General features: G+C 40.8%; 1 protein-coding gene across 1 annotated transcript; it reads right to left on the bottom strand.

The window, feature by feature from the left end:
- Positions 1-30,170: 30,170 nt before the first annotated feature.
- DSC1 (desmocollin 1) lies at positions 30,171-54,627 on the bottom strand. Its single transcript, XM_054394704.1, has 16 exons — positions 54,589-54,627; positions 51,956-52,040; positions 49,194-49,396; positions 48,536-48,655; positions 47,155-47,310; positions 46,075-46,219; positions 43,930-44,096; positions 42,167-42,301; positions 39,948-40,133; positions 38,303-38,562; positions 37,452-37,594; positions 36,062-36,277; positions 35,221-35,454; positions 32,789-32,910; positions 31,103-31,339; positions 30,171-30,368 (listed from the first exon to the last, which is right to left on the bottom strand). Exons 1-16 carry the CDS (start codon positions 54,625-54,627, stop codon positions 30,171-30,173), a joined length of 2,646 nt encoding a protein of 881 aa, XP_054250679.1.
- Positions 54,628-72,089: the final 17,462 nt, after the last annotated feature.

The following is a 72,089-nucleotide window of genomic DNA, read 5'->3' as shown; positions in this document are numbered from 1 at the left end:
ACTGATTCCCAACTGGTGCTTCTTGGCCTTGGGACCAAAAGCCATGACAGGGAAAAAAATCCAACAACAACAACAACACAAAAACAAACAAACAAACAAAACCCCAAAACCCCAGAGCTGTTGAGAAAAGGTTGAGGGATTTTTACCAAATTACCTAGGATTAACCTAATATCTATTAAAATCATTCAGTGAAAATTTTATGGTGACCAACACTGTGTCCATCACCTTTACTGCTTTAATGAGCATTTGGAGATGAAAAGGTGAAAAGATGCTCCCTGCATTAACCTGAAAACCTAATCTTCTCATAATGCTTGTCCAGAAAAGGTGCAGAACATCATTTTGCCATATGGATGTGGTGGTGTTTTGCCTTCTTCTTGTTTTGTTTCAGATGAGAAAAGACTTAAAGCAGGATGACATGTGCCCAGCAGTACAACAAAACCACAGAGTGAACCACTCACCTGCATACCTTCTAACAGTTTGTATGAATGCAATGAACATGACTACAGAGCTTTTAGCTGCCTCAGGCCCTGTGCTAGGAGCTCAGAATACATGGAAACAAGGAGATGTCAGAAAGGAAGTGGTGCTTGGGTTTGAAATAAGAATGACTTTCCTAACTGTCTTGTACACATAACATCTGTGAATTCCTTACACAGTGCAAAAATGCTAAAATATGTGGGCTGAGCAGTAATGGAGACTGACAACATGTTACAAAACAAAGTGTTACTGAGGCAGGAGGAAGGATGAGCACAGAGCAACTCCCCCAGCTGCCAGCAGCAAGCACAGGCTCTTAAGCAATGCCATGGCTCCCTTCAACTTCCAGGGACACTTGGTGTCTGGGTCATCTGAAAGCAACTTCAGTCCTGCAGATGCCTGTTGAATGCAGGTCAGAGTTATGCCACTCCTGGGCTCCACCAAAGGCAGTGTGGTCAGGGGGAATCATGCCATATGAATAATGTGGGCAGAGTCCTGTTTGCACTACTGATCAAGGGCAGGGTGTCAGAATGCAGGATATTACCTTCTTTTAGATAGATAGATAGATAGATAGATAGATAGATAGATAGATAGATAGATAGATAGATAGATACATATATACATACATACATACATACATACATACATACGTAGATACATAGATAGATAGATAGATAGATACATAGATAGATAGATAGATAGATAGATAGATAGATAGATAGATAGATAGATAGATAGATAGATAGATAGATAGAAGGCCAAGGGGCAATGGTTTCTAAAGAAACTAAAGAAGAGTAGATTTAGATTGGATGTTTACAATGAGAGCAGTGGAACACTGAAACAGGAGGTAGCTGAGGCTCCATCCCTGGAGATATTCAAGGTGAGGTTCCACAAGTCTCTGGGCAACCTGATCTAGAGGAGGATGCCCCTGCTTACTGCTGAGGAGTTGGACCCTTGGAGGTCCATTCCAACTGAAACCATTCTATGTTTCTATGATGATTATATATATTTTTTTTAAAATGTGTGTTTATATATATATATAAATGTTTTGATATATGTTTAATACTCATACTTGGAATGTCACTGGAAATTATCAAAAGCTATGTATTGCTCTTGAGTGAATATTCAACCAGAAATCTTTTTCTATTTCTGTTTTTCTGCAGCAGACTTGGACTAGATGTTCCCCAAAGATCTCTTCTAATCCCTGTTCTGTGGTTCTGTGATACTCACTGCAGAAAACCAGCAGGGATCAGGTTCACCTAGATCAGGTGACACAGGAACACATCCAGGTGGGTTTTGAAAGTCCCCAGAGAAGAAGACACCACAACCTCTCTGGACAGTCTGTTCCAGTACTTCAACAACCCTCACTGGAAACTTTTTCCTTATTACATGGCTCTTGGAGAGAAAAGCAGACAACAGCCAGCAGACATCATTCAGACCTCATGTTAGCAGCCTACAGCTTGAAAATATATTTTAGAACTTCTGGGTTGCAAATACAATTTCAAAAGTTACACAAGGAGTCCTTTTCAGCTAATCAGCTGGAAAATGTGGATATTTGCCTTGGTGGTGTTTATATTAAACTCACCATGCATGGTGATAATGTTAACAAAAAATAATTGCTGTAATAACTGTTTTCATCCTTTCTCTACTATAAATATGGCTGGGTGAAAATTAATCTTTCCTTAGTTTGTTTCTTTTTTCTTCTTTTTTTTTCTTTGTTTTTTTTTTTCTTCTCTAAGCTTCTTGACATGATAAATGAAGTTGCCTCTAGAAAGGGGAGTTGCTGCAGTGACAGAGTTGTTCTGTATCTTTCTTCAGATGAGGCAAATCCGTTGTTGTTCAGAAGAGGAAATTTTAAGACAATCATCTAAAAAAATCTCTATTCATTCTGCCAGCCTCCCTATAATTACTGCTAATTGCATTGTTGCAGAAATTGATGGAGCATTTTAAGAAAGGGAAGCAGAAAAGGAAAACATCTTCAGCAAAGCTCTTGGAACAAAGAGAGCATCTCTGCCTACAGGGCACATGAGGCAGTGCAATGCTGAGAGCCAGCAGCAGAGTTTGCTGCTTAGAGGACACACTGTCATTTACTAAATTGGTTAAATTATCACTATTCTCTGCAGTGGGTAGATGTGAAATGTTCTATTATTTGAGTATGGAGGTAACAAATATATAATTTTTGAGCAAAACCTTCCCTGAAGAGGGTAAGACTAAGATATTTAGGACCAGCTTCGTTATGTTAAAGGGTTCAGCACATATGGGTGTTCAAGAGCAAGTTTAAGACTAAAAGGGTGAACCAGGACTCCAAATCAACTTGAATATCAAAACACAAAGTTATTTTAAGTGAGATATCAATGTCACAGTCTCACAGTATATCAGAGGGTGGAAGGGACCTCAAGAGATCATCAGGTCCAACCCCCCTGCCAGAGCAACATCACTTAGGGTAGTCCGCACAGGAATGCATCCAGGTGGGTTTGGAAAGTCTCCAGAGAAGGAGACTCCACAACCCCCTTGAGCAGCCTGCTCCAGGGCTCTGTCACCCTCACTGTAAAGAAGTTTCTCCTCATGTTGAGGTGAAATCTTCTATGTTCTAGTTTGAACCCATTCTTCCTTGTCCTATCGCTGTGCACCACCCAAAAGAGCCTGGCCCCCTCCACTTGACCCCCACCCCTCAGCTATTGATAGACATTGATCAGATCCCCTCTCAGTCTTCTCTTCTCCAGACTAAACAGCCCCAGGGCTCTCAGTCTCTCTTCACAGGGGAGATGCTCAAGTCCCCTAATCCTCCTTGTGGCTCTCCCTTGGATTCTCTCCAGCAGGTCTCTGTCTCTGTTTGGGGAGCCCAAAACTGAACACAGTATTCCAGGTGTGGTCTCAGCAGGGCAGAGCAGAGAGGTAGAAGAACTTCCCTTGACCTGCTGGACACACCTTTCCTGATACATCCCAGGATCCCATTGGCTCTCTTGGCCACCAGAGCACATTGCTGTTCCATGCAGAACTTGCTGCCCACCAGCACTCCAAGGTCTGTCTCTGTGGAGCTGCTCTCCAGCAGGGCAGCCTCTAACCTGTCCTGGTGCCTGTTGTTATTCCTCCCCAGATGCAGGACCCTGCACTTGTCCTTATTAAACTCCATGAGGTTTGCCTGCATCCAGCTCTCCAGCCTGTCCAGGTCACGTTGGATGGCAGCACAGCCTGAGGGGTGTCAGCCAAGCACCCCAGTTTGGTATCATCAGGAACTTGCTGAGGGTGCACTCAATGCCCTCAGCCAGGTCATTGATAAAGATGTCAACATGCAAAAGTTCACTTCAGGACATTGTTTGTTGGTCAGGGCAGTCTTGGGTTGACAGTTGGACTTGATGATCTTAGAAGTCTTTTCTAACTTTAATGATTCTGTGATTTTATGATTCTAAATCTGCAGGTTTCTGAAACAATCTCCAAACCCATGTTTTGTGGTACTCCAAACCAACTCAAACTGCATGTGGAAGTTTCTAGGTGAAGCTGCTCATAGTCGGATGGCTGTGTCTTCACCAGTCAAAGGTTTCCTCCACGTTGAAAACATGCAATCAGCACATATAAATCATGCAAAACTAAAAGCATTCCATGAGGATTAATGTCCCAGGCTGGCACAGGTGTGTGCTTCCAAAGACAGCAGATAGGGCAAGTGTCAGGATGATCATCACCCTTCCTTCAGGCCTGAAAGACACACACAACCCAGAAGCAGAGGTTTCTGTGGGGGAGTTGAGCAAGGTGGCATTTCCCAGCCACCAGCACTGCCACAAAGGCAGTTAAACAGCACAGCAACAAGCTTTTCTTTCAAGAATCTTGTTCTTTAGCTAAAACAACAGAACAAAACCCACTTCCAATTACAGAGATTAAACTCTTTCTCTGCTTGTATAGCATTCCCTTCCTCTTTCCCTGCATAATTGAAATTATCCATCAGCATCCTTAAGTCTCATTCACAACAAAAGTAATTATGGGAGACAATAGGGAAAGGGTTCTTTGTCTTGTTAGTGCTCTTTGGTTTCTTGCCTTTTTTGGAGGGGGAAGGATACAAGCAAAAAGAATCTTTTCCTGTTTACTCTCTGAACTGATAGCAGCCATATCACTAGAGATAGTGCAGCTCTGCACTGGCTCATAATCTCTGTTCAAAACTCAAATCCATTGGCTCTGTGCTGCAGTGTGTGGCTATATGGCTCCTGGAAGGCTCAGGGCACAAGGCTGCCTGCGAGTTGCTGAGCAGACATATGTTAAATGGTGTTACCTGGTAACATCTGCCATAATAATTAAATCCTGCCTGAAGACTCAGAGGGTCTCCTATAGCAGCTGCTCTGATTCTCTTCATAGAGGAAGGCATTCAGGCAGAGAAAAAGGTTACCTGATCTCCTTCACAGGTTGTCAGGGGATAGAAGGCTCCTTTAAGGGGAGCCAAGATCTAAAGAAGCTGTCTTTCATCAGTTCTTGCTGTGTCCCTGTAATTAGTTGCCTAACAGCCTGTACTGCAGATAGTGAGCATCTGGCTCATAAAAGGTCACTTGCTGGTTAGAGCTGATCCTGGAAGGGAAGCTTTAATGAAACAGAGCAGGACAACCTTAAGAAAAGCCTCAGCTGCTTGCTCCAAGAGTAAAGGGCAGTTGTAGAGGGGAAAAAAATTTTTTTTGTAAGTGCTTGCAGCTAAAATGTATGGGTTTGGACAGGAAGCCAGAAGAAGGTCTTTATTTTGGCCTGCTGAACTCTTAATTAGTGAGACGCTTGAAAAGTAAATGCAGTGACTTTTGCCCCTGCTTCTGGTTAGGGGAGGAGAGTCAGTAGCCAGAGAGAGAAAAGTGAAGGGTTCTGGAAAGAAAAAGTTGTTGAATTAGCTGCACAGAGCTGTAGGAAAGCTTTGGTTAAGATTTCCTAAGAGAAACCTGGAGAGAGACATTCTGCATTGACTTTCCAATGGGGTCTCAGCTACTCCATTTGTCTCAAGCAATAAACCCTTCAAGAGATCTGCTTACAAAATCTATGAGCTAGTCCTTTATTCAAAAACCTTAGCAGAGAGCATTCTGTTACTCCAGAACCATATCCAGATCTAGCCAGCGAGCCTTTCAACCTTTTATCACCTAGCACATGTCTTCTGTAGGACAGCCACATTGAATCAGTCTGATGAACCCCTTCTTAAGTTGCTCTGTCTAGGCTGTCTGTACTGCATTTATTATTAATTAATTAACCAGCTTGATAAAAATCTCTCTGCATAGAACCTTCTCTTTACTTATGGCTTGCTGCAATAGATGTGTTTACCCCGAACGATGAGTAAGTTTTTAATGCCCAGGTTCCTGACTTCAGGTTCTGCATAGTGGGTTTATTTTCTTTCCTCTTAATGCCAACCTCTTTGAGGTCTCTGCCTGCAAGCCATGAGCCAGCAAGCAGACACATGTATGTACAAAGTGCTAAGCATGCATTCAAGTGCTGCCTGCTGGGTTCTAGAGGACATCAGGGAACATTTCAGTAAGGGTGGTGAGACACTGGAACAGGTTACCAAGGGAAGTCATGGATAGTCCCTTCCTGGAGGGAGTTTGAGCAGTCTGGTCTAGTGGAAAATGTTCCTGCCCATGGCAGGGGGGTTGGAATTAGGTGATCTTTAAGGTCCTTTCTAACCCAAACCATTATATGAATCTATGAATCTTTGGTCTGACACAAATTTATTTTTCTGGTGTCTTTTTCTTCCTACTGCCTTCTCTCTCACCTTCTTCAACATTAGGTATCCCTACACAACTAGTAATAGACAAGAACTTGGGCAGGTTGGAAGGGGAAGGAGGAAAGATGAGCAATGACAAGAAAGGAAGGAAATAAAGTGTGTGTGTGTATATATATATGACAGGAAAAAAAATCAGAGAATTAGGATCTTTAGAAGAAAAGTGAACACATTTTGTGTAGACACTTCTTGCCACTAACCTGAAGTAACTGGCAAGTGAGTACAACCTCCACACCATTTTTGCAGTTTAAATAAGTGGTGTGATGGAGGGAAAAAAGCTTTAAGTGGCTGGTTAATGACTGGAGGCTGCAGGAAAGTCAAAATGCAATGGGGGGAATCCAGCTGAGGGGGTCTTCTTCCAGAAAGCCCTCAAAGCAGGCACTACATATTTGCTTTGGCTCCTCTTACAGGTGATAGAGAGTAGATAACAAATATATCCAGCTGGTGACTTTATTTTTCTTCCTTCTTTTTAACTAAAGGCAAATATAATATTTCATAAAGCAGTAGGAATGTTAATAGGCAGAACAGAAGGCATTTGATATAAAAAAAAGAAAGCTGGATAATGGTTCTCCTTCACTAGTCTTTGAAAACAAGTGATGTGCACTTACATTTTTTTGCAAATTAAAAGGTTCTATATACTGGCCTGAGTTCACATTTTGCTTTATTCCCTGAAGTAATGTTTTCTATACGATAATTTTCTTTCCCTGGAACTGCATTATTTGACTCGAGATGCATACCAAATAAGGGAGAGAGAAGAACAAAAAAACAAAAAAACAAAAAAACAAAAACAAAAAAACAAAAAAACAAAACAAAACAAACCCAACAAAAGTCCAGAAATTCTCAGACTCTTGGAAGGATAAATGCAGGTGTTGACCTCTTGGAAGGCTGCTGTTCAGCTAGCTCTTGCTTTTCTGTTGCCTTTAGAAGTGTTGTCTTTGTCATATCTGTGCTTACACTTAATTCCTTCTGAGCTCAATATTTATTTATGAAAATGCTTAATCTCTTTTTATTAGATCTTCTGCTCAAATAATTTCTTTTAAATTAAGCCTGAGCCATGTTGGTGTTCTGGGCATATTGACCTTTAGCTGCCTGAGTTAGTGGTGATGAACGCATCAGCATTGCCAGTCACAAGAAACCACTGCAGTAGGAGCAGGAAACCTTCAATTTCCCCCCCTGAAACAAGAGGAGTAGGATGTTGTGGGGTTTTTCAATCAGAATAACAGCAGGAATAACAGATCTATAATTATTAGCTGGGAGGAGCTGGCTACTACCTTTCTGTGCCCCTTTTTTTTTCTTTAGTTTCTTTTGGTTAGCTGTTTACAACAAAAGTGTGGTGAAAAATGGCAGCATATGGCTGTAGGCAAGTGAGAGGAAACACAAGTGTGGGAGTGTGCTAAGACAAAAATAAGTAAAAGTCAAATCTATGCTGCTGGGTCACTTTCTCCTCTCTCTCCATGAGGTTAATTAACAGCAAAATATGCCTCTACGTACGCTAATGTGCCCGCTGAGTCCCACAGTAAATGATTCTGTCTTCATCCATTAAATTACAGGAGGGTTTCTCAGCCTGGAATTTTAACTGCAGCTGGTGAAACAGAGAAACAAATAAATGGGACGTGAAACTGAGAGCTGCAAAAGGTATTTTGGGTCTTCAGATCGTGTGACTTGGTGTGCACGTGAGTCAACAGTGTCAGGTTGTAGGTCAGGGTTTTGGCTGTGACAGGAAAAGACACAACTTGGACCCCCTCTTTTAAACTCTTCTGAATACCTAATGCTGGGTACCATGAAAGACTGTTTGTCTGGACCAGCCTGAAAGGACAACAGGGATTTAATTCCCGTACTCTATAGGTTTCATTTGTGTTACCTGCTCTGCTTGATTTCCTTTCTAACTGAATCTTTGGATTTATTACAAGAAAAATAAAATTGGGGGGTTGGGGAGGTGTTAAATTTAATTTAGGGGATCAAGGAGTTGATCATAGAATCATAGAATTGTCAGGGTTGGAAGGGACCTCAAGGATCATCCAGTTCCAACCCCCCTGCCATGGGCAGGGACACCTCACACTACAGCACATTGCTCACAGCCACATCCAGCCTGGCCTTAAAAACTTCCAAGGATGAGGCTTCCACCACCTCCCTGGGCAACCTGTGCCAGTGTCTCACCACCCTCATGGGGAAGAATTTCTTCCTAACATCCAATCTGAATCTACCCATTTCTACTTTTTTTTCCATTCTCCCTAATCCTATCACTATCTGACACCCTAAAAAGTCCCACCCCAGCTTTCTTGTAGCCCTCTTCAGATACTGGAAGGGTACAATAAAGTCTCCTGAGAGCCTTCTCTTCTCCAGAGTGAATAGCCCCAACTCTCTCAGTCTGTCCTCCTGGCTTTCAGTCTTCAAGAGTTGTTTCTGCTGTTGAGACAGGTTGGTAAAAGCAACAGTTATGTTGCTGGGAGATGAGCTGCTGTGCTTTGACTAGCAGATTACAAATAGTCTTGGCAGCCAGTAAATGTGACAGCAAGAGATCCTAGCTAGGGCAGAGTGCAGTTTGATAGGATGCAGTGCTACATGCCTGAGGGATGAAAGAATGGGCATTCAAGTTCCCCACTGAGAGTCTGGATCTTATCTAGCACATACCCTAGAGCAGGACAAGTGCTGGAAAGGAACACTGTCCTGAATTGAGGCTGAACTTGATGACCTCAGAGGTCTTTTCCAGCCTCAATAATTCAGGGATCCTGTGAACATGGTGCATGGAGTTTGGTCTCTCTTTTTCCCTCTCTTTCTCCCTTTCCCCAAAAGGCAGACCTGGGGAAGCTTTCTCAAAGAAACAAGAATCAAGAATCAAGAATCAAGAATCAAGAAGGTTGGAAGAGACCTCAAGGATCATCGAGTCCAACCTGTCACCCTACACCTCATGACTATCTAAACCATGGCACCAAGTGCCACGTCCAATCCCCTCTTGAACACCTCCAGGGATGGGGACTCCAACACCTCCCTGGGCAGCACATTCCAATGGCCAACCACTCTCTCTGTGAAGAACTTTCTCCTCACCTCCAGCCTAAACCTCCCCTGATGCAGCTTGAGACTGTGTCCTCTTGTTCTGGTGCTGGTTGCCTGGGAGAAGAGACCAACCCCCTCCTGGCTACAACCTCCCTTCAGGTAGTTGTAGACAGCAATGAGGTCTCCCCTGAGCCTCCTCTTCTCCAGGCTGAACACCCCCAGCTCCCTCAGCCTCTCCTCATAGGGCTTGTGCTCAAGGCCTCTCCCCAGCCTCGTTGCCCTTCTCTGGACATGCTCCAGCAATTCAACATCTTTCCTAAACTGAGGGGCCCAGAACTGGACACAGTACTCAAGGTGTGGCCTAACCAGTGCTGTGTACAGGGGTACAATGACCTCCCTGCTCCTGCTGGCCACACTATGCCTGATGCAGGCCAGGATGCCATTGGCTCTCTTGGCCACCTGGGCACACTGCTGGCTCATGTTCAGGCAGCTGTCAACCACTACCCCCAGGTCCCTTTCCACCTGGCTGCTCTCCAGCCACTCTGACCCCAGCCTGTAGCTCTGCATGGGGTTGTTGTGGCCAAAGTGCAGCACCTGGCACTTGGACTTGTTGAATGCCATCCTGTTGGACTCTGCCCATCTGTCCAGCCTGTCAAGGTCCCTCTGCAGAGCCCTTCTACCTTCTAACAGATCAACACCTGCTCCCAGCTTGGTGTCATCTGCAAATTTACTGATGATGGACTCAATCCCCTCATCCAGATCATCAATAAAGATATTGAACAGGATGGGGCCCAGCACTGATCCCTGGGGGACACCACTAGTGACAGGCTGCCAGCTGGATGTGGCACCATTCACCACCACTCTCTGGGCTCTGCCCTCCAGCCAGTTCGTAACCCAGTGCACAGTGCTGCTGTCCAAGCCACAGGCTGACAGCTTGGCCAAGAGTTTGCTGTGGGGGACAGTGTCAAAGGCCTTGCTGAAGTCCAGGTAGACTACATCCACAGCCTTTCCTACGTCCACCAGGCAGTCACCTGATCATAGAAGGAGATCAGGTTGGTGAGGCAGGACCTGCCCTTCCTAAATCCATGTTGGCTGGGCCTGATTCCTGGGCTATCCTTCAGGTATGCAGTGATTGCCCCCAAGACAATCTGCTCCATGATTTTCCCTGGCACTGAGGTCAGGCTGACAGGCCTGTAGTTCCCAGGTTCTTCTGTTCGTCCCTTCTTGTGGATGGGTGTCACATTGGCCAGTTTCCAGTCTTCTGGGACCTCTCCAGTGAGCCAGGACTGGTGGAAAATGATGGACAGAGGCTTGGACAGCTCATCTGCCAAATCTACTATCATTGCCATAACTCTACATGCACTTTCTCTCTCCAAAAGAGATTCTGACCTCTAGGAGTATGTGCTGAGCAAAGTGATGGTCACATTAGTTCTCTGCCTCTTAATTTATGAAATGCTCTGGTACATGTTCAGAACAAAAGGCTTTACAACAAACTTTAGTCTAAAAGAATCTGTTATTAATAACCTAGTAATTATAATACTGGTAACCTCATGATTGTCTTTTTTGGTTTCATTATGGTTGTGTCCAAGCATATCTGTGTCCTATTATCTGGGCATTTGTTTCTTACATTTCTGTTTACCATTCAATTTTTGATGCTGAATAAATGCTGACATATCCAAGTCCACTTCATTAAAGCTGGTGAGCTTGAACTGGAATAAGGCTGATGCTTCTCTTGCCTACACCTTATTTTTAATCTGAAATGAATATTTGTGCTGTTCTCAGAGAAAATTTCAGGTAAAGCTCCTCTTTCTGTACTGCTTTAAACACTGCTGGCTCTGAACACCTCATTTACCTGTGTCCTTGTACTTTGCAGCAGCCACCAAGAAGAAATCAACATGTATGCATTGACCTTAGTATTATTCTTTTGCCCCTCCCCCCCACCCAAAAAAAAAAAATCTACTTTTTTTCTGATTCCCCCACAAGTTTGGCCAATACAATCAAATAACAGGATTCCTGTCCAGTAGAGTAATATTGCTGTGGTTTATAATTTGTTCAGTAGACTGAATTGAGTGACACTGATGGCTTCTTCCTATTATAAATGTGAGGAGTATTATTTTATTTTGCTACCAAAGTTGTTTATTAAATAATAGAATGGCAGAATGCAAAAGGATAAAGGTCGTCTTTAAAATACTTTTTTGTTATTGGTGGTGGCTTTTATGGTTTCCCCTTTCACTTCCCCACCCTAAAAAAAAAAAAAAAAGGGAAAAAAAAGAAACACAGAAAAAAAAAACCACACAAAAATACCAAAGAAGTCCAAACCAAACAAAAAAAAAAAACAAAACACAAAACCACAACCTTTTTATTGTAAAGGTCTGAAGATGCATATCCAAACTTACAGACAGCTGACCTCTAAAGGGAATTGGGAGAGGCAGGAAAAGGTTGTTCTATAGAAGAGACATCTAAGTTCTGGTTTAATTCAGATCAGTTATACTTTGGGGGAGTGTCAATCGAAATGTTTGTCTTTGCTGCAGAATTGTCTGCATCTCTGTAAATAATTTAATTGAGCTGTGAATATTCAGTGATTGAAAACTAATTACTTTGTTGCTTAATTTGGGGGCTGCCTGAGTGCTCTGGAGTTGCAGGCAATTTAACAACGTGGATAGTAGGTGAACATGGAATGTTAAACAGTGACTGGGACAGAGTTGGTAATTAAAATATAACTTTCCTACAGTTTAAAAGACCACTACTGACCAGGCTGTTTGGACCATCTAAGGACTTTAGGCAGGCAGCTTTATGCACAGAGCTTTCTGAAATATCTATGGGAATATTTTTACACATCCTTAAGTAATTGCTTTCCCCTCCCCATAGCATTTCATAATCGTTTTGCTCATAACAATTAACTACATATCACCAGGAGCTGCATTCACTCCTGTGAGATTCAGGTTTCAGTTTGAATAGCAGGCTAGGTATCAGGCAGTTATTTTTCCTATGAGTTTCTTTAAACATTTCCACCAGCAGCCTCTTTTTTTTCTGGAGGGAATAGGAAGTCTGAGCTTTTTCTGAAGAGGCATTTCCATCATGCTAAATTGCCTAGCATGCAGTGCTGCTCCAGTGTGTTTCTGATACCTGTAAAATGAAGCCATCACTGAATGTTCCTCCTTATGGACATTTAATCCCTGTCTTCTGGGGTCATGACAGATCAGAACTGTTATTCCTCTTGTGCATGAGCCTATGCTTCTAGATTTCCTCTGACTTGTAATAGCCTTCTCATACGAATGCCTACTGCTAAATTATATAGAGAGCTAATATTTAGCTGCCCATGAAATAGTATGCTTCTATAAAGTCTGCATTTTAAATTACGTTCTCATTTTTCAGAAGTGATCAGGCACAATTCAGAGAGTGTGTGTGTGGGGAAATCATTTGCTTAAAAAAAAAAAAACAACCCTATGCACCATCTATTTATTCTCCAGTGGCAAGCAAGGGAAATGAGAATAATGGCAACAAGGAAACACATGAATAAAGATACATGCATAATGTTTGTATTATTCATCTATTAGTCCATGAACCAGTCATCAATAGTGATGCCAGTAGTTTAATAGCAGTTTACTAAGGTGAATAAATAAGCCCTTCCATTAATTTATCAGTTTATTACCCAAGTTTCTCTTCTATTTTCAGAATGGGTTCAAGAGCTACCAGGGTTTCATGACAATGGGCTAAAAGAATCTTGAGGTTCTACTCTACTGAGTTAAGTGCTACCACCATAAAAATATTTGTGGAGTTTGGTTTTCTTTTTCTGGGTATGTGTTTATATATGTGTAAAATCAGAGCTTTCCACAAAAAGTTCTTATTTTCAGTAAATTAACTAAGGGCACAAGGGAAAGCACCCTGCAGCTCAGGCATGCCTTCAAAGTCAGTCTGCATTAAGTATGTTAGATTGCTGCACAGACCTTGCCAAACAAATTCTGTGAGCTCAGGCCTGAACCAGCAGAGAAACTGTGCTCTGGTAAAAGTTTCTCCTTACTGGGCACCAAATGACCTCTGTGCTGGGTTTTCTGCAATGTCAAACAGGCTTTAGTGCTGTTCTTGGTCTAATAATGTTAGTTCTTGGGAATGACTGCAACAGCCTGGTGAAGAAATAGTTAACCAAGCTCTGGTTGACTTTCTTTTCTCCAATTGGAAAAAAAAAACCACCACCAAACAAACAACAATAACAAAAAAACAAATACCACAAAACAAAAAAAAAATGCATAGTGCTTGGCCCATGCAATTGTTGTGCTCAGAGTGCCCAAGAATGGAGGACAATTGGGTGTTTACCATCACCTCACAAAAGGTACAAAGCCCAGAGAAGAGGTCTTAAAGTAGGATAAGACTTCAATCATGATGAATCTCCAGAGGTTCCTTGCAACTCCCATCAGCCTGTGATTCTATGAGAACAGCTCCTGAGACCTGGACCTGATTTAGGTCCAGCTGAGCCCCTGCAGCCCCTTGCACACACACACATCCCCCACAGGTGGGATTGGAAGGAAAATGGGAAGAAAAAGGCAAAACCCAGTAGGGTATAATGAGGAGAACGTAACAGAGGAGCACAGTGAGGGGGCACTAGTGATGCCAACAGCACTGCTGAAGCAATGGAGGAATGAGAGAGGAAACAGCAGGGACACAGCTGATCCACTCTTCCCACCCTCACAACAACAGCTGAGTAAGATAAGTGACTACCTACTTTCAGTCTAATAATGATCCAAAGGTCTCTGTTCACAGTTTCAAACACAGTACCCTTACAGAAGACTAAGTACCCTTCCATTAGGATTAGAGAACTACAGTCACACCATTTAACAAAAATTATGCTTACATATGGCCTCTTTGGACTTCTGCTGACAGGCAAGAGTGACAGAAATGCCCACAAAAGGTCCTTGACACGAGTAAAAAAGACAAGGAAATTCATTCAGCTTACCCTAGGGCTGGCTGAGAGTGGGCAAAGTGTAGCTGTTGAAGAGGACCCTGCCTACAGGTTCAATAATGAAGTCCCTGCTGTCAGAGGAAGCAAATCCAAGCCGCTTTGTTTCTCAAGGGGCTTCTTTTCCTACCCAAAGACAAGAAAGGAATCCTGTCTGAACATGGAAACTCCACTTCAGTGTTAGCAGCATACAGGACTCAGCTGGGGGAGAAAGGTATTTCTTTGAACTTCAACTGACTTTGCATGTGGTGAGACTGTACTTTGTACTCACTTTGTGCTCTGTGTTTCATCTGAGGCTTCCCAAAGCTTTTGTCAGTGCTTGGCTGTATTCTAGCAGGTGGATCAGCAGGAGCAGTGGAGGATGTTCTCTAGCTTTGCACTTGCAGGTTTGCCAAACCCTGGGCAGTCCAGGCTGCCTTTAAAGTCCACTGAAGCTGATGGGCTGAAGTTGGTCAGACTGTATCTCTAAGAGAAACTCAAATTTCAGGTTAGACCATTGATTCAGCTCACTTGTGATCCCTGTCTATTAATCATCCACAAACGTATGCCAAAGGATTTTTAAATGTTATTTATTTATTAATAGAAAGCCAAAATTTCCTTATCACTGCTTTAGCAATATTTATTTATTTATTAATAGAAACTCAAATTTTCCTTATCACTGCTTTAGCAATATTTTTTATTTATTAATAGAAAACCAAAATTTCCTTATCACTGCTTTAGCAATATTTTTTAATTTATTATGAGAAAATCAAATTTTCCTTGTCATTGCTTTAGCAATAGTTAGTTAGTTGGTTATTGAAAACCAAATTTTCCTTATCACTGCTTTAGCAATATTTTTTTTACTTATTTATTAATAGAAAACCAAATTTTCTTTATCACTGCTTTAGCAATAGTCATTTATTTATTAATAGAAAACCAAATTTTCCTTATCACTGCTTTGGCAATATTTATTTATTAATAGAAAACCAAATTTTCCTTATCACTGCTTTGGCAATAGTTATTTATCTATTAATAGAAAACCAAACTTTTCTTGTCACTGCTTTAGCAATATTTATTTATTTATTAATAGAAAACCAAATTTTCCTTATCACTGCTTTGGCAATATTTATTTATTTATTTATTTATTTATTTATTAATAGAAAGCCAAACTTTCCTTGTCACTGCTTTAGCAATATTTATTTATTTATTTATTAGTGGAAAACCAAATTTTCCTTATCACTGCTTTAACAATAGAGCTAACTTGAATCTGTGGTCTAACTATTACCAGTGGATACTATAGGATAATATCTTGCATTTGTAGTCACAGTTAGGCAGCAGCAAATGTAATAACATTGCTTGATTAGTCCAAACTCTGTGAAGTAAATGAACAAACCTTGTTAACATACAGCTTAAAGGTAAAATCACTTAAGGGATCTTAAACTGCAAACCATTTTCTTCATATTAACTCTTTTAATAGCTTACACAGCTGAAATATAGCTTTAGAACATTAGGCAAATTCAGAAACAAGGGATGTTATTGATGGGGTTTCCAGAGCAACTATTTCTGCTCTGCTATTTTTTCCTTTTCTCATTTACCAGTCTGCAGTTAATCTGTAAAGCACTGCTGTATATAATCATTTTTTTCCATTTTAAGACATAGATACAATCAATTTTTTTCTAGGTTCTGCTCACACTGCCAGGGGAAAGAAATTTGATACTTTATCCCTCTGAGTGTCGTAAATAAATAACATCAGATAGTGAAAAGAGAGCACAAATACTTTCAGGCAGAGAAAAGAATTGTGAAAGCACACAATTTTACTGCATTCCCCAGTCTTTCATTTTAACCTGATTATCCAGGGACTGCTGTGGGAAGTTAGGTGTCTGGCTAGGTTTGGTTCTCACTGACAGTCTCTCTGAAAGCCTGCAAACAGTAACAGCTCTCTTGAAGCACTGCAGCGAGTCTCAAATAGGAATTTCTCTTTCCATCTTTGTTTTAAGAGAGATTTGCAAAGTTCTTTGTCTCAGCTTTCCAGAGTAGTCCAAGATAACCTGTGGGGGAATGCTGCCCAGCATTCAGGTAGTGATAGGACTGGGGGGAATGGAATAAAGCTGGAAGTGGGGAGATTCGGGCTGGAAGTGAGGAAGAAGTTCTTCCCCATGAGAGTGGTGAGAGCCTGGAATGGGTTGTCCAGGGAGGTGGTTGGGGTCCCATCCCTGGAGGTGTTTAAGGCCAGGCTGGATGAGGCTCTGGCCAGCCTGATGTAGTGTGAGGTGTCCCTGCCCATGGCAGGGGGATTGGAACTGGATGATCCTTGTGGTCCCTTCCAACCCTGACTGGTTCTATGATTCTATGATTCTGTGATTAACAGTGTAACATTTCACATTCACATACTATTTGAATTAACCTTTTTTTTTTCAGTTAATTCCTTTGAGATTTATTCTAATATTTCCTACCAATCAGGACAGGGAGAAGACAGGAATGTTTTTATTTAGAAAAGGGCTTTAAAAGTGAAGAAAAACAAAACCAAACGCATGCAATTTTCTACTCCATTATCAAGTATGTTTGGGTGATCTTGTATGTTTTGTTCCAGCACAGTGAAGCCCCTAACAAAGTATGCTGGAAACCTTCTTATGGAACCAATATGCCTGTGACAAGTTTATTCAAATGGTGCTTGATAAGAATACAGATTTTCTTCAAAACTAACTTTTGGAGGTGTGGTTGAAGACCTCTGATAGGCTCTTACTGGGAATTCTGGTCACAAGAACATATTGAGAAGGTTTGTTATTTTTTTTTTTCCTCTCAGTAGAGTTTATGAGGATGTCCATAGGTCACAAATGTAGTATAGCTGCTCCTGAGATGATTTTTCACCTTCTTTCAGAAATGTCTTACAAATATCATATTATCTTTATTTATAGGTGTCCCTCAGAAGAGGTAATTATGGTTCAGATATTTCTATGCTTTTGTCAGCTTCTAGTCTGTAGAGTTATCAAAATAGCTTCCTTTTAACAAAGACAATCCTGCAGTATTGGTACTAACACTTCCACTTCATTAGTATTAAATTATTGATGAATACACATTTAAATACATTTTATAATCACAGAATAATTAAGTAAGGATCTCTGAAGGTCATCCATTGCAACCTATGCTCAGTCAAATGAGGCTATTTTGCTTAGGGTGGTGTCCAGCTGCACCTTAAATGCCTTTAAAATTCCCAGGCTCTCTGGGAACCCTTGTCACATGGAAGGTCTTTTTATGTTTTTAATAATAACAAAAAATCAGAATTTTCTCTTTATTAATTTGTGTCCATTGCACCTTGCTTTATCACTGTGCACCTCCAATAAAAAGCTGAAAGCATCTTCCCTGTAGCCTCTGATCAGGTAGTCACAAAATCCTTTCCTCAGAACTCCATGAAGAAAAGCATTCATTAAAATTCTCAATAATAATAATAATAATAATAATAATAATAATAATATGATGATGATGATGATGATGATGATGATGATGATGATGATGATGATGATGATGATGATGATGATGATGTACTGGCCATTGTTGACCATTTTTTAAATGAATTGATCATTCTTAAAAACAATACTGTGGAGGCAAAAATGCATAGACTGCACAAGTTCCAATTACTTCAACACTGGAATTCATCAATGATTTATTTACTCTCTGCTTTTTGTTTGGGGGGAGGGGTGGAAAGATGTAAGCAATGAGCTAGAATTCATAAAACTTCATGAAATCTAAATTCATTTGATGATTTATTTCTAGGAAATAATTCAGCCACTTTGACTTATAATTGAGATTGAAGTAGGAGCAGTATCTTCCTAACAAAAAAAAATCAGGCAGATTGGTTCCTAATTACAATGTTATATGTTCCAGAGCCATGTAGTCTTTTGGGTTTTGTCTGTATTTTGCTCTGAGAAGAGACATCCATATAAAGCAGCTGCAGCTCCAAAAGGACTTTCAGTGGGAAATTGATTTGATTGATTCAAATTTGATTACATACTGGAAACACATTTAGTTCAAGTTAAGCACATTAGCACACATCAGCTAGAATGAAATTCCAATTGCTTCTTTGTTATTCATTAATGGAACTTAATGACTCCAACAAAACATTAATGAAGGAAAAAATATTGGCTTGCATAACTCATTTGGAAAAATTAATTAATTGTTGTATTAAGAGCAGCCTACTCCATATAATAATTACTAAATCTGTGGTAGGGAATTGCTTCTTGATATTTATTTTGCAAGCTGTTGTTTACTCCTTTCATTTCACATAGATTTTGCTACACAGACAGTATATTTCTGTTGCAGAACGCAATGAAGCACACTTTGAAATGATGATCTTTCCATAGATGATAATTTAAACTTTCTCTTCATTAGCTTCTGGTCACCAGTATGTGTGTGAGACTTCCCAGGGAAGCTGAGCACAGCCCACAGTACCAAAGGCTCAGCAGCTTCTCTGACTTCTACCCATGGTCAAGTGCTGTCCAGAGTGACAGGGTGGATTTCCTGCTGCTTTTGCAAGCAAAGAACAAAACCAGGAAAGAATCTGAGGAAACTTCAAGGCAGAAAATTTCTCTCCTGACAGTGCTGGGCCAGCAGCAAATGGAAGGAGAGGAAAGAAACGGTGAGAAATTGTTACTTCTTTTATTTATTTATTTATTTTATGTATGTATTTATTTATTTTGTCGATTTTTTTCGGTGACTAAACAGCAAGGTGCCACATGATGGCAGCACAGGCTGCAATATGCGGAGGAGTTGCTGTATACCGCAAACCGGGGCAGGCAGAATCACTGAATCGCAGAATAGGAGGAGTTGGAAGGGACTTCTGGAGGTCATCTCGTCCAACCTCCTGCTAAAGCAGGTGCACCGAGGTCAGGTTGCACAGGAACGAGTCCAATGTTGAATCTCCTGTCTTGCAAATGTATCTGAAGAACAACCAGCTGCAAAGTGCAAACCTGAGCTTTTCCTGTACATGACTCATGTCTGTGGAGGGCACTTACCCTGTAGAGGACCCTCTTCTTGAGCTCATACAGGTGTTCCTGCTCAGAATTAGCAGATAACATCTCCAGTGACCTTCTTTTACTTTCCCACTGCCCTAGATTGTCTGAGCTGCTTTTAACCAGTCCTTCGGCTCAAGATGCACTTCCTGCGCTCTGGGACCTGCTTCACCTGCACAAGCTCAAGGTTAGGGCTTAGCAGGACAGGACATGCCTGAAGGCAGAGACTGATTCTAGCAGAAATCTTTCCTTTTCATGTACAGCTGTCCCTGGCACCACTTCAACAACTTCAGGTTTCAAAAGGAAAAGCAAAATGAAGCAGTGGAAGGAAAATAGGCTGGGATTTTGGTACCTGATTTGAGGGCAGGCTTGGGAGCTGTGATGGGAGAGTTTGAAGGCTGAGTGAGGTGTCCTTCTCTGCTGCCTTTTTAACCTCCCTTTTGGTTTTTTGATTCCCTTTCTGTCCAAACTTAACTTTGACCCTTTGACTTTTTACCTGCCAGTGATTAGGAAGTATATAGCAGACAAAGATGCAGTAAATGAAAATATGAAACCTGTAATGCTTACAGACTGAAAAAACAGCCTAGAAATGAAAATGGATAAATCACTTTATCTGGACATGGGATAGTGGTGCATAGGTGACAGTGGTGAAATGATGTGTGGAAGATTTCTGCAACTTAAGAGTTAGTGCAGGGTGTAGTCTGCATTTTGCTTGTTTGCAGCAGCCCAGGATGCAAGTATTTAAATCCTGGCTGTACTCCCATCACTTGCTGCCATCCTGAGGCCAGTTCCTGCAGCACACATTAAACTCGGGCAAACTGCTGTCTGTATAACCACTGTGCTTCACTGCTGAGTGAAACACAGCTCCAGATCACAACTGGAGTCTGCTTAAATTCATTGCAATTTCACAGGCACCTCAAGACATCTGGTTTGGGTTTTCCTTGGGTTTGGTTGGTTGGGGTTTTTTGGTGGTGGTGGTGATTTTTTTATCCCACGTGAATCTTTCACTTTTAATAAACACACAAATTTCTATCGTACTTATTGTCTTATGTTTTTTGGTAAAATTAGCTTTTACCATCTCATGTGGCAGGAGTCAGCTTCAGTTGCTCAACCTCTCTCTGCTTCTGTTGCATTTGTGTTTGATCTTGTCCATGACTGAGTCATTGTTGTGGGAAATTTTGCAATCACTGTTCTTTGAGAATTTTTATTATCATGGTAATTTTGCTGAGAGCCAATTAAACCATGTTGGTAAGGCATGTTTGAACAGCAAGAGTTTACCTTGTAGCATCAGAACAATACTCAGTCACGGTGTCAAATCACATCAAGTAGTAAACCTTATGAACAGAGATATGAATTTCAGCTTGGGTTTTTTTGCATGTTGAATGACTGAAACAGAGACTAAGAAGCAAGCTGATGTCAATTGGTTATTTGTGTATCTTCTGGTGGTTGCATAGGTTGAAGTAATAGTTTTAAATATCCCTCTCTCTCCTCTCTCCCTCTCTCTTTCTCCTCTCTCTCCTTTCTCTCCTCTCTCTCCTCTCTCTCCTTTCTGTCCTCTCTCTCCTCTCCAGAAATGTCATTCATTGAGCAACTAGGAATTTTTATATTTTGAGGGAACTGCTGCAATAAAAATGTTGTGTTTGATGCAAATCTCATAGACAAACAAATCAGAAATACCATTTTATGAAATGGAGAAGGTTCATTTCAGAACACCAGGAGATGAAGATGGTGTTCCTTCTGTAAATATGAAGAATGACTTCCTTGGTGTGCTAAAACTGTAATGATTTTATATATAAGCTCAAAGATGTAGCTGGTGCAATACTTGAGCTTTTATTCTTTCTTTTGAAACTTGGCTTGAAAATTGTTTTGAACAGCTCATATTCACACAGCCATTATCTACATTTAAGTGAACTGGGTTTGATATGTGTCTTTTGCCTTGATCTTAACTGCTTTTAATATTCTCCTCATTCTTGGTATGATGCTATCAGCTGTCCCAGATTCTGCACCTACTGTGTCATCAGATGTTTTCTGTGCTTCACTAGCAAGATGTGCACCAGTTCCTGCACAGCTATAGACTTACTAAGTCATCCAGACAAACAAATCCTGTTTTCCTTGTGCATTTAAGTTTCACAGCCTGGGGTGCATATGACCTTGACTTAAATGAGAACAAATTTGTCACTTGTTGTTTTTATAATATTAAACCTGACTCCTTTCTGCTTATTGCAATGAACCTGTCTATCTGGAGTGCCACTCATAAATAGAGCAGCTGTTGCTAAAGTTGACTAGAAGAATCTTATAACTCCATGCATTTTTAAATCTAGTGAAAATTGGTTAGAAGTTCAGGAAGAAGCACATGCAATATTCCTGCATTAGGCAAAAGTGCCCTAGTCTTCAGGGCAGTATCTACACTGACATTTTGCTCTAGAGCATTTTGAAGCACAGGTCCCACTCATCCCTGCTTACTGCATGTCAGTGCAGTTCTCAGACCAGTTTTGGTACCAGCAAACTGAATAGCTTAGGAGGAAACTCAATCAAAAGCTCCACTCTGTGTGTTCATCAAACACACTCAGCACCCCTAGCAAAGATGCAAAGCTTCAGCCAGTGAATAGCCCTTTGAATAGTCTCTAATCACAGGAAGGAGACATGCAGATCAGGGAACCAGGCTAAATCTGCACTGGGGTCACCCAAAATCACCCTAACCATCTTTGGCACCAGCTGCTTTAAGCTGGTGTTGGAGTGCCATATTGCTTGCTAATGTGAAAATAGCCCCAGACTCCTACAGCCCCAGATGGATTGGACTTTGGGTGTGTGGTCTAGTGAGCAAGGAGACTCTGGAAAACCCTTCTTGTGTTAGCAGCTTCCAGCACTGTCTTGCAATGGTCCAGCTGCTCAACTTTAAACAGTGTTTACAAAGGGATTGTTCCCTTTCAACCAAATTGATCTATGAGGATAGTAAATGATTTCCAAACTCATTTTTTCACTCCACTTCAGCCTGCTTTCACAGTAATTAATTTATTGCACATTTTACTTGTGTGACAATGTTTCAGTTTAATTTGGTATTAGAGTAAACCATGTTTCCAAAGTTAGGTCTGCTCTCGTGATACTTCTTGATCAATGTTGGCTTTAGCTCCTTCCCTCTAAAGCAGATTGCATGGAGATACTCAATATGACATAAATGATGAATGATTTCCCTGTTTTTCTTGCAATGTCCATCAGAGTGTGGGCCATAGAGGGGAGATATACACTCTGCCTCCCATGGGATGGATGTGCTATCAGTCACAAAGTGTCAATTAATACTTCCATTTTCTCTCTGAATTTACATACATCCTCATGCATTTATACTCTGTCACAACACCAGCAGCTAAATAATGTTCTGTTCTTGTTCTTCTTGACTACCTTTTGTGGTTTTGCTTTCCTACCCCTGCCATTAACATGAATGAAACTTAACCTTTCAGTGGTAGCTGTGGTCCTTGCCTAGTGCAGCACTAACAGCTTTGTGCCCAAATGGCAGGGAAAGGAGTATTCTGTCAGGTCTGTCAGTCTCTGCATGCACAGATTTTTGTGCACATAACTGTGTGTGAAGCTGAGAGTCACTGTCTGACACCATGCTGCCAAAAATCTAACCACTGCTTGCAGGACCAGCTGATTGCAGAGGCTATCTCCTGCTTAAATCAAACCCTGCTTTTCAGCTACAATAACAACTCATCAAACTGTAGTTTGTGTTATTGCACCACCTACTCTGACCTGTGAAACCATCCCATCATTCAAACAGAGGTAGCTGTTTAACTGTCCCACAGCTGGTGATGCTCCTCATCCCTCTTAAAACAACATCAAATGGATTCTTCCACCCATCCACATATTTTCCTCTTCTTATACATATATCACAGACTCACAGAATGGTAAAGGTTGGAAGGGACCTCCGAAGGTCATCCAGAGTCACAGTGCTTTTAAGAGCCAGCAAGCATTTACACAACACAATCTTTACAACTGTTACTTCTTTCATCATTTTCAAGTGTAAGAGATGATGTTGTGTAAATGCTTGCTGGCTGTTAAAAGCACTGTGACTGAGTTCTAGCTGTCATAAGCTGCAAGAAAACAACTCAGGTTTTACTTTCATAACCTATACAGCCATTGACCATCAGTGATGGCTTTTTTTTTTTTTTTTTTTTTTTTTTTTTTGTGGTACCACAGAATTCAGCAGTAGCATGAGAAATTCCTGTATCCTGTGATTATTATCTAAAGGTCTCCTGTGTTTGATTTATGTTGGTGTTATGTGTTTAACTTCTTCCCTTTAGTTCTGTTACTGCTGCAGTGACTGCTTGAGCTGTGTACAGAACAAAAGCCAAGTTATAAGGTGATCTTAAGATCATCTGTCAGGGTGGCAGGGAGAAAGTGCCAACTTCTTTTGTGTTCGGAGCACAGGTGGGGCACAAAACCTCATCATACACTCTTTGATCTGGTCAAATTATAGCCTCCTCACAGTGGGAAGAAAGAGATGGGTCTTTATGTGCCTATTTGATCTGTTTAAACATTTATGTGATAAGGTGTAGTGGTTTGATTGTAGTTATGGGATGGCTTAATTATAGGATGATGCAGCAAAGCTACCTGTATTTAAAGGGTTGCACAAGGCTTCCCTGTTTGCCAAAAACTACTTTCAGTCACTCACCAACAGATGAAGATCTTTTGCATTGAAAATCTAAGCTTTTTGGGATCAGATTGGATGTTAGGAAGAAGTTCTTCACCATGAGGGTAGTAAGACACTGGAGCAGGTTGCCCAGGGAGGTGGTAGAAGCCTCATCCCTGGAGATTTTTAAGGCCAGGCTGGATGTGGCTCTGAGCAACCTGCTGTAGTGTGAGGTGTCCCTGCCCATGGCAGGGGGGTTGGAACTGGATGATCTTTGAGGTCTCTTCCAACCTGTGGCATGCAGACGGCCCACTTACAGACAGATGAGACAGGAGCTGATTGGAAGAAGAAAGGGTAAATTGCAACAAAGATGTTTGAGATATGAGGGGAAAAAAAAAATACAATTAGACCTGAGACAATCCCAGGATTTACTCAGAGACATGTCCTGGAGCCAGGGCTGAGAACAAAGAAAGTGAAGGGGATGAGGAAACTAAGGTAAGGGAGGTAGAGCTAAAGAGGACAAGGACTAAATTAGGAGAAAAATGGGCTCAGAGAACAGAACAAATTGCCTTGGGAGTTACTTGTTGGTTCTCCAAACCATATGAAGCTAGTACTTGGAGTCTGCAGATTTCTTCAAGGTACTTACTGGTGGAAAGCATTGCAGGGAGTTGTCCAAGTGCTCCAGGCAAAAACAAGAGTCTAGGTATTTGAAACCTGTGGGGAAGCCACAGACTATCATCTAAGAAAGTTCAATCTACTGATTTTGCAAAGCCAATGGAATAATCATGGCAAACAATGTCAGGTTTCATGGTAGACTATTTTCAGTGTTACTCTATTAGACGAATTGGTGTCCTTGTCATCTCAGGTACCTTTCACTTCCAAGAACCCAGTCCTTTAAACCAAAGAGCTTGCTTTAGATGCATTCAGAAGGCTCTGATGAGATCTAAAGAGCAAGAACAGCACCTTATTACCCAGCTTTCAGCTGGGATAGAGTTAATTTTATTCCTAGCAGCTGGTTGTACCAGCTGTGGTTTAGATCTAGTATGAGAATAATGTTGTTAGCACGCCTATGGTTGTTGCTGAGTAGTGCTTACACCCAGTCAAGGACTTTCCAGGTTCTCATGTCCTGCAGGAAGAAGTCTGGAGGGGTACAAGAAGCTGGGACAGCTGACCCAACTGGCCAAAGGAATATTGTATACCATATGACATCATTCCCAGTATTGGGGTGGAAAGCTTGGGCACTGCTCAGGAACTGACTGGAATCAACAAATGGTGAACAACTGCATTGTGCATCACTTGGTTTCTATATTCCAATTCTTTTCAGTATTATTACTATCATCATCATTATTTTATTATTGTTGTTTTTCTGCCCTGTTAATGTGTCTTTACCTCAGCCTATGAGTTTTACTATTGCTTTCAACTCTTTTCCCCATCCCACTGGGTGAGGGCAGTGATTGAGCAGCTGTGTGGTGCTTAGCTGCCAGCTGGGGTCAAACTAAAACACTCAAGTGGTTGCTTTCTGATAAAATAATATTTTGCCCCCTAACTTCCCTGTGGGAAATCACTTATAACAAGGAAAAAAGCAAGATCAATGGGGGACTTTAAATCCCATTTTCATCATGGTGCTTATATATAGCAAATAGCATAAGCATCTAAAAATGTAGACAACTATGAACCGCAGCTTGAGGTTGACTAAAGTTGAGGTGACTCAGTGCAGCTTCAGGCCTTTTTTTCTCCCTCCTTCCACCAGTTTCTTCCCAGCTCAGCTGCCCCAGCACTCAGCACCATGGATGTAACACCCTCCTCCACTTCATGGTATGGCCAGCACACAAATGCTGAGCTCAGCCCTCTGACTCCTTCCATGCGATGAGGCAGCTTGGAGCTCCAGGGCCAAAGGACCCCTTCCATGCTTCCTGAATGCCCAGAGTCCTCCTCCTCCAGGTCCCACAGCACCAGATAATGCAGTGCTGGAAGGAGTGGCACCCTTTTAAGAGCTAAAACACATCCACTGCAGGTGAACACTGAGGCAGGCTCAATGCCCTCAAAGCTGAGGAGGAACCAGGTGTGCTGCAAAGGGAAGCATCACAGTTGACTGACCTTAAGTCATGCAGAAACAGCAGGAAGCAGCAGAGTGACAGCAGAGGTGACTCCCTGCTGCCAGGCATGGACACACCCATCTGCCAACCAAACCTGTTCACAGGAGTTTGCTGCTTGCAAGTGGGAAAGTAAGGATTAAAGAGCAGACCACCAACAGAGTGACAAGTGGTGAGTACCTGCCATTGGCCTCCTCACCAGGAAGAACAAAGGGGTGAGACCTTCTACGGACAAGTTGAAACAGCCTCCCTTTGAAAGGCTCTCATCCTCCCTTTGACAGGCTCTCAACCTCATGTGGCACTTTAACCACCCTGATATCTGCTGGAGGGGCAACAGGGAAGGGCATATGCAAGTTGGGAGGTTCCTGGAAAGCACTGATGGTAGCTTCCTGACACGTGATAGAGGAGTGAGGCTGGTGCTCTGCTTGACTTCATCCTCACCAACACAGAAGGGCTAATCAGGGATGTGTGAGGGTCAAAGGCAGCCTTGGCTGCAGTGACCATACAAGGGTGGATCTCAGGATATTAAGTACGTAAAGCAGGGAAAAAGCAAGATCACAATGCTGGAGAGGAGGCTGTGGCTTCAACTACCTGCTTGGTCGAGTCCCAAGGGATAAGAGTTTGAAGGGAAAGGTTCCCAGGAAGTTTGATAATATTCAAAGATCCCCTTCTACAAGATCAAGAGAGTTCCATTTGGTCCTGGAAAACCAGATATAGTCCTGATGGAGCAAGGAGGTTGGACTGGATGACCTAGAGAGGTCACCTCCAAGCACAGCCATTCTGTAAATTTCTCTCTTCTCTTGAAGAAAGATAACCAAAACTGGTACTCCACTGGTCCCTGGATCATGGCATCAGAAGTATCACAGAATCCCTATTATACCAACATCCTGCAGCTTTATGACTGCCAGACATGAACGTTTGGGTTACCTGCTGCCATTGGCTTTCCTTGAGAGGCTCTGAAAATAGGCACTTTGTACTTTTTGCTATTTCTCAGTGAGATGAGAGGAACAACTTGTACTTCTAAGATCCTGAATTCCTCAGGTGTTATGTGATCATTTTAGAAAGGGACTAAGGAAGCCCCATAGACAACTAGCCAGCTTGTGCTATATGGAACATCAGCCAGAACTCACCACTGCTTGTGCTGCAAGGACAAGTACTGGGGTTATAGCAGCATAACATTGCAAACCCCCTTCAATTTTTAAAATCATAGAGTCACAGAATCATTTTGGTTAGAAAAGACCCTCAAGATCATTGAGTCCAACCATTCTCTATCAAGTCTGTTGTCAAACCATGTCCCTCAGTATCACATCTGGCTCTTTTAAACATCTCCAGGGATGGCCATTCCATCCCCTCGCTGGGGAGCCCATTCCAGTGTTTGATCACTCCAATCCCCACCAGGGATGCCTAGAGCTTCAAAAACCACTCATGCACAAGAAGTCAACAGGTTTTGGAGAAGTTCCTTTTATTTTGCAAAAGATGTATCACTCACTGTTGTACAAAATACACCTGAACCACGATGTTAAGATGTTAACACTAGATGCTTTGCATATTACCTAGCTGAAGAGAACAAACCCTCACCCTTTTTGAGGTGACTCAAGGCAGTAACAACAAGTGAATTACACAATTTGAAACAGTCCATTTGGAAGCTTTACACAAATGTTGTTTGGTACTTAGCATCTGTAAACCTTAATGCTTTATACAAAGTTTTTGTTCATATGATTAGAAGAGACAACGAAAATAAGGTTTTTTGCAGTTCATTTCCACTCTTGGTTTTACAGGAAAAGTTTCATTTTTAAAATAGACATATAAGTAGTTCCAAATTTGTTGTTTAAAAGTAGACCAAAAAAATGCATGTAACTAATTACCTGTGGTAGTTGAAATGTAAAATAAAAAAAAAATTAATTAAAACATTAAGGTAAATTAGACTAGAAAGTATTATTTTGGTTTCAATGAATTATTATTTTAACTCCAGAGGGGAAAGTTGGCAACTATCCACTTAAAATAGCCAATGCTAATTCAATTAAAGCTGAGTCAAATTGGGGCTGTTCTTTTGGAACAGTACTACTGTTATATTCCATAAGGAAAGAAACCTTATTTCCAGAGGTTTCTCTACATCACCCCCCAAAGTAATTTTTAAAAGAGTGCATTCAGTTATTGATCCTAGGTCCTTCTGAACTCTAGGATTTTTATATAATTAAAAAACAAAACAAAACATCAAAACCCTACCAAACATTAAAAGGGGAGGGAGACATTAACATTACCTTAAACAGTGTATAGCAAATGACTAAAGATAAAGACCCAAGACACACAGAAGCAAAGAAACCACCAGGGGACAGAGCTTCACCTGGCAGTCGGCATAGCTCCACTGGCAGCAGCAGGGCTACCCTGTGTTACAGCAGCCACTGATTTGCCTATCCATGTACAGCAAAACTCATTTCTGTCAGTGATAAAGAAGAGTCCTGTTCAAAAGAGTTATCTTAGCATGCATTTTTTAAACCAAATCCATAGCACCTTTGTCTCACCTAGTATTTTGCTACCAGTGACTGCTGCTTCTGTCACTGGTCATGTATCTAACTCAGGATGCATTCATCACTACTTCCAAATGACAGACTAAAATATATTTACCTTTGGTCTATGAAGTTATTAACCACAGCTGGTTCTTACCAGAAATACTCTGAAGCCCATTTACAGTGTGAAACAGAAGATATTAAAGGTACCCCTTTATAACTTGGGTAAGGTTTTTATACTGTTATGGGTTTTCACTGACCTTAATTTCTGTGGAACAAACTGCAACCACTGCTCAGCAGCAGCTGTGCACTGAGGGCAGTGTAACCCTTTGCTGTTATTAATAATTCCTTTTACAGATCATTAGCTATAGTAACTTTCAAAAACATCTCCCTAAGGCATATGTTTACAGAGCAAATCCTAAAAGCAGAATTACAGCAACAGAATTAAGGCATTGCACAAGTTTCTCATAGGCAGGAAGATGTTCTTCTAAGGCACAAGAGAATTCCCAGAGTGTAGAGGACAGATTACTTAACCAGAAGTGCAGATATTAAAAACATAAAACCTGGGAAGCAGAGGCTGAATTCCAGAAGTACCTTATGGCAGCATTCGGCTCTCACTGCTGTCATCTGCCAAAGGTATATCAGGCTTTTGTATATGTATATATAGTGTATATGTAAGCTTAATCTAGTAAAATAACAAATGGGATTCATGATTTCTGCCAGAGATCCATGTAAGTGCTCACCTCTACAACCACCACATAATGCACTCAAAACAGAGAGTTTATCCCAGTGTCATTATCTTTAAAGCACCTTATGCTCAATCCATTTGAGCTGTATCTTCTGTCAAGTCCTACTTACAGAAAGAAACACTTTGATGAAGTCCATAAGAAGTCAAGGGGAAAAGGTAGTGGTAGCTGCACCAGACAAACCTCTGGGCAACCTTCAACATTTCTGCAATGATGCTATGTTAAAACTCACCAGAAACTGAGGTACAAACAGGTTAAGTAAACATTAGATCTGTCTTGCATTCATTTGAAGTGTGATAGTTAACTCCTCTTTCCTGATTCTTTAATAAAAACCTGGTTTCATTTCTTTAAAAGAAAAAAATATATACCTGCATACAATGCTGATAGCCTATGTAGTGATGCCATAAATCCCTCAGGATAGCAAGTCTGATGGGTGGGAACCCATTAGGAGAAAAATATATTTTTTTGAATACTATTTTACATATATACAAAAAATATATATATATATTTAATTTTCAATCAAAAGATAAAGTTTTCTAATGTATTCATCAGTACTTTTAATGTGAAAAAATGAAGAAGTGTTTTTGTATCTCAGTTTGTTTTAAGTTATAAGTTAACAAGGTATTTGGTATCCACCAGCACTGGGGTTTGTTTTTGTTGTTGTTTTATTTCTAAAGAATTAAAAGAAAACAAAGGAACAGTGAGTTAAGAAGTTTTCCTTCTCCAAAACCAATTAGAGTAAAATTTTGAAGCTGAGTAATTAAAAGGACAACACCAAGTTTTGCATTTTAAGTAAATCACAAAGAAGAGGAAATGTAATCTAAGTAGAGACTAGCATCACTGTAGTAACATAGTCTAAAGAAAAAAAACCATTTTGAATCCCTTATTCTTGATGGAAAGTGTCTAGCAGAAATAAAAAAACCCTGTTGTAAAGTAAGAGTGAGTTACACTCTCACCAATCTTTGTTAATGTTGATAAACCTCTCCCTTCCTCAATTCCAAAATACCTAACATCACAAAAGCCACTTATTTACAGTTTCCCTCAGCACTGTGAAAGGCACATTTATCTTTTTATGCATGTTTCTGCTAGTGTCCTAAACTTGGGTTCCAGCTGATCTAAGAAGTCAAGTGCCTCTTCTTCATGCTGATCACTGCAGCAGCCTACAGAGCCAGCCAAGGATCCTTTTCCTTCATAGTTATATGAAAGGAGATAATCTTCAGAATGCTTCTGTTCTTCATCCTGTCTGCATAGATGCACCTTCTGTGTAGGAAGAGAACACACCTTGTCATTTTCTTAAATTGTTTATCCTAAGCATATTGCAGAAAAATAATTTCTTTTGATTTACCTTTCATTGATTAATTTTTAATCAGAGTGTGTCCTCTAATGGATTCCTACATACAAAAAATGCACATGATTGGTCTATATCATTAAGACTCCAAAATATAAATATTTAATAAAGAAATCATTTCTACTAATCATGTTTGTAACAAATAAAAAGAAGAAGAACCTGTTTAAATAACCTGTCAGGCAACTAAAAATCCACTGAAATTAAAAGGCTGATTTACACACAACTAGTCAGGCAAGTGGTGAGAGGTTTTGATCTCCAAACACGGAGTAACTGCATTTCTAATGCTGCACCATTGCTAAGTATCAGGTTTAAATTAGAACAAAGCAAGCAGTTAGAAGAAGAGCAAACAGACATTCTCAGGAAACCTCACAAAAGCTTGAGTGATTATTCTAAATGAGTAAATATTTTAAATATCTACCTGTAGTTTCAACCAGAAAAGAAAGTCAGTTCCACTCCTGTCTAAAACATGTAAATGATGACTCTCTGACAAGGCAATATTCCAAAAGGGATGAAGGGGAGCACAGGACAAAATAAAATCAAACCTAGAAAGCCACCTTTCTAGCACAAATATATATCTTCCTTGAAAAGAGACTGTGTGTATTGACCACAACCTACAACCAGAACACCCCAGGTTCACAATACTTACTTCACCTAAACGAGGGTGTGTGAAATTGTGCCATTCTGAGTAAGAGTATCTGCAGGTTTCCACCATAGGCTGCCCTCCTCCTTCTTTAACTGATCCCAGAGTCTGATGTCCACCTCCCTTGACCGATTCCAAGGTGTGCCCTCTTCCTTTTACCATTTCAAACGTTTGCTGGTCTCCTGTTTTCACTCCATATCCTCCTTGATCACATGTGTTTTGTAGAGGAATTATATTGTGATCCTGCAAACAGATGCAGTAGTGGGGATAACTTTACTCTTTGTCCTTCTGTGGTGGGGTGCTTTTATTTCAATTCAAAAGATGACCCATCCATCAAGAACTGGCTATATTGAAAACTGGAAACTTGACAGCTTTGCACTGTGCTATTTTGCATAAAAAATCTGGCCTTAGTACTTAGGCTATACAGATCAAGAAGAGGTCTTTGGAAGAGAAACTATGGTGAGGAGGTGAAAAAAATACCAGCATTTAAACAGATGAAATCCAAAACCTGACTCTTTACCATGAGGATAATGGAACACTGGAGCAATTTGTCCAGGGAGATAGTTGAGGACCCATCTCTGCAGATATTCAAGATTGAGGCTCAAGAAGACTCTGGGCCACCTGATCTAGTTGAGGACGTCCCTGCTTATTGCAGATGGGATTGGACTAGATGACCCCTGGAGGTCCCTTCCAACCCAAACCATTCTGTGATTCTATGATTCCAATGAAAACTGAACTACAATCCAAATGCTCATTTCTTTACATTATCATGTAAAAATAATGTCTGGTTTTCAAAGGCTACAACCTGTAACCCATTAAGTCAAATGCTTAAGTTGCATTCTGTTTCTTCACACATTAAGTCTCTGTGCTGAGTAAAATACAGAAAAAAACTAGTATGGGAACACAGAATCTGCATGATCAGCTGCTAATGTCTTTACATTATGCTTCATTGGTAGAAAGAAATTGGACACTGGTCACCATTAGGATTTCTTGGTTTTCAAGCCAAGTAAATTCCATGGTTTTTAAACTAATCACCTTTTCATGGGGAGGGCAAAGTCAAGGGGTGGGGGATAGAGAAAAGGGGGAAGAGTCTGAAGAGCTAAGCACTTCTGTACGTGCACTGTCCTGGGCTGGACTATGTTCATGGTCAACTGCATCTTTAAAAAGCTTAGATGCCAAAAGCAAGAACTTATTTCATAAACATGAACTCTTCACTTAGATTTTTTCCACTGGCTCAAAAAAATCAATGGTATTTGGGGCCATTTTTCAGGGGATGAGCAGAAACTGCACCTGTAATTTACAAATCACTATCTGCTAAATTCACTCTTTCTTCACAGAAAAGCAATAATATTTTGTCATAAACAGACATTCAACACAGGCAAAATAGTAAATGACTGAAGTGATTAAAATGTTCACCTGAATGTTCCAACCAAACAGCTGAATTCTGGAAGAATTATAAGCAGCCTGGCTAACAAGTACAGGATATTTTTAAAGATAAATGGTTGTACCAACTCTGCCTAAAGTAAGGATTTTCAAATCCTTGTTAAACAGCAGAGCACATTTAATAAATCCTGCATTTATTACTCATTTCCTTTACTAGATCACTCACTTGCAGGTGGTCCTATTCTCAATGTGAAATGCTATGGATATCTTAATTAGATGTTTCCAAATTGAAGCAAGTAGATCACTTACCATCACTTCTTCTCCTGGAGCTTCTGTATTTGAAATGATTAAATTGTGATTGGCACAATCATCAGTCACATGCCTCTGCATTGCCCCAGCACCACAGCAGCCACAAATGGTGATCAGGATTACTATGGAAAAGAAGAAAGAGAGGAAGATATAAATTTTGTCTCATAATGGTAACTACTTCTGTCTGATAATGACTTTTCTTGTATTAGCCTTTTTTACTGCTTAAACACCAAATATGACTTGAAAAAATATACTTATTTTCACAAATGCCCATACTCAACACTGTACATATAAACACTTTTTCAAAGAGTATAAAAAGTTTTCACTGCACAGCTGAACTACTTCATTCTTCTGACATGCATCTTGGTTTCCCAGAGAGCACCCTTTATGAAGGATGTTTGTGACTGCAAGGATGTGATGCAAGAAGGATGTGACTGCAGAACTTCACAGTAATAAAAATTTAGACCAAACCCAGGTGAAAAATCGTGTCTTTATGTCCACACCAAGGTTGTGCACAGGACATTTTTCACGTATGAATATGCAGATGTCAAATTATATCATAAGGAACTAATCTGCTGGAGGTCCCAATACCAGAAACTTCTGTTTCACAGAAAAGGTCAGCAGAACCCTGGAGGACCTCAAGCACTGTATTATTGTATTCAGCTTATTCCTTCTATAATACTGCTTTGCGTTGTGGAGACTCAGCCAGAAATTATTTCATAGAAAAGAATCATCAGCAACTAATCTCCCTCCTGAACAAAGGAATAAACATTCCACTCCTTCCTTCAGTTTTCAAGTCGATAACTTAGAAATAAAGAATCCCACCAGGAACAGAACAGTTCTGCATAACTGCCCACTGAGCAATCTGATCTCTGAACATATAAACTTCTGTGGAAATTGGCCAAGGGCCACGTTCAAGCTCGTTCAGCTTCTGCAACCATCAGCTGTTGGTGAGATCTGCATTACTGGTTCCAGTGCGTTGCCTCCTGATGCTGACAGATGGGAAGAAAACATCCATGACAGCACTGGGAAGAGGATGCACAGGGTAAAACCTAGCCATAATAAAATAAAGGATCTGGGAGGGATGCAGTCAAGGAGCAGAGACAAAAAGGTGGTTGATGCTTCACACAGTGCTGTTACTGAGCATCCCCACACCTGGAAGTTCCATTTGCAGGCTGTATCATGAATTTGACTACCTGTCCTGTTTAGATAAAGCATGGATCTATCTAACATTCACAACATGTGCAGGTCCCAGTGTTCTATCTACCTGAGTAATAACAATTAGCTAAGACTGACCAGGGGCAAAACAAGTTGATCATTATCAGAACAAAAATTGGGAAAAAAAAGAAAGAAAAAAAAAAAGCTGCAAACTTTGAAGTATTTCTCACTGCAGCAGGTGATTTCTGAAAGATGTTAGTAGCATACTATGTCTTTTCTGGTCAAAAAAAATGACCTGACTTTGCTATTATGTGTCACTGTCACTGCCTCACTGGTTTACAGCAATATTAACCTGCTCAGAATCTGTCAGTGTTTGGGCAACTCCAGTACCACGATGTGTATTCACACATTTGGTCTGTTGTGGAAGTATCCAACCCCTCCTTCAACCTTACACTGGCTCCAGTAAAACCCCTTGCGAAATCCAATGTCTCAGATTCTCCATGCTTTAATCCATGACACAAGAAAGGTCAGAAAAAAAGCTCTTAGGAAACTGATTTTCAGCATGTCTGCTTGTAGGAATGTGCATCCCAAAAGCAGCACTCAACTCACAACCAAGCTTCACTCGCCTCAAGGCAAGATAAGCACTACAAATCCCACCCTATTTCAGTCCAAGGGCTGAAGGCAGGCTTGCTGGCCTTGCTAAATCACACAGAACATCTTATACCAAATGTATAAAATAAATAAAAGTCCACACATAGTCACTACAGGATAAGATGAAAGCAAGAAAACTGTGATACTAACAGAACAAATACATTATGTCAACAATATGAGGGAGGGATGTACAACTGCTTAAATAAAAAACAGTAATAAATGTTTGAATGAAATTTGAATCAGGTTCATAGATTCACAAATTCATAGAATGGTTTGGGTTGGAAGAGACCTTAAAGATGATATAGTTCCAAGCCCCGAGCACTGCCAGGGACACCTCCCACTAGACCAGGATGCTCAAGGCCTCGTTCAACTCAGCCTTGAATGCCTCCACAGAGGGCACTAGACCAGATTCCTCAAGGCCTCATCCATCCTGGCCTTGAACACCTCCAGAGAGGGCACTACACTGGATTCCTCAAGGCTTCATTCAACCTGGCCTTGACCACCTCTGGGGAGGGGGCATTCACGACCTTCATGCTCAGTGTCTCATCACCCTCACTGTAGGTTCTCTCAGCTGATTTTACAATTGTTCTGCACTTTGTGTTAAGAAAACCAAGTGTACTTACAGAGTAATAACAGTGATCCTAAGATCATTGCAAGGATGGCCCATATGCCAAGAGTGACATTTCCCCCGGCAAGCTGCCGGCTTCTGCCGTCGCATTCGGATGGAGTCAGGCAATCGCAGACGTTCACTCTGACTTGGCTCTCTCCCACCTTCCCCCCATTATCAGTCACACTTATAGGAATATCATACACTCCATCTGGAACATCATCCTTTGGTACAAGATACACTGAATTATCTGTGGGGGAAAAAAAAAAAAAAAAAAGGACAAAATTAGGCCTAGTGTTAACAATAACCAAACCTCTGTTACCACAAACGCCATCCTGTTCACTCTCTTCCTGTTTCACCTGCACTGCTACCAGAGTCCCATTAGCTAGTTTAAAACTAGGTTAAACGTGTTGACACAAAACTACATCTTGAAAGGATTTAGACTTTCACCACTTTTTAGGTATTAGAATTAACATAGCAAACCTTCTAGAGCCTTGTGAAAACACCTGATCTGGAACTTTCAAGTTGACTTCACTTTTTAGGTGCTCAAGGGTTTGATGGCCATGGATGTGATTCCAACAGTGCCACTTTCTTAACTTCTGCAAACTGTTTCCAACCCAGGATAGCTAAGAAATAATTTACCTGTTCCTCTTTATTTCTGGCATATTTTTGATCTCCTGTACAGCAAACAAAGCCGAGGAACTGCTGGAGATCATCAGGGCTACCTTGTTAGCCCTACTGACCGCACCAATTCCAAACACACATTCATCCTATCTCTTCTTGCAGTCCACCCAAGGGTGGCAAATCCTCCTGTGACAACACACAGCTGTTTGAGGAGAAGACATGCCTTAACATACCATTGTGTCGAGTTATCTTCCACATGGAAGCCATGTTACGGTCGGTGATGCGGTAGACGAAGGGGGTGCTGTAAGGAGACTCGTCACCATCCTGGGCAGTAAGGCAGATGGGTTTCCTGTCTCTGCACATTATAAAGTCAGTTTTAGTGATTCGTGGGTAATTCTTGTTCCCAGGATGGATGCAAACCTGAATTGTTCCAGTTCCTGTCTTGCCATCTGTGAGATAAAAATAACTGCTGTTAGCACTGGCTTCTAACGTTCAAACTTGCACAATGAAATACCATCAGCTGTAACATCCAAGTTTAACAGTAAGGTGGAAAGCAGCTGCTGATTTAGCCAAAAAGGGACACAGACTTCTCTCAGCTGCTTTTCTTTGCTTGGCTGGTTGTAGACTGGATCAACACCTCCCAAAGTCCCATATTCTGCATGTACAGAACATATATTTGGAATGTGTCTATCTGTGCCAGGACAGATCCAGAGGAGAAAGAGCCCGTAACTCAGGGGTAAAGGATGCTAAACCAAACTGAGAGTCAAAGCAGAAAGTGAAGGTCTCCAGCCTTTTTACTTCTGGAAGGAGAAAATAAATTACTCTTTCCCTGCCCTCACTTCCCCTGGGAACAGGAACATCTTGGGAAACTGTACTTCCTTCTGTCTTCCTTCCTCTGAGTCACCATGTGGGAGCAGGATTCAGCAGTGACACACACTATGTCACCCAAGTCTACATGCAAGCCAATGAGCTCTGCCTCCTAATTACATTCTTTCCAATACAGGAATGGCCAATGCTTGCATATGCACTCCAGTGAAATCCATTTTACTTTTAAAACTTTCTCTAGTCTGCAGGTGCATATTTAGATGCCACAGAAGTTCTAAACAATTTAAATTCATACGATTTCCATTTAATTTTAATATGTATGCTTTGGACAGCGTTAGAATTTTCAGCTGTAAAGCAGCTTTCTAAGGTCTGCTCTTTACCACCACATAAGGGCTCAGACTAAATCCTGCCACTGAACTGCAATTTCAACAACTGTTTTTCAGTAAGTTCTCTCTTTGCTTCCTCTGTTAAATTCCTGGCTGCCAGGTACTATCACTTTAAACAAATATAGTCACAAAATAATAGGAATACATTTCACAGAAAAATCTCTCAATTTAAACTTAAGAAAGGCTTTTTTTAAATGGGAGTAGGTAACTGCAGAAAACATTGAGAATTTCTCTCAATTTCTTAAAAGCTTTCCCTGCTGTATAATATTCCCTAGGACAGAGCCATCTCAAAGGTAAGACACTGAACTAGATGGGCCTCTGGTCTGAACTAGTATAGCTTGTCCCTACATTAAATTTGCACATCAACACCTGTAATAGACCACAAAGAACACTGACAACACTGAGTACTCACTTCTGTCTACTGCAAGGACTGTGATATTGCATTGACCTCGTCTCATTTCTCCTACATCTCGGTCCAAGACTTTAATGGTTCTGACTTCACCTGATCTTTCATCTATGCTGATCCAATTACACTGGCCAGGCGGTATCCGGTAGCTGTCAAGAATAATTTGTTTAGTTAAAGATCTCAGACATTCACACAGGTATATGTACATACAAACAGAGAGATACACAGACACATGGACTCGTATACACTCTGTGCGTTGTATGTATGTTGAGGTTGTCGTGAGGTGAGGGTTGGTCTTTTCTCCCTAGTATCAGGTGATAGGATGAGAGGAAATGGCCTGAAATTGTGCCAGGGGACTGTGAGGAAGAAGTTCTTCACCATGAGAGTGGTGACAGCCTGGAATGGGTTGTCCAGGGAGGTGGTTGAGGCCCCATCCCTGGAGGTGTTTAAGGCCAGGCTGGATGAGGCTCTGGCCAGCCTGATCTAGTGTGAGGTGTCCCTGGCCATGGCAGGGGGGTTGGAACTGGATGATCCTCGTGGTCCCTTCCAACCCTGACTGATTCTATGATTAGGAAACATTTATTTCCTGCAAGAGTGGTCAGGGATTGAAACAGGCTGCCCAGCAAGGTGATGGAGTCACCATCCCTGGAAGTGTTTGAGAAACGTGTGGACATGGCCCTTTGGGACATGGGTTAGTGGCTGTGGTGGTGTTAGGTTGATGGTTGGACTCAATGATCTTAGAGGTCTTTTCCAACCAAATGAATTCCATGATTCTATACAGCATCCACAACCATTTCCCCCTTCCTGTGTCCCACCCACGTTCAACTGCAAATAAACTAGGTAGGGCTGCCCCATACCTTATGCCTTCACTATTTCCAGTTTCTGGGTCTTCTGCTACGTATCTCCCAATGCTGGTCCCAATATCCTCGCACTCTTTAACGTCTATGCGTAGCAAACAGGGCTTGAACACTGGGCCCTCATCCACATCCATGACATGCACTGTGACAGTGCTGGTGCTCTGGGACACTTGTTGGGAATGGGGTGCCAGAGCATAGGGTGCTTCATTGTTAACTGCAATCACCAGGACCCTTTGCTTGGCACTTTCATAATCCAGTCCCTGTAATAAAGACAGAGTCTTGTTTTTTTTCCTTCAAACAAATACAAAACTTGGTATTGGTTTCACTGCCCAATTATTAAATAGAGAAAACTGCACTACATTTATTTACAAAAGAAGTCAGATATCCTTCTGGAGCATCCAGTCTGAGATAGAACAAAAGAACATGACTTAAAAACCAAATAAATGTTAAGTTCTAAGTTAGAAAAGAACCTGAGGCACCACTGTAAAACTTAAGATGAAAAGTCTGATAGTCAATTACTGACAGAATTGAGAACTAAGAAATAAATGTAATGGGGGACATTCTCCTCCCATATCTAGCTGGCCATTATTTTAGGTTACATATATTTCCTTTCCAGCACAAGTCAATCACATTTCTTGCTAGCACCTACATTTATATCCTAGTAAGACTTCACGTTACAAATAGTCTGAACTTGTGGAGTTGGATCAGTATCTACCATTTGCTCTTCAGATAACTTCTCCAAGGTCATTATATGTCTTTAATAAAGCCATTTATCTCCTAAAGTCATATTACACATTAAATATAAGAAATTTCCACTGGGTTCACATACCAGAGACACAGTTTTACGCTTTAAAAAAAACTTTAATGATCGCCAGGAACAAAAAAACGTAATAAATAAACCCCTCAAATTTAACTATTATCTCTACCCTTATAATTTACATCTTCACATTTTAATATTAATATTCTCTGCTCCTTAGAATTTACCTCTTGTTGCAGTTTTAACAGATAATGAAAAGGAGGCACAAAGAGGTAAAAGAACAGCTGGAGTACAAGTACCTCACATATGTAAAGAATTTGGTATATTAAGTAACTAGACTAACATACTTATGTTTGTGTCAACTCCCTCACACCCTAGAAAAGCAAATCTGAAGCCCCTATCCTACAAAAAAAAAAAAAAAAAAAAACCCGCAGAGTTTTCTGCTGAATTAGCAAATTTAATCAACTCCCAAACAAAACAAGACTGAAAGAGGTGCTCACCCCTCCCCTACTTTGCCACATTCTCATTTCTGTTAAAAACCTAGCCATGCCTCAAGTAACATCCTGAAGTCTAATCAACTCCAACTGTGGAACCAGGCAAAAGCAGCAAGCTCTTCTGGAATGACAAACCGAAGGGAATTCCTTGAATTCTGCACACACAAAACTGAGCAGTCTGGAAGATGAGTTTGTGTAGGTTGTGTACCACACATGAGCCTTGTTTGCAGTGCATTAAGCAATCTGCTCCAGAAGAGAGTTCAGATCAGAGAGAAAGCATGATTTGCCTCAGTTACAGATATTCCTTGAATAAAAATGAGTTCTAGATTGCTAGTTTTAAAAGTAACACCTGAAGACACACAAATGCTCCTCCAGCAGTTCCATTTTAACTTACCTTCACAACACATAGTATTCCTTCATTTGTGTTTCTGTCTGTTGTAATTTCAAAGGACTGATCATCATTTCCTCTTATAATTTCATACACTGCTCCTGAGCCAGGTGAACCAGGTTCATCAAGATCAACAACAGAGATTCTCAGCACTTCTACATTCACTCTGTTCTCTTCCACTCGAGTTTCATACTTGGAGTATCAAGAAAATAAATCATAAAAAATCAATTTAAATGAGAGAATACTGTTCCACATAGTAGGACTGAAGAACACTGTATATTTAAACAGAATCAGAGAATGGTTTGGGTTGGAAGGGACTTTAACAATCATCCATTTCTAAATCTCCTGCCATGGGCAGGGATGCCTCTTACCAGACCAGGTTGCTTAAGGCCTCATCCAACCTGGCTTTCAACATTTCAAGGTTTGGAGCCGCCCCAGCTTCTCTGGGCAACCTGTTCCAGTGTCTCATCACCCTCATGGGGAAGAACTTCCTCCTAGGTCTAATCTAAATCCATTTTCCTCCAGTTTGAAGCCATTACCTTTCATCCTGTCCCTACAGGCCCTTATAAAAAGTACCTCTCCAGCTCTCCTGTAGGCATTAAGACCACTCAAACCCAAGGGGTCAATTTACCAAGCTGCTGCAATGATTTACTTTGTTTTCATGCATTAGCATATTTCTCCCACTCCTCTCTTTACAGCCCAAATGAAACAGTAAATCTTCCCTGCCAGCACAGTTGAAATATCAGCTCCTTCATACACTCCAACTATCACTGGCAATTTTAATTAAGTCTGGAATTCTCCTTCCAGGAAAGGTAAATTAGCACAGTTCCTCTCAGTTACATCAGCTAGAGCTGCTGATTTGCATAAAACAGGATTGAGCTGTACATTAGAAAAGACACTGGGGTAAATGAAAAAAAAATATATATATATATAAACAAACCACAAGAACTTGAAGCCAAGACAAGAAGGGTGAAATACTTCTGTTCTTGAATGGCAAAGGAAGAAAAGACTTATTTTTTCTAAAAGTTGTGCTATTCTGTACAATCAGAGGTTGGGAGGGACCTCCAGGATCATCAGGTCCAACCTTTCCTGGCAAAATCATGGTCTAGACAAGATGGTCCAGCACTTTAAACAACTGAATATTGAAAAGCATAAAATTCTGGGGACTCCACCACTTTCCTGGGCAGATTATTCCAATGGCTCACTGGGAAAAATTTTCCACATGTCTAATCAGAATCATCCCAGGATTAACTTGTACCCATTGCCCCTGTCTTTTCCACAAGACTCCTTGTAAAAAAGACTCTTCCTTGTAACCCCCCTTTTAATATTGGGTCATGGTGATAAGCCTTCCTCTCTCAAGGCTGAACAAACTAAATTCTCTCATACAGCAGCTTCCAAATTCTCTGATCCCTTTTGTGGCCCTTTTCTAGACCCACTCCTCAAGAAACACAGGTAAGAGTGATCCTGAATTACTGCAGAATATCATCAATTATATTAGTGTGTGATAGGATAAAGTATGTACAGTCATCATGGGTAATGAATAATTTCATACTACAAAATCTCCTGTCCTGTGGTATCTGAGATGTATACATGATTACTGAGACATACTCTCTGTCCAGAATACAGAAGGCTGCAATGAGCAAAGACTTAGGGCTGAGCTATAGCTGGTGGTGAAAAAGAAGTGGTTTAAATAATACCTCTATAGAAGAAAAAAGAAGCTGGAAAGGTAGATAAAATCTCACTGAAGATCCTTGCATCAACCTCATTGACACTAAGGTTTTCATTTGCAACAATAAAGTAGCCAACAGCTGGTAAAATGGTAACAAGGTCATGACAATGCATAGAAGTGAATCTGCCCCCTCCCTGAAAATGGTTAAATTATGGCATTTCTAAGACTATGCATGGCAGAAGAAATGAATGAATGAATGAATGAATGAATGAATGAATGAATGAATGAATGAATGAATGAATGAATGAATGAAGTCAGCTTTCCCCCAGTGGACACTAGGCCAATGACTCAAAACAGCTAATATTCCAATAGGTCTAATTACCAAGCAGCACAACAGTCAACAGACCATTCTCAGATGTTTGTATCAGCATTAACTGTCTCTAGACATTAGGCTTCTTATTTGAGGGACTGCCCATCAGGAAAGCAGAAAGGGGATTAAAAGTCTGTCTTTTTTTTTTTTAAGCTTTTTACAGACATTTCACATAAGAAGACTTACCTGTAACTGTTTAAAGTATGGTGCATTGTCATTTGTATCTTCAATTCTAATGACAGCTGTTCCTGTAGTGCACAAACCAAAAGGCTGACCTGCCATATCTCTCACTTCAACTAACAAAGTGTAACTGGGTACCAGCTGAAAAGATGAGTAGAAGCATACAGAAGTTGGACATAGCCATTTTTTTTAAATCACATAGTTACACACAAAAGTAGACCTAAATATTTTACTCCCATCCCCCAACTCTGCTCTAAATTCAGTGCTCCCCTACAAAATGAGGCAATTAGCTTTGGGGCTTTTTTCCTAAAGTGAAAATGGTGAAGTATTTTTCAGTGGCTAAGCACTACTGAGTTCATCTTTTAGTACTGTGTAGGCTGCATCTTGTCTCAAATAAAGCCTCTCACAATGTCAGCATTACTTTCCTGAAGTTTTGGAAGATAAAAATGATGCACTTTAATCTCTCTACGACTCCCCTTTGGAGCAACAGAGTGTTCCCTTAGGTTTCTAGCTGGTAAAACGTTTCAGTGCATGTCTCTTATTTCAGAGAGGATAGTCTCTTATTTCAGACCAGAAATAGTGCTGCAATTAGTCTTTGTCTGAGCTCTACATGACAAGGCAGTGCCAGCCATTTGGCATCCTGGCATGGGAGTCAGTGCCCTTGTCAGTTCCAAGAGGATCACTGATAAGCAGCAGCCCACGTAAAACCCTGGTTTAAGTCCCAACAGCAGAAAGCTTTTTTCAACTTTATTAATACCTAAATAGGCAAGAGGAACTGGGGGGACTGGGCACAAAACAAGAGAGTTTGTAAATAAAGACAGTAACTCCAGTTCCCAATGCCTGGAAGTAGCATCAGGTTTCTCAGGAAAGAAATCTGCTGTTGTACTTCACAAGCTTATCATTATACAATAGGCAGTGGACTCATTTTTCAACCTTTCCTTCCCTCAGTAGTAACTGTGATCATTTCCTTAGTAGTCATGGAAATCCTCACAATCACTGCATTTTTCTCTTGCCAAAACAATTCAGCAGTGTACCTGCAAGTGGACAAGTCTGCAACACACTGCTAATGTGGATTTCCAGCGATATAAGTTTGCCAGAAAATTACTTTTTATGTCCTTAAAAAAGATGTGCCTGTAGCAGTGTCTTTTTGTTGAAAGACTGTCTTATGATAGAAATATTATTCTGAATTACACATGCGTGTTTTACTAAACAATCTCTCACATGACATCTCATCCATTAAAAAATAACACAAATAAAATAAAATTAAACCCTCCTGTATCTAATTCACTTGAAAGCCAGCTGAAAAGGAAAAATAGTTTGCACTTTCATTTTAGGAAATGTTACATTACTGTTTGTTTCATCTATTGGAGATATTTCTGTTAAGTTTAGGGTGACTAACTACTTCCAGAGAAGTTAGTTCACCTTTCTCTGTAAAGAAGCAAGAAGCACCTCAAAAAGCAGCTTACTTAGGAGGAAACAGTGGCTCATGGGATTCATGAACAGAGAAGGAGTGAAAATCCATATTATTTACAATCCAGAGCTCTAATAGGAGAGAAGCAGGAGGTCCAAGATCAGCTAGGATATGATAGATCTATGCAGAAACTGGGCCAGTTAGAGGTCTCTGGAAAGCTTTGTAAGGTCCTTAGAGAGGGAAACAAAACAGGCATAACGGAAATAATTTATCTGCTGATTCCCGTGCCAGCAATTCAGAGTTAAGCAGCTATCTATGTGCACTAGATGACAGCTAAAGATGCTTCAAGGAGGATCACCTCTCTATCCAGCTGTGGCAATAACACAGCAATGACCCCAGTGTCCCCATGTAAAGAAAAGGCTGGGGTTACTGGAGGGGTTTGCGACACAATGCGGTACTTCAACGTGGTGTGCAGGGTGTAAGGCTCATCCCTGTCCTCTGCAGTCACTCTTCCAACAACTACACCTGTGAACACAACACAGGGATTTTTAGTTCCAGGGTTAAAAAAAAAAAAAAGTCAACTACCAAAACCCAGGTATTTCTATTTTGCATACATGAAAATAGCTCTTTGATCATTTAGCTCTAAAATAAAATATTCAAAACACAGGCAATGGTAGTAAAAATATAGTAAAAGTGTGTGATGGTTTGAAACTGTCTTTTTAATTTTTCCTTGCAAAGTTCAGAACAGAGAAAGTGAAAGAGTATAAATAAGTCACTATTGGGTGTAAGAAAGCAAAACACTGATTGTTCTAAACACTTCCATTGGATAGATAGAAATGTTTAAGAACTATTACCCAAAACAAAGTAGGCATTCTGCACATTCTGCGTTCGGCAGTGGGGGCAGTTGCTGGGCTGTCTGGCTGCTGTTTCTTCTTCTCTTCTGGCTGAAGATAACACACTGACCTTGGCAGCTAAGTTAACAACTTTCTGCTTAACTACCACTGCTTCTCTGTCCAGGGGGGTCTGGGGGGGAAGCTCCTGGGAGAGAGAGAGGCCCCTTTGGGAGGGTCCCCTTGGGGGGAAGCAAAGGGAGATCGGTTGTGCTTTTTCTGTTGATTGTATATATTTGTAAATGTTGTGAATTTTGTATATTTGTACATATTCATTGCATTTCATCGTAGATTTTAGACTCTGCTTGTAAATGCAGCCTTCATTTGCTTCCAGACTGGGCTAGCCTGGTTATTGTTGGTGGGGGGGGAATTTCAGCTCACACCGACACAAAGTGTCTATTTAATCTTCTGGCATTATTTCTGTCCTTCTCAGACAAAGTTGTAATTATTGCAGCTGTCAGAAAGAATAATCAAAGGAAATTTTAGAACTTTAGATTTCAGTTAGTGTTTTTGACAGTGACTTCTAACTGAGCATCCCAAACAGAACTGAAGAGCAGCTGCTGGTGGGGGTGAAGGTTCTGTGCTCTGCTTCACACTGCAGTACTGCCTTGCAGGGAGCACTGTTGCACTTCACTTTAAACCAGGAACTCACCCAGTAAGTAGAGCAGCTCAGAGAATGAAATACACCTGGCATTTGGGAATAAAGGGCTAGACTTTTTGTTTCATTTTTTGTGAGGCAAATTAGACTTTCCTCACTCTATGCCCCTAGTTAGGAGATGAATGAGGAATGACAAACCACAGGTTTTGCATTCCTTATTGTCTGGGCTCCATCTTTCTCCCTGCTTTTGTCCTCTGTTATACAGAGAGGTGAAGTCAGTAACAGGTAAATATTTGCCTTGTACAAGCCTGGGAAGACGGCAAGACTTTCTTCCCTGCCCTCTTCCAGGAAAAGTTCATCAGCTCAAGCATTGCAAGCTTAAATCAAACGCATTTTACACCTTAGAACACCACTAATGTACTTGTTTAGGAAACCAGTCTGTTAAAAACTGCTGTTTTGTTAATTCATTTTATGGAATCAGGTGCTTTTGGATCAAAATAAAGTGTAATGTTCTGAAGTTCTTACAAGTTTGAACAACACTGAATCATCTCAGTATTTTAACAACACTGAATCATCTCAGTATTTTAAAACTTCTTTTTAAGGAGGAAGCTCTTTACAATGACAGTGGTGAAATACTGCAACAGGTTGTCCAGGGATGTGGTTCAGGTCCTGTCCCTGGAGACATTCAAGATCAGGCTTGATGTGGCCCTGGACAGCCTGATCTAGTTGGAGATGTCCCTGCTCACTATAGGGGTGTTGGACGAGGTGAGTTTTGAGGCTCCCTTCCAGTCTGAAGTAATCTGTGAATCTCTCTGTAAACAATACTTTTTGCTATGACTGAGATGGCATTTAGGAATTCCTAATCCTTAAGAAACCTTGAGCTGCTCTTTGCAGGTTCAGCCTTTGCTGTAAAGAATTAGTAGTTATGAAACCCTACCAACACTGCTTAAAAGACAGGATTAGACCAAGTCATACTTGTATGTAACTGAGTTCACTGATTTAAAACACTTCTTACCAGGTTTGGAATTTTCAGGGACAGAAAACTGAAAAACATCCTGTGTGAAATATGGAGCATTATCATTATCATCCTCTATCCTGATTGTATGCACGAGTGGTACCTCTGGTGAATAACCATCTGGAGTGGTTGCAAAGCAAATTATCTGCAAGACATAAATACAGTAATTCGCTTCATGCTTAAGCAACCTGAAGTATTATTACACTTTCAGCTCAATGGAAGAGTCAGTAAAATGAAATACAGTGTGCCAAGCACACTCTTCTCAAGACCAGCATCTTCAGACACATGGAAGGGGAAGTGACTGGTATCTTACAATGACAGCAACACAAAACCATTTAATACTTCCCAGTCTTTCCCCTTTCCACTCCTCACACTACATGTATTTGAGTCACTTTCATACTTCCCACCCCAACTCTGTCAAACACTTTTTCCAAGTCTCTTGGACACATTTTTTTCCAGGTGACTATAAGGCAATCTCAGCCTTACCAAAAATTTAGATGTAAATATTGCTATTTACAACAGAATCAAGGACAGCAAAACTATTTTCCCATTCCAACATAATCAAATAAAATGCAGTAACAGGTATTGCAAATTAACAATTTAGAAGCTGTTTTTACTAGCTGCCTTGTTACACTTCTCAGCCAGCAGAGAGAGCAGTGAACCTTCTTAACAAAATACCAAAGATGAACAGCTTCAGAAAAGGAGGATCAAAAATCCACAGCCATCTAGAGTTTCTTGAGACTGTTTCTGCAAAGACCATTCCAAATTTCCCTGAAAAACTCTGGGATAACCTCAAATCCTTCCCAAAAGTAATGCAAATCCAATATCTCACTACATTTATGCTGTAATTAGAGTCTAAGCAGTGAAAATCAAAACCACTCTCAAGATCTGGATGACTAGCTATTTATTTGTCACTGAGTTTGTCTCTATAACACCAGAGATATTACTCAGAACAGATAGTTGACTCCAGGTCATGTCTGCTCCCAGTTTCCGCTGTAACCCAGCTTTCAAATACACACATGACAGGAAAAAAAAAGGAAAATAAAGATTGAACTATCTGAACACAACTTAGGCCTGTACCTGAAAGCTTGGGTATTGTTCACGGTCTACAGCACGAGTAGCAAAGATATTTCCAGTTTCTCTTTCTATGTAAAACAAACCCTTTGGATCTTGATCAATTCCTGGTCCACTTGCAGAGTAATAAATGGTGTAGTTCTGAGCTGTGTCTGACTGGACCTGTAATGAACACATTTTTAAGCCCAAGGGAAAACAGCAGTACAATTCTAATACATTTTCCCCTTTTTTTCATAATGGTATTTAGCACAAGCAGGAATTCTTAAAAAAACCAAACCCTAAACTGTATTTACTTCTACTCTTTTAGCAGCTTAAGCTTCACAGGAGAACAACTTGCCACGTAACTGCCTTCCTTTGTAATGTGTACGCAGGAGTTTGTGTTAATTCAAATTCAGAAATGTTAAAGGCTACCAAACGTTGGGCATAAAAATCAGTATTTTTAAATGTAATCTCTCTAGAATACTGCACATACAAGGCACAGTCAGAAAAAAGGTGGCTTAGTATTTCTGCCCCAATCAAGAGATTTTGGGTGTAATGAATTCCTTGAGAATGTGGGTTGCAATCAGGGAAGTAAAAAAGATGGGAGAGGAAGAGAGAAAGAAGACCACCTAAAGTATAGTACAGAGAGATGCCAATCCAGAGAGCCCCTCTGCATCTCCTTACAAGCACCAAGAAAGTAACATCAGCAGATGTCTATTTATAAACACTCTCTTCCCTATGTACTTTCCTTCCCTACTGAAGGCCAGAAGTTAGGAAGGTAAGATTAGTAGAAGAATGATTGCTCTGCACAGACTCTGTTATTACACTTGTCTCTACACATTTGCTACCAGCCACTCTGTAATCTAGAGCAGGCTAGATGGGTCTATGATAACTTTAGTTCTGGCATTTCTCTTTCACGCCTACTTGTTCCCTTACAGTAAGTACTTTTCCTAATAATACAGGCCACACTCACTCTTCAGTGCTCCAAGTATACACATCCAGCTCCACAAAGAATGTAGACATGCAGGTAGGTTCCCTCACTCTGTGTCTACAAAAACTTCTTCTAGGCAACATTTTCTGGGGGTTGGTTTGTTATTGTTTTTTTTTTTTATTTTTAATTACACGCTTCACTGATTTCCAGGCCAAAGAGCTCTCTTCTGATAGTATATATCTCTCTCATTTTTACAGTTTTTTCCACATTTCCAGTTCATCCCAACAACTGTGATCACATGTTATTTCAGATATAAGATCGCAAGATACAAAAGGAGCAGGACAGAGCAAGATAGGACTAGTAACAGGAATGCCATCAGTGGGGAATACAAGAAAGCTCACTTTCACTCTTCTTTTATAAGAAAATCACACACAAAACCAGTTTGTGTCATAAAATTAGGACCCATATAAAACGTACCTGCTGGATTTGCAGCGGAAAAGGTCCCAGTGAGTTCTCGATCATAACAGATGGAATAGGACCCCACCTTCTTTTGGTTCGCTTGAGAATTGTATCTCTAGCATGTCTGGTCTTCTGTGGCTGGGGCTAGAAGACAGAAAGACAGGTAAGAATACATCCATATACCCTTAACTGTGCATATGTTTGCTTAACTACTGTCCTGTTTGCTTAACTACTGTCCTGCACTTCCATCTTTTTTTCTTTTCATTCCAGTTTTCCCATTGACCACTTGTTTTTCCAACGCCTTCATTTCTGGTTATACCTGTGATGATCCAAGAGGGTTTTTTTTTCATGCATTGTCGTATTGTGCACAAATAAAATCTGATTTTATTCCTTCCTAATTTAATTCAAACATAACTTTTAAGATTCTTGGTGATCTTGATTATCCTTGCTAGCATCTCCCATTTCAGAAAGGAAGTCTGCTGACCGAAGCAACACAGTGATCAACTGCTAAATAAAATACACTCCACACCTGAGTGATTTGCCTGCTTAAATTCCAAAATTCAACTACAGTTACCCAGCATGAAGCTGTATGCTGTGAAACAGTGCTTCAAATAAGTAAGATACCTTGAAATTAGAAGCTCACCTTTTTTAAGATACCTTGAAATTAGAAGCTCACCTTTTTTTCTTCTTCCACCAAGCTAACATGTATTTTCTTTTGTAGTTGTTCTTGGCTATCTTTAAGTAATATGGTAAAAGTCTTTTTCTCAGCAGACAAAGAAACAGCAGAAGTTGTGTAGACAGACCCATCCTCTAGAACTTTGAAGTTTCCATCACTGGAACTGATAAATTCTGCAGACTGAAGGCATTCTTTCAAATCAACTGTGAGAAAAAATTATTTAGACAATAACTCAAAACAAGGAAACAATAACAACATCAAACATTTCCTAAGTGAAAATTGTATTTACTTGCATGGAGAGCCTGCAAAAATTTTTGTCATTCAATATTTAAGCATCACAGATATAAATTCTAGAACCCAGCACTCAGACCTGACCAGTTTTACATCAATTTCCACTCCTTGTGTTCCCCAGTGTGTCCTGAAGGACATGGGTGCTTCACCAAGATACTGATAAAATTACTGAAGCATCAGAGACGAACCAAGACATTTAGATGTAAAAAGACATGGTAGACATGCTCATTATTGGATCAGTAGCTATTACATTTGCCTTGTGCTCTATGCCCCAACAGCATCAGCAAAGATGATTAATTGATGCAAATGCCCAATGGAGATGTTACACCTTGGAAGTTTTGCCCTCAGGAGGAAAGCATTGACTGGTACTATGTGATTTAATAGTCTTGGGAGGACAAAGGCCTTTAAATTATGAGGCAGACAGATGGGAGAGATAAAGACTAACTCTAGAACAAACAATTGGCAGTTTTTTTGTATGTACATGACAGAATCCCAGGCAGTTTATAGGAAGCACCAGATAAGTTCAGCACACTTCTTGGGTATTTTTTACTGGATTTGCTATCACTTGTGGCCAAAATAAACTTGAAATGCATTCAATAAACTTGATTCATCAGCAAATAATTCAGCACTATAGCTTGAAAAGGCAAAACCAGGATAATCACTATGAACTGCAGTAGGACCACAGCATTAAGCAAAAACAATTTGGCAACCTGAAAAAGATGAAGACAGAGATGTAAATGCATGACCCTAAAGAAATGACCCTTGCACAGTGCAAGAGATGCCACTGTCACATTCTCAAAACTTTTCAATACCCCTTCAAAGATTTCATAGTAGATGTGACCTTGATCTATGAAAGCTGACTGCAAAATTCCCAGAGCAGAGCAGATTCAGGATTTCACCTCATCTAAGTAGATTATATTGTCAATAAACTAAATTTCATTTCTCTGCTCAGTTATACAAGATCAGAAAGGAAGCAGGATTTTGAATATGACACGATTCTTTCTTCCTCATGTTTTTTCTTTTAAATGCTCAATTAACCATTTCCTAGACTTTCTACAGTACTGCAGCAGTGACTCCTCTCCCTTGTCACTCTCTCAAGGGCAATTTAGCACTGAAGAGAGTGGCACTGCCTCACTTACAGCTGTTTTGTATTGCTATGTATTACAGCACTGCATCTCCAAAAATACCAGACTGGAGGTTTTGTTTCTGGTGGTTATATGAGTCAACACCGTGCTCAGTTAGCCATAGCTTTGTGGGACCTTTTTTGCCTTTACAGACTCTTGTATATGTTGCCTAAGTCAGAAATAACGAAAACCTTACAACAACCAGGAAAATCCTCACTCATTTTACTGTCAGGCTATGGCCTTTGCATCAACATAAAATACATTAGTCTTTCTCAATAAATGCTGAAGTAATGCCATTCAAACTATAAATGTTTGGGGGGTGGGAGGGGGAAGTTTCAGTTCAATGTTATGGAATTTCTTTCACAGCACTGTAATAACATGAAGTTTTGTTTTTACATAAATCAAGTTTATTTACACATGTGCTAAACACTTGAACAGCTCTAGCAACCTTTCCTCTTAAAATCTAACACTAAGGTCAGTGAACTGTCATTTTTAAAGTTGGGTTTTCTGAGCACATGTATTCTGATGAACTACTAATTCACTTTATTTGTTTGTTCTGTAGGAGTGTAGATATTTCCCTGTTGCCACAGGACTCACACAGCACCTCTGAATCCTCAAATTCAGTCTCAGCCAGCACAATACCCTGCAGCACCTACTCTGCCACACCTTTAAAAGCTGCCTTTCCAAAACTGGCCTGAACAGAAGGAGTGGGCTGTTTTCTGGTCTTCCCTATTCCTCTCAGTCACCTGCACACTGCTCTAAACCAAGACAGGCCATCCAGTCAAACAGGAGCCCTCTCCCAACCCAATCTGCATGCATGACACATTTGCAACATGTCCCCTTGCATGCCCTGAATGCCCCAGCACTGCTGAGCAGCCACATCCATGTTTCACAGAGCAGCAGCTTCTGGATGCTTGTTTCTGTGTATTCTGTCTTCTTTTATTTCTTCTCCATTATCCAAATGACTTACTGCCTTCATATATCTCTGTGGGTTATGGGTGCACTTTGGAATATCAAGCCACTTATTTCAAGACTAAGCCCTAGACTTCAAATTTTGAAAACATCAAGCTCTGCCATTTTCATTTTACAACAAATACTGGAACCTGGCTGTAGCTGTCTATGCAAAAGTCAAATGGATGCACGGAGCCAGCGTTCAAATCCATAATACAAAGACAGGGTGTATCCTCCACAAAAAGGCTGATCCAGCTGTTTAACTGGCTGTCCAGTCATCCATTCATTCCATTAAAAAAAAAAAAAGAACAAAAAAAAGTCTCCTCCACTGTTAACAGCATCTCCAGCAAAGGTGCAAGGTCGTACTGATGAAATAGGCATCTCGCAGTTTCTCACCTCTGCCAACTAAGGTTTCAGCCTCTAGTTGAGAAGGAACATGAAAAATGACTTTCTTGCAAGCTTCACAGCACAGACTCAGCACCTAGAAAACAAATTAAGAAATCAGGGGTAAAAAAAGAAAAAAAAGAAAACCAACAACAATAATTACATGGTATTTTGAATGGTAACTAGACACCGAAGCTGCCTTTGGTTTGTTTGGGTTTTAGGACAAGGCACTGAGAAAATGCTTCAGCTAAAAATTCGGCTACCGTGCAGCACAGCACGTAGAGTATCAAACTGGAAACAAGATCTGACAACTGCTCCTGGATCTGTCCAAGGCTTGTGGGCTTTTCCCTAATATCATGGCAGTGTTGACACTAAAAGCAGGAGTTGTCTTTGACTAGAAGACTTCACCTACACTGTTACTTTAGTGGTAAGAGAAGACACTCGCCGTGCACTCCCTCCGGTAGCATTCTTGGCCAATATAGATCCAAGGTCTCCAAGAAGGTTCAATCCACCACCACTCAGTTTGGTAGGACTGTGGTGATGCTTTACATTAAAGGGACATGTTGTCTTATTAAAACCTCATGATGACACTCGTGCTTACATCTCACTTTGCATCTTCAAAGTGCCTTCTCACCAAACTAATTACATCGAGCTACAGCAATTAGATAGGACATAAATAAAACTTTGTGTATCACAGCAGTCCACTCCCATATAACCAGTTACAAAATGGGGTCCTCCTCAAAATTCAAATGTCTGGTAGATAACCTTTCATAAGAAACCTTTCATAAAAACAATCACAGAGAGCTACAAAGATTTTCCTCAGCACTGAGCAATTTAGTCCTTGCCTGGTTTCTATCCTTGCCTAGTTTCTATCCAGATCTTTAAAACTATAATCCAAAAATCACACACAGCAAATTAAACAAAGAAATAGAGATGTGTAAATAAATATAATCACCCTTTTATGTGCATTTATTCTTTCAGGATGAAAGTCTAGCAAAAGCGAAACTCGTTTTTATTTTGCACATAGCTGTATAGGATTAAAGGTGTAGAGAAGTAAATAGCTAATGGAAATTCTGAAAATTACTGGGGATTCTTATTAAGAAAATAATTAAGGAAAATGCTTCAAAAATCTTTAAGGAGACTTTAGAAACACTATGATCAGCTAAAAAAAATGAAGCTGAAATGTAGAACTTTCATGCATTAAAGCAATTTAAATGCTGTGTCTGCATTACAAAACCTCTTTCTATCTTTCATTATATCCACATGTATATAAAAATATGTATATACAAATCAATTTAAACATCCCTGCTTAAGTATTAGTAGGCACTTTCCTTATTAACAGATACTTAATAAAACACTCTCTCCTGGGAGAGGTTAATTTTAAAATTATGAAAATCACACCATCTTATCACATTGTTCTAAGACATTTTAAGAATCAATGGCATCTAATTTTGAAATAGTAAAGCCAAGCTAGTCTGATGTCAGCAGAAAGAACTATTGAGGAGTAAAACAAACATAAATGGGAGTAATTCATGGATATAAAGATATATGGAAACACCAGGTAAAAATAAGATGCAATGCCCTTTCATTTTACAAAGACACTTCAGCAGATTTTTGGGGTTGAGTGTTGCAATTTTTCTACTTGACAGCAGGATTTCTTTTTTTTTTTTTTTTAATTAGGTGCATGAGTAAACTCGCTTGGGTTTCTTTCGGTTTTATTAACATCCTAGCAGAGGCAGGTCTGCATAGTGTCTGGAAGAGTAACACTTTCATTAAAATGTACATATATAATTAATATAAAAATAATAAACTCAGTGCTTCAAACATTACCAAGTACTTTCCTTTCAGGCTCAAACCATCACCCGCCTTCTTTTTTTGTGAACACAATGATCACAGGGGCAAAAAATAATGGGTTAAAGAAACAAAAGACAAGTCACTTTCACTCACCCACTGGCGAAAAAAAAAAAAAAAAAAAAAAAAAAGAGGGAAAACTGCCCCTCTCTGCCCTGCAAGAGCCTTTCTGTAGCTGGTAATTCCGTACAACCACCGTAAACCGGTGCTAAAGGAATGGCTGGAATTCTTCATTGCACTGCTATCTCTTCCAGAGCAGCTTAACACGCTCCGCAGCGCACGGACAACCCTTCCCAGGGAAAAGAGACAACTGGGGACCTGGAAGGTGGCGGCAGACGGCGGAATTCGAAGTAAAATCAACCGCAGCTCAAATTTTCCTATGAATAACCAAAAGCAGCAATACCGACCGCAGCCCGTGTCCAGTGCGGAACCTCACCGCACATTCCAAAAGCCACCCGGCCACCAGTCCGAAAGTCAAAAGTCAACCCAACGAACGATCAAGTTCTGTCCCTTCGCCTAATCGCGCTCCCGCCTCGAGCATATGACACTCCGAGATCCCCTGCGCGGCTCCTGCGGCTGCACCAATCCCTCTCAAAGACCCCGCCGAGGGGAACGCGTTTTGGGAATAAAAAGCCAGAGATCGACCCCTTAGAAGACCCCTCTACGCTGCGCGGCCGCGGTGAAACAAGTACCGCGGAGGAGAAGCGCCGGGTGCGCGATAAAGCTGCGCGGCCGCGCACCGCCAGCGGCCCGCTCCCTACTCCCCTCGCCCATCCACTCACCCACCCACTCACCAGGAGGCCGAGGACGAGGCGAGGGGCTGCGGGGGTCATGGTGCGCGGGGGCGAAGGGGGCAAAAGCGGGGAGCCACCGACACTGTCGGTGCTGCTGCCGCGACCGGAGAGCGAGTGCGGCGGTGGCGGCGGAGGTGGCGTGTCTCCGCGGAAGGCCGTCTCCTGCTGTCCCCTCCCGTCTGCCAGAGGAGCCGGCCGGTGGGGAGGGTGGGACCGGGCGGCAGCGGCGACTTTAATTACTTTTCTTTTTTTTCTTTAACCCCCCCTCCTTTTAGGTAATGCCCGTCCCGGGCACGGCACTGGGACACCCCGCCCGCCTGCCCTGCCCTGCCTTGCCCTGCCCGCCCACCTTGGCGGTGAGGCGCTGCCCGTCCCCTCCCCTCGCTGCCTCGCCCGCTCCGCCGAGGCGCCAGTTCTGCGCAGGAGTGCGCCCGTCGCGGCTCAACCCACCCCTCAGCCATCTGTCCCGCGGAAGAGCTCGCCCGGCCGCAGCCCCCTTTCCTGGCTCGGTGCGGCTGTCTGTTGCTCCGCGGTGATCGCGCAGAGGAGCCCGTCTCGGTCCCGACGGGGCCGTGCCAGCCCCGCAGCCGCCATGGCACTCGCCAGGCCGGGGCGGGGAGTGGAGAGCGGGTGGTTACCACGAGCGAAACCTTCGGGTTTTCTGCCAAGTTTCGTTTTGGGGAGGGTTGTGCTGTTCTGTTGCGTGTGCTCACTTGTGTCGCCTCGCGTTCAGAGTGGCTTCAGATGAATAAAAGAATAAATGATCGTAATTATTAACCCAGAAGTGTGGTTGCCCACGCAGGAGATGGGCCTGATGGGGAAACACCCTGCAGTTGATGACCCTTCAGCCAGAGTGGGAAATGTTTTTTTCTGTCACAAGCTAGTAGATACAGAGATTTTTATTCCGTACTTTACTTCAGAAGCCATTATTGTTGATTTGTGACTTACTCTATCTGCCCATCATAAAGCAGGTCAAAAAAGAGATCTAGCTCATTGATAGATACATTTGAATAGCTGGGACACTGAAATGTGAAATCAAGGGAGCAAAAGTTCTACAAAACCCCTCCTCGCTATTTCAGGGATCAGTGACCTCACAGAGTCATAGAATGGTGTTGAACCCTCGAGTCCAGCCATCAACATTACCATGCCCATTAAACCATGTCCCAGAGTTCTGTGTACACATGTATTTTGAACACTTCCAGGGACAGCGACTCCACCACTTCTCTGGGCAGCCTGTACCAATTTCTGACCACTCTTTCAGTAAAGAATTTTTTCCTAATATCCAACCTAAACCTCACTTGGTGCAACTTGAGGCCATTTCCTCTTGTTGTGTTGCTTGTAACTTGGGAGGAGAGATCAACCCCCACCTCACTATGACCTTCTTTCGGGGAGCTGTAGAGAGCAATGAGCCTCCTCCAGATTAAACAGTCACAGTTCCATCAGCTGTTCCTTATAACAGGTCTGTTCTTCAGACCCTTTGCCAGCTCTGTCCCCTTTCTCTGGACCCACTCCAGTAACTCAATTTCAATAGTTGTTTCATTGAAATATGCAAATAAGAATGAAAAATTCTTAAAAAAACCACCTTCCAGTTTCTCATTTTCAAGGATCGATGACTTTGTTGCATCTGAAAGCATAGACGTTCATTTGTTGATGTCACTGATATTGTAGGTGGCAAGAAGATAGGGAAAGGTGTAACCATCAGGCAATTGCAGTGGGATGCTTGCACATTTGTGTGGGCATAGGAAACGCTGCTATGGTTGAAACCACAGCCATGGCCCCCTCTAGTCCTGTGGGCAATCCATGGAGGTGTGTGACCAAAGTACTGGTTACAACCAAGTGCTTCCTGGGCATGGTGAGGTGGGAAAGCAAGAGGTGGATTGAAAGAGTTCCTTGGCCATAGGGCACTGTGATAACCTGTGGTGACCTGTGATAACCTATGGTCACATTCCCAGCTGCATGCTGCAGTACCCTGTGGTATGTTGGTGTCACAGGCTGCCTCTGTTGATGGATGCACACTAAACCTACAACATTGCACCAAACTCCATAGTAGAGATCCAGTGTGAGCAGAGGAAAAAAGGCTGCAGTGTTTATTTTTTTTTTTTTTGTTTGAACTGGTAAAGCCTGATTTGTCCTCAGAAGCAACCTCTTATCCTCAGCCTTCAGCCAGCTTCTCCTGGCATATCCCACCTCAGATGTTCATGTAAGCACACAACAAGAGCCACAGCCCCCTGCAGTCCCCTGCAGCTGTATCCCACTTTGCCATAGTGGATTTCACAGCTAGTTGGGAAATATTCTAATACATAAATATATTAATTCATTATGCTCCATTCAACTACCTGTGGTCATAGAAAGGCAATGAATTTGTCTGAACCTGCAATAATTTCCAAACATAATAACCCAGAATACTGACTTTGTGGTCAAAACTTTATTTTTTGAGCTTTTTAATATTTTTTTTTTTTAAGTGTCAGTGTGGAAGAAACCCAACATCTATCAGAAAAGGTGCCTTGAGTCTGTTGACCCAGACTGTCATTCCAAAGCCCTAATTAACAACTTTAAAACTCTGGCCTGGCTTCGTACCACTCGTGTTTTCCTCCTCCACACTGTTCAGTACTTGCAGTAACACACTGGACCTCTGCACTGAATGTGAAGCTCCTGAAAGTTGTAGGAAGGCTGCAGGAGTTCAAAGGGACACGGGGCAAATAGAGACATAGGAAGGAATAACAACAGGATGGGGTCATGGTACCCTCAGCACAAGGCTGTTGGAAATGTCAAAACTGGCAGCCTTGTTCATGCTTTCCCTGGGTATAGCCTTAAGCGCAGAGCTGGAGAAAGCACACTGGCCCGGATGGGCTCTTGGGTCTGGCAGAACATGGTTGGTCACTCATGTGCTGCTATCATGACCTTCACCCAGAAAATCTGGAGCCTTGCTTGGTGTCAGCATCGTCAAAGTTGCTCTGCTGTTCAAAAATCCAGTTGGAAATTCCACCTGAGTGAGTAAATGCCCTTTTGTCACAGCACTTTTTAGGGTTATTCATGCCTTCATCACCAGGAAGCATTTGTGCAGCAGAGAGGTATTTGAAAATGGGCTGGCCTGCCCATCCAAAGAGTTGTGTTGTGTAACTGCAGTAAATCCCTGCCCTGTTTGCTGGGGATCTGTGAGCTTATGGACAGATTTCAAGGCTTTCGTTTGAATGTGAGAAGTATATGAGGGGAAAAGCAATCCTTTGTTCTACACTACTTTGGGTGCAAGGGACCCTACCAACATCCACGGCAGGGTCACGTTATTGCAGAATGAATCTTCCAACAGTGTTCAGTCAAACTTTGATACCATTATGTGTGATAGGCTTGGAAAAAGTAAAATTAAAAAAAAAATACTTTTGGTGTAGACCCCACTTTCCATATGGGACTGTTAAAGTGTGAGCATGTGAATATTTGAGAAGAAATAGTGTGACCTTTGTAGAGGGAAGATGTGTCTCACAAATCAGCTGCAGTGTAATCCTGGGTTCTTCCACTCTTAGCTGTATTGCTAATTTTTCACCTGATCAGTGCAGGAGAGTTCAAAAATTTGGTAAAGCCCATCATCAAAACAGTCCTAGTGAAAATTGCAGTAGGAAGAGTGACCATAAGTGGTTTAAAATGGGGGAAAGAAGAATTGAGGCTGTTGACACTTGGAACCTGTTCATATAGTCATAAAAGATGTGGGAAAGGCAATGAATAGTAACACAGTAACAGTGTAGAATTAGTCATTCATGATAGACAAATCTAAAGCTGATTACCCAGAGTTACACAAGAATATTACCATATTGAGTGAAGAGATGATAAATTGATAACTGAAACTTTAAATTAATATAATCATGGAAAGATTGACTAAAGTTAAGAACAGAATGACAGGCTCCAGCATTGATGTTACCTTTTGAAAACAGACTTGGGACAATTCTCTGGGAATTTCATGAGCTCAGTGACCAGTGTCAATCAAAGGGGAATTAAACAGGAGTAATTATTTGGAAAGAAACAACTCTTTATGTTTAATTTTATATATTTTCTTTAACCACGAGTACATTCATATATTAAAACCAGCTTGCAATTTCATAAAAGCCATTTCATAAAAGCTATTTCATAAAAGGAGTAGTAGAAGCAAAAATGGCACAAAAAAAAGCAGCAGTAAAAGATCAGGAAGTCTAAGGTGGAATGGGATTATTGAGCTTGGAAAAAGATGATATGGTAGCAGTCAATACAAGTGGTAATGATACAGAGAAGGTAAGTTGGGACGGAATCTTTTTCATAAACCAAGTGCCAGTTAATTAGACCACTAATTTTAAGAGCAGTGCCACTTTTGTTTCAGAAAGCTGTAAAATGCTTCTTGTTGGAAGCTGGCAGGGTATGTGACAGAAAGAAACCTCCAATAATTTCTGATTTCTACTCTTTTTCTCTCAGAATCAGCCACTTTCTGCTGCTAAGGGCAGGACACTGTTGAGCTAGAAAAGCAAAACAGTTCTTACTGCTTCCCTGGGTAGTTCAGAGTACTTTCCTGGCTGGCTGTGTTCAGCTCTTTACACACAGACTCACAGATTCACAGATTGCATTGGGTTGGAAGTGACCCTCAAAGAGCATCTTGTCCAACCTCCCTGCAATCAGCAGGGACATCTCCAATGATCAGGCTGCCCAGGGCCGCATCGAGTCTGATCTTAAATGTCTCCAGGGACGGGGCTTCAACCACATCCCTGGGTAGCCTGTTCCAGTATTTTATCATTCTCATTGTGAAGAGCCTTCCTTCTTATGTCCAACCAAAATTTACCCCACACCAGTTCAAAACCATTGCCCCATTGTCCTATCACTGCAAGCCCTTCTAAACAGTCTTTCCCCAGCCTTTGTGTAGGCCCCCTTCAGACATTGAAATGTGCTTATAAGATCCCCTCAGAGCCTTCTCTTTCCAGGCTGAACAGCCCCAATTCTTTCAGCCTGGCTTCGTAGGTGAGATGCACCTCTGATCATCTTGGTGGCCCTCCTCTGGAGGGAGCAATATAACACCAACAAAGAATGGGGAAAACATAGAGGCCACGTTTCCCTGTGAACTGGGATGGTGCAACCTTTGCTAGTCAAGTAACCAAGAACCTGAAGCCAGATGTTTATGTTGGAAGTATCCCTGGATGTGAAATTTACTTCCTTTGGTAGGCCACCTCAGAGAGAGAAGCCCAGCACATATTATGGTCAGGGGTTTCTGTAACTGTGCATTGTTAATAAAATGTGCTAAATATTCTTAATTTAGGTCAGGCATAATAATTACCTTAAGGGTGTCTGAACAATAAACAACAATGACCCTAACTGAGAAACTAATTAGCTTTAAAAGTTTGGCTTTCATAATCATCAAAGAAGATGGGATGAAGCTCATCTTTAATTTAGAGAATAGTTATTATCAGTGGTCTGAAGCTTTACACATTACTCATCGCCACACGAGGGTTGGATTAAATAAGACCTTGGAGCCTTTGGCCTCGTGCTTTTGCACTTCTCTCTTTCTGATAGAAAAATGCAAGCATGCTCTGAAATTGAAGCTGAAATATCCAATTTGGAAAATGCTTTCATCTAAATATTTGTCTAAATTTTAACTTATATCAGAGTTGCATCACAAAATAATAAAACGCACCTTCTATACTTAAGATAGAATTGCATTTAGTATTTCTCATTCTTCCTATATGAAAATCACTGTCTGACTTAGCAAAAAGTGCACTTTTCGTGAGCTGAGTGTCTCTGTTGTCAGAGCAGTTCTTGATTTTCATGTGTTTTTTGGGAACTGCAAAATAATTAGATATTTCATTGGGCTGTTCCAAACAAATGCTAGATAATTTCTTTCTCTGTTTTATATATATATATATATCTCCAGGTCTTTATATAAGAATACATTTAAAGAAATTATTAAGTAGGTTTTGTTTTAATAAAAGCATTTGAAGCACAGATAATGAATGTTTACATTAAATTGAAGTAGTTTATTTAATATTGCAGGGGCATATTTAACACTTGAATTAATAAATGTCTCTTCAGGTGAAATGCCAGGAAGATATTGACTGCCAAGGCAGTTTATTTGGAAGTGAGGAACCAGAATATTGTACCTCTGAGTGACAGTGCAGAGAATATTAAAGGTTTTTTTGCCATATTCAGGCAAAAACCAAGAAGAAAAAGAAGCAAAGAGCTCACATTAAAAGTATCCTCTTCAAAATTAGATCAAAAACTCACTCCAAACCGAAATAATTCAAAAAGAGGTGGTTGTTGATGAAGTGTCCCAATTCAATGCAGAAAATTCAGCAGGAGACAAAATATATCTTGTAAAGAAGAAAATTAGTGCAGCTTTCCCCCCCACCCTGTGTTTAATAAGCTCATCTAAATGCTGCCTCTTCCTCTTTTCTTTCAATGAGAAATACCAGAGAAAAATCTACTGTAGGTGATACTTTTCACAGTCAAATGGTAGCTCTGGTAAGAACTGATGATACTTGTAACCAACCAATCTTCACTAGTACCAACGTATAAGTATTTGTTTTCTGGAATTGTATACTCTTGGTCCTGAATTAGATGAAAAACTATAAACAGCTCTGAGTAGCAGTTACTGTTGTTCCTCAGAAAGTCTTCAGTCATTACTCAGGGGCATTTAAAAAGCAAATGGACTCTTAAAAATTAGTAGGAGAGGAAGAGAGGGTGTGAGATAGAAAACACAATCCTATCACTATGTAAATCCATGGATTTACACTTGGAACACTGCATGCTGGTCCAGTCATCTCAGAAAACAACTGTAGGAGGCAGAGAAACTATCAAGAATGGACATAAAAATTAGTAGGTTTCATATAATAAAACTAAATGTATCAGCAATGGAAAGCAGGGGATGGAAGGCTAGGTGTGTGAGGAAAAGGACTATGAGAGAGATCTGCAATGTAACAAGTGACATATTGAGAAAAACAAGGAATGTTTAGTCAGTTTCTTGCAAGCTGAGAATTTAGAAGCTGTCAAAGGCAATGACCAGGCAATAGAGATAAAATAAATAAAAGCAGGCACTTTTATTTGTACAGTAAATAACCAAATGGTGCCACTCGGTGCTCTCATCTTAACAGAGGACAGATGCATAAATACATCAGAAAAAGGGTAAGAAAAAAACACAAACCACACAGTGTGCTCATCTGTGGTTGCTGGAGACAAAGATATGAATATCTGACTTGGGATGTCCCTAAATAGTAATCAGCAGTGTTGGAGATTATCCAGAGAAAGGACCATGCCACACATGCTGTGCTTCTTATGCACCCCCCCCAAAAATTAAGTCACAATTTGCTGTGAAGACAGGATGAATTTAAGGGACCTTCAAAAAGATGTAGTAAAACAGTTTAATCTTATTCTTCTTTCAAAAAATATCTGTCTGTGGAATTTTCCTAGAGATCTAGCAGAGATGAGGGTGTTAAGTGATACGAGACAAATAAGATTTCTTGCTTTTTTAAAAAGCTCATAGAGCACATTTAAGGTCTGGGTTTAGTTCTGTATCATGCTTTCTTCTCCATTTTCCTTGTATTAAGAAAATTATTTAAGAAATTAGTATCCCTTATTTGGAAAAAAAACCCAGAATTAAATAGTTTGTTGAATATTTTTCAACAGGAAGCATTTGCTGTGCACAGCTATATTGTGTCCTCCAATAAAGATGCACAATAAAATCGCATAGGAGGGGCAGATCTGGGAGTTGCTTGAGTATTATTCATCAAACATTTTTTTCATGTGCTATCTTTACTAATCCTATGACTCCTTTATACTCACGTAGGTATCAAAACTGAAACTCTATATCCATACTCCTTGCATTTAAGAAAACATTTACATAGAAATCACTTGAAGAAGAGGCTATTTTAAAAAGAACAAGAACATTTCCCTTTTTACAATCTGCAAAACAAAATTAGATATGGATATGGGTTAGAAAACTACCAAGTTCTACCTGCTGCCATCCAGCAGGATCTTGACAGGTTGGAGAAATGGGCTGAGAAGAACCTCATGAAGTTCAGCAAGGGAAATGCAAAGTCCTGAGCCTAGGGAAGAACAACCCCATGCACCAATATATTCTGGGGTACCTCAGTTGGAAAGCAGCTTGGCAGAAAAAGACCTGGGAGTCCTAGTGGACCAGCAGGTTGAGGGAGAGAATTCTTTCCCTCTGCTCAGCACCCCTAAGGCCACACACACTTTTTCCAGTTCTGAGCTTCTCAGTGCAAGAGAGACACAGAGGGAGTCCAGTGAAAGGCATCTAAGATGGCAAAGGGACTGGAGCATCTCTCCTGTGAAGAAAGGCTGAGAAAACTGGGACTGCTTAGCTTGTAGAAGAGAAAGCCCTGGGGTGGAGACCTCACTGATGTATGCAAACACCTAAAGGGAAGGTGCAAAGAGGATGGAGCCAGGCCCTTTTCAGTGGCACACAGTGACACAAGTTGAAGGGATGGCTCCTCAAGCTCTCTGCTCTTAGAAGTCTGTCTGTGCAGGTCTTAATGGTTCGGACTCTGCATAGCTTCAGTTATGAAAACCTCTCCCTGTTGTTGTCATTGGCAAAAATCCCAGGATTTCACTCCCAGATTTTAACTGTAGCCTTCATTTGGTAAAACAGAGTGATATGGTGGAGCAGCTCAGAGGCTCCTTAGCTCCCAAAGCCTCAGAAAGTCAAGCTAATAGAACAGGTTTAGAAGACAATTGGAACAGGGCACCAGAGCAGTGTGAATGTAATACTGCTGCTGTGATGGAAGTATTGCTGTGCCATTCTGTGCTGTTCTGTTAAATGATACTGCTGATTGCCTTTAACAAATCCTCTATACTAAGTTTTACTCCTGCCATCTCTTCTTTCTTTCTTTCTTTCCCTATGATTCCCTCCCCTTCCTTTTGGCCTTCATATTCTTGCTGATTTGCTGATGGTACCACATCAGGCAGTAGGTCCTCACCTCTTCACTAGTAAATTATGATTGGTGATGTCTTACATTCATGACACTGTATGTATTCTAAACTTTGCTGAAAACTTCATTAAATCCCCCAACATAAAAAATAAGGACTGTATCCTTCTATTATTTAGCCTGTTGAAATTTCCTAAACGTTCATTTTTACACTGGTGAAAAGTCAGGAGGTTTAGGAGACTCTGATGTAAGCCTTGTTCAGTAACTATGCTGTAAAAATAAGGTTGAAAATGCTCTTTAGGAGTTCATCTCTGTGCATACATATACATTTTCCTTTAAGCTTAGCAAATACTGGGTAAATCAGGGAATTGTTTCTGTTGGAAAAGACCTCTAAGATCACTGAGTTCAACCATCAACCTAAGACCCCCAAGGCCATTAAACCATGCCCTGAAGTGTCATACTTAGACATAGAATCTGTAATTAATAGTCTTTTATTAAAGATAAATAATTAAATTATTAAATTTAAAAAAATCTTTTATTAAAGATAAAATAACACACACTGTTATTAAGTGTGCTTTTAGAATGTGGATTGCCATAGAAAAAATTTCAGTTGAAGGATAACAGTAAATACTAGCAAACTTCCTTTTATCATACTTTGGTTTTACTCTATGTAGCAATGTAGTAACTGACATAGTAGCAATAAAAGGAAGGTAATAGAATAGCAATGTTGTGATATGGACAGGGTAGAACAAAGGGTAAGAGGATATAACATCAAGGATCTAGATCTAAACTTCTATTTTAATGATACAAAGTTCTGACCAGAATATGTGAGACAGCTGTTACAAAAGTCATGAAATAACCTTGCTGGAACACAGCAAAAGACAAAAGTGGCAGTCTGACACTGAAAGCTTGCCAGAACAAGTATTGTTTAACTCCAGTTAATGAATCAAACCCAATTTGTCCAGGCAAATGAGGGACTCCAATTCAATGTCACATGTTATTACTTTGCTGGTACAAGATTTGGCTAAGTTCCTAATACATTAGTCTGTCATTCAGACTGGTTTCTGTTGAAGACAGAGCTGTAATCTATGTGCATATCATTAACTGCAGACACATTGCCCTCTTCTCTTTCCTGCAGCATTAGATGAAAACTTTTTCTGGAAGATTAACCTCCCTGGAAGGGGAACTCTCTAAGAGAAATTTCAGTGGTTTTGTATAAGTCAGTAATTTTAAAAAACTCAACAACTGCCTGTGAGAAGAAAAGCCAGAAATTAGTCACAACCATTTGGGACTCTGTGCAAACACAGAATTACCCAAGAATGTTTTTCTTTCCTTTCTTTTTCTCTGTTAGTTTAACAAATGGAAGTATTAATACAACAAATGCAAATATGTCATCAACCTTAATTTTCTTGTAATCAAGAAATAAAAATAGTTGTTTGGTGACATTTATGTACTGTGGCATGTCAGAAAAAGATGTATTACAGACAGAAGGAGGAAAGCAAAAGAAGAAAAGGAGAAGAAGGAGAAGAGAATCTAAACAGATTTTGAAAGCATTACTACATCTTCTACCAGTTTTGTAGCTATATTGTTTTGTAATCTTATTACTACAAAACCAGTAGCTTGTACTACAGCATTTGGTACAGCTAATCTGGTACTGCTGCAGCTAGTCTGTTACCTTGCTCTGCTGGAAACAAATATCCTAGGGAAAGACATCTCTAGGTGTGTTAAAGTGCATGTAAATAGTACAAAGAAAACGAGAAATGTGTTACAGAAGTGGAGTGTTTCAGCTGATGAATAGCATGCATTAAACTAGCCTTGAGAATCTAAAAAGTCATTTGTGTTGGCAACCATAAAAGGCCTTTCCTTTGGCAGACATGCATAGATGTTTCTATTCTATTTTCATTCGATTTTCATTTGATTTTCATTTGATTTCTTTCATTGTCTTGCTTTCTCATCTAGAAATGAAGGTAGCAAAAGGAGGTGTTGGCAGTGAATTGTTTCACAGCATTTCATGCTTTGGTGGAAGAAAAGAAGCAAGTTCCAACAGGATTTGGTTGGGAATGTCCCTGTTTATTGCAGGGGGGTTGGACTAAATGACTTTTAAAGGTCCCTTCTAACCCAATGCATTCTATGATTCTGTGATTCTTTAGTTGCCTTCAGCATTACAAAGTAGGAATACTGGCCATGGCCAGAATTTTAAATCCAGCCAGCTGGTTAAATGAGGGTTTTTTTCAAGGACAAATGTGGGAATAGAAAAAGAAGTTTCTGGACCTCTCTGGCACTTTCTGCAGCCTCCTAAAATCGTCATATTCTGTCCAGGCCTCTCACCAGCTTCATAGACTGGAAAATCACCTTGCTAATTTCGTAGCAAACAACATCCACTGTTTTATTTTTCCTTTCCCAGTGAGCTAGTCACTTAATCAGGTTATCAGACAGGATGTATCTCATAAATCCATGCAGACTACTCCCAGTCACCTTCTTATTCTTAATATGTTTGGAAATGGCTTCCAGGATTACATGGTTAATCAGCTTCCCTGGAACTGAGGTGAGTCTGACCAGCCTGTAGTTCCTTGGATCCTCCTCCTTGGCCTTCATGAAGATAAGAGTGACAGGGTGCTTAAGCACAATCAAGCATAAATTATTGGGCCTACTGGGTTGACCTATAATATATTAAAAAGAAAAAAAAAATCACAAGCTCAGATACTGTACCAGTTCTTTCTGCTTAAGTTCTCAGCATATTGAACGGAAATTAGCACTTTCTGTATTCCATGTGGCACAAAAGAAAGCAACTCAAACTGAAACTCTTAATGGCAGTTGAAGAAAGAAAAACATTTTTATATTTGGCATCACTTTACTAATATAGAAGAGCACATTGTCTGTGTGGTTGAATAAAATTCCTCATGCAATTCTGCAGGCATCTGTAGCACTCAATGGCTTTGTTTAACTGGTAAGACAAGGTGTCCACAGTGCTTCCTGGGGCCTTGGCTCTCTGTTTGCCCAAACAGAGAAATATGTAGCAGCAGGCTGGCATCCAGAAAGCCAGGACACAGAGGAGAAGAGGTGGTAGGGAGGTAGGGGAGGCAGGATGTCTTTGGGATTCTCTGCTTAATGTTGGAGCAGTCCCAAATCTCACTATCTGTACTGGAATATACATAGAATTGCCAGAATCATAGAATCATTTCAGTTGGAAAAGACCTTTAATATCATCAAGTCCAACTGTCAACCCAGCACCACCGTGGCCACTGAACCATGTCCCCAAGTGCCACATCTACACATTTTGAACACCTTCAAGCATAGGAACTCCACCACCTCCCTGGGCAGCCTGTTCCAATGCTTGACCACTCTCAGTGAAGACATTTTTCATAATGTTCACTCTAAACCTCCCCTAGTACAACTTGGGACCATTTCCTCTTCTCCTATCACTGGTTACCAGGGAGAAGAGCCCAGCATCTATCACACTACAACCTCCTTTCAGGAAGTTGTAGGGAGTGAGAAGGTCTCCCCTCAGCTTCCTCTCCTCCAGACTAAACAATCCAGGTTCCCTCATCTGATCCTCCCCAGCCTTATTTTCCCCACCTTTGTTGCCCTTCTCTGGACCAACTCAAGCACCTCAACATCCTTCCTGTAGTGAGGGCCCCAAAACTGAACCCATTACTCGAGGTGTGGCCTCACCAGTGCTGAGTACAAGGGCAGAGTGTCGAGTACAGGGGCAGAAGCTCTTTTCAAATTACAAAATAAATATTTACTTGTTGGTAGAGAGCAGAACAATATTTTAAATAATCTCACATCTCACTTTGCGTATTAATTCCAGATCACTTACATTTGGTCATGTTTTCCATTTACTTTATGATGTTCAATTAAAATCTACAAATATGTGCCCAGTTTAGGGAAAAAAATGTAGAAATTGCCTCACATGACCAGGGTAAAACTTTGAATTTGGGATTAGATATCTCAGCACCTAGTTGATGTTTTTACACTGTCTGTTCCTGCTGAGGTCAGTTTCAAGTCCCATAGAACTTTGTTATGATGTTCTGGTTTGGTGGCTACAGAAACCACAGAAGATGGCCCTTTGTGACTTCTACCATGTGTGGAGTACATTTTAGGGAGATTAGAGATTATAGTCCCAGGTGTGTTCATTTAGAATATCTTCATCCTGACTGCAGCCCACATTAAAATCTTGACACTTTAACAGTTCAAACGCCATGAGGATTTTTCTTGTAAAAGCTCAGCATTGTGGCTGGCGTTCACAAGAAGTGTTAAAACTCTGACAATAACAGAGCAATTAACAGATGAAACGCTTGTTTAATTACTGCTTTGATCAGACCTTATTCCATCATGGGAAGAGGAAGCTGACCAGGTCCACCTCATCCACCCTGCGTTAGTGATACCTTCATTTAATATCACCACCTTAAGTAGCTTATACACACACACATGCAATTTTCTTCCACTCACTCAGGCTCTTTCATGTTATTCAGTTTTACATGCTTTACAAGGATAGGTGTGGTTGGTTCTTTCTTTTTTTCTAATTCCCTTGCCATGTTCTGTTTAGGTTATTCCATTTGTAAGCACTGGCAAGCTGATACACGTCCCTCAGTTTCGGCACACGTTTAACGTTTATTAGTTTAGATGGGTTTTTGAGATTATAAAGGAAGATGGCTGCAAACCCAAAATACTTTCCAGTCTAATTAATTTATACCCTTTCTTGTAATCAGTTTGGTTTATGTATCTTTTCTTTGTCTGATATTTAAAAGAACGAACACCTTACTTAAGAAATAAAATTAAACAGCTTTAATTTCCTGCTTCATTGTGTTGCTATGAGCAAACAACACTGAGAAGCTTTTATCTTTGGTGCATCATTGCATTGTTGACTACTACAGAACAGAGCTTTAGCTAATTAGGTGAAGATTAAGCAGACCTGAGTTCACATTGTATCAGAATATCATATAATATCTATAACATTACCAGCATCTATATCTCTCATTGATATCAGCAGATCCAGCAGACAGGGACCTACACTATGTGGGTGCACATCTCTGTAGACAGCATGAGCTGTCCATCATAGGAGAAACCTTCCTGGGATTTTTTTCACATGTGAAGAATTAAACTATACATTAGAACAAAGAGTTGGTCCTTCAGGTTTCAAGCTGCATCATAAACCATCATTTTTGGTGCAACTCAGAACCAGAAATACAGCCACAACCATCTTGCTTATGGGCCTGACTCTGCTTCTTGGAGCTTTTTCTAGAAACTCAAATCTTTGCAAAGTAAATGCAAATTGGGCTGTGATCTTATTTTACGACTTTGTGCTCAATTTTTAGAAGACCAAATAAAAACACAAAGATGAACACAGTTGCAGAAGAGTGCAATCCTGTCAGACATGTTTCTTTCTCGTGATAAAATGAGAAAACATCTTATAGGGAGACACATTTTTCATCATTTTCCATTACAGGGAGCTGCAATGAATACATCAAAATGCATGGGGGAAGAAAGGAAAGAAAATATGGCTGAGTAATCAGTAATATCCAGTTTGATTTGTTAAACCACCTGAAGAACTGGTATTAGAAGAGGAGAAAAGAAAGACAAATGACAAATACAGAAGTCAGACATTATTGGCACAGATAGTGATGTTCAAACATACAAGTAGAGATCTCTGAAGTGGCTTAATCACAGGATGTTAGGGGTTGGAAGGGACCTCTGGAGATCATCAAGTCCAGCCTCCCTGCCAAGGCAGATTCACCTAAAGAAAGTCACACAGTAACACGTCCAGGCAGGTTTTGAATGCCTTCAGAGACGAAGACTCCACCACCTCTTTGGGCAGCCTTCTCCAGTGCTCTGTTACCCTTAAACTAAAGAAGTTCCTCCTCATGTTTAAGTGGAACTTCTTATGTTCAAATTTGTGCTCATTACAGCATCGCTAGGGAATTTCATACAGGATATAGAAAATAGTTTTCATCACTTATTTTACATTTTATGTGTAAAAACTAAGCCTGTATCTGCAGTAAATAAGTTTAAGATGTTTAAGAGTAAAAAAAAGTCCTTTTTCTGATTAAGCTTACATGAACAGTGTTTCTAATACATGTGGTTTGATTGCCTGTTGATTCCTGATTTGGGTATTGCCTATGAAAACAGTTTCAATAAAATCTGCCCAAGCACCTGTAATGGCACTGAAATTGAAATCTCATTGTCAGTACCTTTAAAAAGAGTAAGCATTCTTACTAACCTCTCAGTTAATTCATGAATCATTAAATTGTCACTAAATACTTTGAAACTGGCATTCATCATAGATTTCATAGCATTGGACTTATTCAGACTCACAGTAACCAAACAGTAGACTCCACCAGCCTCACCAGCTGATGGTCAGTGGAGGCCAAAGCATTTACAATGCCAACTTATTCAATCGTTGATATTCCCAGTGCTTGAATTCCTCACCTCTGTCTATCATCATCTTTGCTCTCCAGCCCTCCAGTCTTTCCACATCCTTTGTGCTCCACCCAATGGCTTTGGGGAAGTCCTCTTTCATGTTTTCATTCAGGGAACCACCATCCCTCCGAGGCTCTCATTATCCTAGGAAAGGAGGTTGCTACTCAGTATGGTGTAGAGTGAGTCAGTCAAACTGTGTTTACAGACTTTGCAAAGATAGCATTTTTTTTCTTGTAGGACAACAGCTGTGTTCAAGTCAGCCTCCTTCCTTATTTTCTCTCCTCCCAGTCCTCTCCCTTCCCATCCCCAGGGCTGGAAAGGCCGAGGAAGCCATACAGGACACTGCCTGAAAATTCTGATAAAAATAACTATGGAGAAATTAGAGGAGGGGTAACAAGAGTAAAAGAGGAATGTGAAGGGAGAACTGAACGGACAGATGGGAAAGAAATTCAGAAGGGAGCGAAGAGAAATTAATGAGTAGAAGAAATAAGGCAATGAGATTGGGCAAGAAGTAAAAGAAAATAATGAAATAAAAGACTTTTTTTAAAAATGGAAATATGAATGTAATTAGGAGCAGGAAGAATGAACTAAAGAAAAATAAAGCTACATTGCAAAGCTAAAAAAATTAATTCTTTTCAGTGCTGGAGATGAAATCATTACTACTTTGAGAATTGCCACAGCATAATCTAGGGGCATGATTCACAAAAACAGAGATATGAAAACAAAAAGGAAAGGTGCCAAGAAAAAAGAAAAAGTAAGAAAAAGGGAAAAAAAGGTAAAATGGAGGCTAGAGGAGTAGCTTAGATCTTTTAAATGATTGTTCTTGCTCCTTTCTTTACTAATGAGCTGTCCCTCCCTGAGCAGGGAGTGTTTGGCTGATGGAGTCTGAGCCCTAGGGCAGACAGGAGTGCCTCACCTCACCCAGTAGCAAGCACCTCTCCCCATTTCAGCAGTGGTTTTCACAGGCTGGAAAGAGGCTCCAAGAGAAACTGTGCATGTCCAGCAAGGAGAAGTGGAGGACAGCTCCATACTAAAACTCATGCCCCTTTCCTCCTTCAAACAAGAGAAAACCAAGGTGGCTTACTGTTGGTGGTACAACTCAAAAAGCTCTCAGTGTTTTTCTCCTGTGTGTGTGTTTAATAAAGGCTCCAGGAGCTTTATTATAACTGGGATGGGGGGACCCAGTTTTCTCTCTCAGTTCTGCTGATCTCAGCTGGTATAAAACTTCTGGCCTTGTGGCAGCAATTACCTTTTTTCCTCCTGGGAAGTGAGGAGTGAATGGAAATCCTCTGTTGGCTAACGGGGCACCACGGAATTAGGCCAACACAATGGCTGTGCATTATTCAACAGCCTGACTGATTTAGATTTAAGTAGTTTCCAGTCTGTAAGCAGGTAAGTAAACCCTGAGGAAAACAAAATTCAGGTTAGACTTGTTGGCATGTCTGCAGAAAGCAAATTCAAGGGTCTGTGCCCTGATCTGGTAAGTGCAGATCCTCTGGTGAATTTGTCTAGGTGAAAACCAAACAAAACAACAACAAAAACATCCAAAAAATCCCCAACACAAAACTCAAAAGACATGATATTAAATGGGTTTTCTCATGTTTTTTGCTTGATCTTCATGTGAACATGTTTCAGCACCAAACTCTCCACATACCTCAGGCATATGGATGCAAGGGAAACTCATCTCACACCAGAACCGGGTGGCGTATTGGTGGCTCCCATAAGGTTACCTTCTTTTTGAATGTGCTATACCACACACAAATATTCCATTCTTCAACAGCAGGACACCTTGAGAAGATTTTTATTTTTTTTAAGTGTTCAGTATCATTTATTCAAATGACTTCTCAAATCTATAACTTTAAACCACCAGAATCTGTTGTGTACAAATGCATTTGACTGGCAAAGAGATGTTCTGAACCAATCTGAGAAAGTTGCAGCAAGTGATATTGTTTCTGATGAGTTCAGCAAGGCAAGCTCAGTCATGCCAGTTTGGTAAGAAAGCTGAACCTCACCCAGCTGTGAGATTTTGCAGTGGAACCTCAAAGCATCGTGAGCAATTACGTTTGAATGTGGGCGATGGTTACAGCTAAAGCAGCAAAACACTTGGTATGGCTGAAAATCTGCTTAAAGTTAGCTTAAGTGTTGTGGTTGAGGGGGTTTTGGGGTTTTGGGGTTTTTTTCCCCTGAGCAAAT

The sequence above is a fragment of the Indicator indicator genome, chromosome 31 (assembly GCF_027791375.1).
Source record: "Indicator indicator isolate 239-I01 chromosome 31, UM_Iind_1.1, whole genome shotgun sequence".
Lineage (NCBI taxonomy): Eukaryota > Metazoa > Chordata > Aves > Piciformes > Indicatoridae > Indicator > Indicator indicator.
Note: the sequence above shows the minus strand (reverse complement) of the source record. Positions and strands in the feature narration are given on the sequence as shown.

Bases quoted from the DNA above. Each gene is read 5' to 3' on its own strand.
- DSC1 (XM_054394704.1), bottom strand. From the start codon at position 54,627: ATGACCCCCGCAGCCCCTCGCCTCGTCCTCGGCCTCCTG. The intron at 46,220-47,154 runs GTACAGGCCTAA...TATGTCTTGCAG, and splicing joins AACAATACCCAAGCTTTCAG to ATAATTTGCTTTGCAACCAC. The intron at 36,278-37,451 runs GTGAGTACTCAG...TTTATCTCACAG, and splicing joins AGTCCTTGCAGTAGACAGAA to ATGGCAAGACAGGAACTGGA.